General features: G+C 52.3%; 4 protein-coding genes across 4 annotated transcripts in view; 2 read left to right on the top strand and 2 right to left on the bottom strand.

Annotated features, from left to right (window-relative positions):
• The window catches only part of sh2d7 (SH2 domain containing 7), a 9642-nt gene extending 7682 nt beyond the window's left edge, over positions 1–1960 (top strand). Inside the window, exons 6-7 of the mRNA XM_030092125.1 lie at positions 965–1768; positions 1846–1960. Of these exons, the coding sequence (XP_029947985.1) occupies positions 965–1768; positions 1846–1890 (849 nt within the window). The 3' untranslated portion in view covers positions 1891–1960. The remainder of the gene's footprint in view (positions 1–964; positions 1769–1845) is intronic.
• A 514-nt stretch (positions 1961–2474) lies between these two features.
• LOC115404446 (RAB11a, member RAS oncogene family) lies at positions 2475–5606 on the top strand. The gene is given in 6 exon segments (XM_030113814.1): positions 2475–2649; positions 3435–3630; positions 3716–3909; positions 5023–5103; positions 5326–5430; positions 5433–5606. Coding segments are annotated over 6 exon segments (645 nt in total). The 5' UTR covers positions 2475–2609; the 3' UTR covers positions 5462–5606.
• Positions 5607–21515: 15909 nt separating this feature from the next.
• LOC115405772 (multiple epidermal growth factor-like domains protein 11) lies at positions 21516–23499 on the bottom strand. Its single transcript, XM_030115508.1, has 2 exons — positions 22610–23499; positions 21516–21758 (listed from the first exon to the last, which is right to left on the bottom strand). Exons 1-2 carry the CDS (start codon positions 22683–22685, stop codon positions 21580–21582), a joined length of 255 nt encoding a protein of 84 aa, XP_029971368.1. The 5' UTR covers positions 22686–23499; the 3' UTR covers positions 21516–21579.
• Positions 23500–25007: 1508 nt separating this feature from the next.
• Positions 25008–65072, bottom strand: LOC115400003 (multiple epidermal growth factor-like domains protein 11). The gene is given in 24 exon segments (XM_030107683.1): positions 25008–25253; positions 25336–25389; positions 25828–25897; positions 27263–27396; positions 27497–27730; positions 27804–27932; positions 28025–28153; positions 28850–28978; positions 29162–29290; positions 38787–38921; positions 38990–39136; positions 41293–41395; positions 41665–41828; positions 42601–42721; positions 43943–44117; positions 45001–45213; positions 46229–46365; positions 46889–47009; positions 47101–47347; positions 58422–58464; positions 58466–58515; positions 64290–64390; positions 64560–64661; positions 64947–65072. Coding segments are annotated over 24 exon segments (3033 nt in total). The 5' UTR covers positions 65066–65072; the 3' UTR covers positions 25008–25206.
• Between the last annotated feature and the right edge of the window lie 6135 nt (positions 65073–71207).

Raw genomic sequence — 71207 nt, 5'->3', positions numbered from 1 at the left:
GGGCACCAGGTCAGAAACAGTCATTGATCCACATTCTGGACACAGCTCATCTAGAATCACTCAAGAGACTCGTTTTCACCGTTGCTGTGTAAACGAGGACATAATTAGCGAGTTTGTAGTAAATCATTAACAAGGCCATAATACATGAGGTCATAATTAACTAGGCCATAATTAATGACGTCATAGTGAACAAGACCATAAATAATAATGTCATCGTTAACGAGGTCACAGTTAATAAGGGTACAGTTAACAAGGCTATAGTTAATGAAGTCATAGTTACCCAGACCACAGTTACCAAGGTCACAGCTAGCGAGGTCGTTGTTAACGAGGTCACAGGTCGCAGCTAATGAGGTCACAGCTAATGAGGTCACAGCTAACGAGACGGTAGTTAACGAGGTCACAGCTAACGAGACGGTAGTTAACGAGGTCACAGCTAACGAGGCCGTAGTTAACGAGGCCGTAGTTAACGAGGTCACAGCTAACGAGGCCGTAGTTAACGAGGCCGTAGTTAACGAGGTCACAGCTAACGAGGCCGTAGTTAACGAGGCCGTAGTTAACGAGGCCGTTGTTCCGGGTGTTTCTCTTCACCACTTGCTTGTGTAAACAGCTGCTGGGACAAAATGTTAAACCACTAAAACCCTTTGGTCCGTCCTGCCTGGACCTGGACCTGCTATTCTGGAGCATTTCACTGTCATTAGAGTCGCTCGCAGAGCATCGATGTGGCTTCAGTTTCACAGCAGGAAGTTGTGGGTTTGAATCCAGGCCAGGTTTGTCTTTGTCTAGTTTGCATGTTCCATGTGGAATAAAGCCACACACTGTTTTATTTTTAGCCAGCTTCCTGGTTTCAGCTCAAACAGCTGTGTTGTGTTTGTTCTGTGGTGGACGGCTCACCTGTCCAGGTGAACCTGAACCGACCCGGTCCACGACAGTTCCGGTTTTTCATTTGTCCTCCTTTGGCCTGTAGGGACTCCCTCCGGTCCCGAGGCGAGGTCTTCCTCTGGGCGTCTCCCTCAGTGGGTCTTCAGGCGGGTCTTGGAGAGACCCTCAGGACAGACTCGGAGGAACCCCGCATCCCCCGCCGAGACCCGGCAGAGTCCGCACCGACGGCTCAGATCATCTGGGGGATCCGAGTCCACTGGGACCTGAGCGATCCAGGGCCAAGAACAAGGACAAGGACAAGGACAAGGACTCCAGCTGCTCCTCAACTCCATCAAGAAGAGTCACATGTCTCACCTACTCCCTCCACCCACCAAGGCCCGACGGGTCCAGGTCAGACTTGCTGCACCTATCCCAGTCCAACCCGCTGTACCAGTCCACCAACGGTTCCAGAGCGAGTCCGGCTCTGTCCAACTCGCTGTACCAGTCCACCGACGGGTCCAGAGGGAGTCCGGCTCAGTCCAACCTGCTGTACCAGCCCACCGACGGGTCCAGAGGGAGTCCGGCTCAGTCCAACCTGCTGTACCAGCCCACCGACGGGTCCAGAGGGAGTCCGGCTCAGTCCAACCTGCTGTACCAGCCCACCGACGGGTCCAGAGGGAGTCCGGCTCAGTCCAACCTGCTGTACCAGCCCACCGACGGGTCCAGAGGGAGTCCGGCTCAGTCCAACCTGCTGTACCAGCCCACTGACGGGTCCAGAGGGAGTCCGGCTCAGTCTGGAGATGGTACATACGCAGACATCCCCATCAAACCTGCTGAACCACCCGAGGACACCTACGAGTCCCTGGAGGACATGAAAACCAGAGAGTCTAAAAGCAGCGGGGGTAAATATGTAAGTCTGAAAGAAAGAAAAACAAAAAGACGATAAACGTGACAAATTTAACCAGATGTCTCATTTTCTGTTTGCAGAACATTAAATGGAGGAAATTCCTTCCTGATTACATGAAGAAATGAAACGGGCGTTCCTCAGGGCAGCGTTCTGGCTCTCCTGCTTTACTGGCTTCAAATAAATCACTTTACACAGTTTTGTTTCAGATCTTTTCCTTTTTGAAAGGAGAAAAGCGTTTAATAGTCCTGGTTATGAGACTCACCCTTGACCTGGGGCGGGACCGTGACCTCTGAACTTCCTGCTGTGAGCAGGAGTTTCAGTGAGACGCCAGTCACATGACAGCAGAACCGTAAAAACACCGGAGTGAGATCCAGCTTCACCTGAGTCGCTCATGATCGCCACAATAAAGGAGGAGCAGCACACTTCTCTGACTGAGCATGTGCAGAACTACTAGTTACTACAGTTACTATAGTTACTGGTTACTACAGCTGTGGCGCTCAGAACAGGAAGACACGGGCACCACCAGGTGGAGGCGTCCTGGTCCACAGTGGACCGGGACCTGTGATAGAGGTGCCACCTGTCCGGGTGGAGGTGTCTCGGTCCACAGTTCACCGGGGAGTCAGTATTATAGTTACATGATTACATGATGATGATAACGATTCCAGCCGGTATGTGACGCTGCCGCTGGGTGTCGCCGCTGGGTGTCGCTGTGAGTCTTCCGGACGGAGGACGAAGAAGAACGGAGGCTCCCAAACACATTCCCGTTAGAAGATTAAAACCCTGCATCCGCGCTTCTCCCCCGGAAACCCTCTCGGTCTGGGATTACTCCGCTCCCGGTAGGACGATGGGCACCAGAGACGACGAGTACGACTATCTGTTCAAAGGTGAGGCCGCCGCGCGGGGTATTGTTGTAGCTGTTAGCCGGGAAGCTAACAGGCCAGCTGATCGGATCAGGCTAGGCTAACATGCTAGCCGGACCTTTGTGCTGTTTTCGCTCCGCGGGCAGATTTCCACCAACTGTCAGCGGCTTCAGTCCGCCCCCCCTGCCCGGAAAAGACGCCCCCTGCCCGGTGCGGTTAGAGACACCCGCCGCCTCACCGGCTCCGGGCGGAACTTCTAGTTTACCGACCGGCCGTGATTAGCATTAGCCGCTAGCCGGAGTTAGCCTGCCGTCAGTGGGCGCGGACACACCTTTAACCGTTATCAGCCCGGGACCGGAACCGCAGCCGGTACCGGAACCGCTGCTCAGCGGGGAAAATACCGCAGCCGGTACCGGAACCGCTGCTCAGCAGGGAAACTAGAACCTGCATTCAGAACCGTAAGTTAGATCCCTTTGTTAGAATATTAAATACCACTAGAACCTTTATCTAGAGCCTTCAATTAGAACTAGAACAATCAATTAGAACCTTTGACAAGAACTAAATCTTTACCTCTAGAACCTTCAGTCAGAACTAGAACAGTTATTTAGAGCCTTTGGCCAGAACTAATCCTTTACCACTAGAACCTCTATCTAGAACCTTCAGTCAGAACAGGTGGAACCACACTGGAGCTTCAACCAGCTGCTGTAGAACCTTTAGTTGGAACACAGGAGAACCGGGCTGTGACTGAATGAGTGTGTGTGTGTGTGTGTGTGTGTGTGTGTGGCGTGGCGGTTCTCCCGGTTCCTCAGTGGTTCTCATCGGGGACTCGGGCGTGGGGAAGAGCAACCTGCTGTCCCGCTTCACCCGGAACGAGTTCAACCTGGAGAGCAAGAGCACCATCGGGGTGGAGTTCGCCACGCGCAGCATCCAGGTGGACGGCAAGACGGTCAAGGCCCAGATCTGGGACACGGCGGGGCAGGAGCGCTACCGGGCCATCACGTCGGCGTGAGTCCCCGTCCCCGCCCCCGACCCCGCCCCCTCCCCCTCCCCCTCCCGGCCTCGCTGACCCGCCACCCCCCTGCCGTTCCAGGTACTACCGCGGCGCCGTGGGCGCCCTGCTGGTCTACGACATCGCCAAGCACCTGACGTACGAGAACGTGGAGCGCTGGCTGAAGGAGCTGCGGGACCACGCCGACAGCAACATCGTCATCATGCTGGTGGGCAACAAGAGCGACCTGCGCCACCTGAGGGCCGTGCCCACCGACGAGGCCCGCGCCTTCGCTGGTGAGACCGCAGAGCACACTGCACGGGGGGGAGGGGCGCCACTGCACCCGCACCCATACCCACATCCACCCGTACTGATACCCACACTGATACCACACCCATACCCACATCCACATCCATCTATACTGATACCCATACCAATACCACACTCATAACCATACCCATACCGATACCACACCGTTGCCCATATCCACTTATATTGATACCCACACTGATGCCACACCCACACTACACCTATACCCATACTACACCCATACTGATACCACAGCCACACCCATACTACACCCATACCCATACCACTACCAATACCATACCCATACGACACCCGTACCACACCCACATCCATACCTGAACCATACCCATACCACACCCATTCTGATGCCATCCTGCTAACAGAACCACCTGGTCTGCGGTTTGGAGGCTCTGTCATGTTCTACAATTCTACAATTTCATTTAGCAGACGCTTTTGTCCAAAGCTATGACAACATAAGCAAGAATTCAGACACAAGGAAAACCTTGAGTAAGTGCAAAAAGCGCTTCACGTGCGGTTGGTCAAAGATGTGTCCATCAAGTTGCAGAAGAAGTGTTCGGTGTTACTGAACTCTGCGGGGCTGTTGGACACATTCACCCATCCACACACACAGACCGTGAAAGGCGCTCAATCCCTCCACCAGGAGCAGTTCGGGGTTCAGTGTCTTGCTTAAGGACACTTGGGCACATAGACAGGGGGAGCTGGAGAATCGAACCGACAACCTCCCGATTGCGAGACGACTGCCGTCCCAGCAGAGTGGACACAGCGAGGAGGTGAAGAGGAAGCAGGAAGCGACGGGAGCTCTTCTTCCTCCAGACACTCCCCCCACTGCAACACACACACACACACACACACACACACTCAGCAGGCAGAGAGACGATCAGATAAAGACCAACGTGATCCGTTAAACATTGACATCACCATGGAGACGGAGGTCTGTCACGTTCCGTGACCTGGTGTGTGTGTGTGTGTGTGTGTGTGTGTGTGTGTGTGTGTGTGTGTGTGTGTGTGTGTGTGTGTGTGTGTGTGTGTGTGTGTGTGTGTGTGTGTGTGTGTGTGTGTGTGTGTGTGTGTCCCCTCAGAGAAGAACGGCCTGTCCTTCCTGGAGACGTCGGCTCTGGACTCCACCAACGTGGAGATGGCCTTCCAGACCATCCTGACAGGTGCGTTTGTTTTACACACCTGGAGCTCCGCCTGGTCCATGAGCAAGATCGGGAGCCGGGGCCGGGTGGAACACACACACACACACGCATAATTCCACGAGGAGGCGGAGCTAAGCGTGGTTGGAGCCGTGCAGGTTCTGTTCCAGTAGAATATCTGAATGTGTTGAGTTTCTCTGCTGTGTGAATTTCACCACTCTGCCCCCCCCCCCCCCCCCCCAACAGAGATCTACCGCATCGTGTCCCAGAAGCAGATGTCGGAGCGCCAGGAGAGCGACATGTCGCCCAGCAACAACGTGGTCAACATCCAGGTCCAGCCCACCGAGAACAACCAAAGATGCAGTGCTGTCAGAACATCTAGCCCCGCCCCCCCAGTCCCCCCCCCACCCTGTCCCTGCCGCCCCACCCCCGCTCTGAGAATAGACTGCCTCGCGTGCTGTCGGGTGCAGGAGGGACGAGGCCGCCGCCACCTGAACTCTGCACCCCCCCCCCCACCCCAATCCCACCCCCCCCTGTCAAATACGCCCCGATATAAGACGACGTCACCGTACGGGCTGCCCCCCCCCCCCCCCCCCCCTGCTGGACAGCAGGCATTTCATATCACGTTAGAGTTCTTACTGTAGATGCGCTGACATGTCACGAAAATGTCTTAATATATGAATGTGATTGTTGAGCTTTTTTTTCTTCTGGCTCCGCCTCCACCCGCCTCTACCCATCTCCACCCGCCTCTACACGTCTCTACCCGCCTCTACCCATCTCCACCCGCCTCTACCCATCTCCACCCGTCTCCACCCGCCTCTACCCATCTCTACCCATCTCCACCCGCCTCTACACGTCTCTACCCGTCTCTACCCATCTACACCCGCCTCTACCCGTCTCCACCCGCCTCTACCCATCTCCACCCGTCTCCACCCGCCTCTACCCATCTCTACCCATCTACACCCGCCTCCACCCGCCTCTACCCGTCTCCACCCGCCTCTACCCATCTCCGCCCGTCTCCACCCGCCTCCACCCGCCTCTACCCGTCTCCACCCACCTCTACCCGTCTCCACCCACCTCTACCCGTCTCCACCCGTCATGTATCTACAGATATGGATTTAAAGCACATCGCCGTCTTCTCCTGTAAATGAGCTTCTCCCGTGTCATTTAGCCCCGCCCCCCCCTTCCTCTTCCTCCTCTTCCTTTTTAGTGCAATGTACTGTTCACGGCGTCCGGCCCGTGTCGCTAGCGCCGTGTCGCCCTCCTCACCCCCACGTCGCGAACGCGTGGCTCGCGTCCCCTCGCCGGGCCGCTCGGCCGGCTCCGATCACGGAAGAGAGTCCCGGTGCGTTCAGGAGCGGCTGGGAAATCAGAGTTTACGTCATCGTCTCTAAAAACCTTGATGTGTTTGGTCCTGAAATAATGTCCGTCCAGCTGAGAGACACCCGGACGGGTGAGAAGGACAAGCGTCCCTAAATAACCTCAAATCAGCGTTTCAGGCAGGAAACTGTGACGGACCTTCAAAATAAAACATCTTCATGTCAAACAGTTTAAAGTCGGAACAAATGTTTTTTTTCATCGAAGTTCAGTAAAATATCGTGAATCGTGTTGAAACCACGTAAAGTTTTTTCTTCGGTTGCGTTTTGGGGGCGTGGTCGCGGCTGGCGTCCAGAATTTCCCAGCCGTCCTGAACGCGGCGCGGCCTTGCCTCAGGGGAGGGGGTGGGGTCACGGGCCGGACGGCGCCGGGGTTTCACGTCGTCCTCGCCGCAGAAGCAAGGCGCTCTCCGGCTCCACCTATGCAGAAACCAGCACCCGGCTGACGGAGCCGCCGCCGCGCCCACATTCCTCCCACGTGCACGCGCTCCGTCTGCTCCACACGCCAACACACACACACGCACGTGCGACAGCGTTCGGCTCCTGTCATCCCGCCATGCGCCGCCGGGCGGAGCGGCGAGTCGCATCTGCTCACATAAAACCCGATCTGACACTAAAACGAAGCGACTCGCTGCCGCCTCCCGCAGCACGGAGGCGGTACTGCGCCCTTCCTGTTCCTTCACCTTCAGGCCAGCTGACGGGCGTAGCTGTGGGCGCAGCTACCGGCCTCTGGGTGGAGCGGTCACATGACTGACCAGAGATTGAACCGATTCCTGCCGCTCAGAGGAAAATGTCTCCTGCTCTCTTGAGGGTGTTTAAAAAAGTCCCAACATCTTGAGGTGGAGGGATTCCCGTCAATCATGGCTCATAGTTCCTCCGTCACCTCCCGCCTCTCATCCGCCTGCTCACAGCGTCCTCCACCCACCCTCCCTCTGTCCGGGGGGGACGATGTCCTTCAGTTCTGCTCGACTGGAACCAGGACCTTCAGAAATGTCCTGAAGTCAACCAGCTACCAACTGTGACGTAATTCCACATTGATCCAGCAGGTGGTGCGTTGAGCCACTTCAGGAAGAAGACTCTGCTGCCACCCAGTGTCCTGGTGTAGTCCCGCCTCTGGTCAGATGGTCAGACCGGCAGGGTTCAGTTCAGACTCAGTGCAGCTGGTTGGACTGACGGGGCGTCGTACCCGTAACGTCCTGGACAGTCGTGCAGAACCGGTCCCGTCCCCCCTGTCTGTCCCCCGTCCCGCCCCCGTCCCGCCGTCACGTAAAGCCTACGCACACCGAGCTGCCTCTGTCTTCGCCGCACCGCATGGCTTCCGTACGCCGGCGCCTCCTCGCCGTCCCGCCTTACCGGGGAAACATGGCGGTCCGGGGTTAGTCGAAGCAAAAGACACGTGCACACACACCCACGCACACACACACACACACATACACACACACATACACACACATGCCCGCCCGCCGGACTTGCAGCAAGGGCTGCTGGGTAACGGGACTGAAGTGATTCCTCTCTGCCTCGTGTTCCTCTCATGTCGTTTCCATGATTTTTGTGTTTGTTTTTTTTTTTTTAAGAACTGTTTGATTCCTCTTTTTTTACGATGTTGAATCTATGACTGACTGTAATTCCAGCAAGAACCGCCGGAGGAACCCGGAGGTTTGAAAAGTTCGGAGGCTCGCCGGAAAGCGAAGGGTTTTATGTTTTGTACAGACTGAGAAATTGTACAATTGTGTCTATATCTTAAGTTATGGGTTCATCTGAATAAAGCGCACCAGTCATCAACTGTTTGTCTTCCTTTCATTTAATGTGTCAAAGTTCAGTCAGGAGGGACGGCAGGTCCAAACCAACACGGTGTCCGGCGGAGGACGGGAGCTGCTGTCCTCCACTGGGGATGTGGATCCAGGTCTGAGGTCTCAGAGGTGGACTCGTCCATCACTCAAGCCGAAGGGACTGTCCTGGTTGACATGTCGGGGGACAGAACCTCTGGACTGGCAGACCGGGTGGTGGTCCGGACGATCTGGTCCAACCATAGGGGGGGTCAGACTCCTCAGCCTCGCTGGGAAAGTCCACTCCAGGTCCTGGAGAGGAGGATTCCACTGATAGTAGAACCTCGGTTTTAGTCCTGGTCCTGGAACACTGGACCAGCTCTAGACCCTCCACAGGGGCTCGAGGGTTTGTGGGACTTCGTCCAACCAGTCCACATGTCCTTTGTGGATTTGTAGAAGGCATTCAACCGCCTCCCTTGTGTCTTGTGGGGGGGCTTTGGGTCCTGGACCCCTTGTTCAGGGCCGTCCGGTCTCTGTAGGACCGCAGCAGGAGTCTGGTCCACCTTGCTGGCAGTAAGTCAGACCTGTTCCTGGTGCAGGTCTTGGTGTTGGACTCCAGAAAGGCTGAACTTTTTCACCAGTTCTGTTCAGAATCTTTATGGACAGAATTTCTAGGAGCAGCCAGCAGCTAGAGGGGGTCCGGTTCAGGGACCAGAGGCCGGAGGGGGTCTGGTTCAGGGACCAGGAGCCAGAGGGGGTCCAGTTCAGGGACCAGGGGCCGGAGGGGGTCCAGTTCTGGTTAATTTCTGCTTCTTATACCCCTTTCACACTGGCCAAAAAACCTGTTTAAACCCGCTAATTAACCGGGTCCTCATGGCAGCGTGAAAGCGTTCACTCGGCATTAGACCCGGGTTTTTCAACCCTGCAATCGACGCGGGTTTTTAGCGGGTCGCTACTATTGGCTTTTTAGTGGGAGGGGCGAGTCGACGCGGTAACTTACGTGATGACGTCGACGCAGCGTGGCTACGTTAGCGCGCTAGCTGTTGTTTCTGGACGCAGCGTGAGATTTCCTTCGTCAAGATGACCCAGTATTGGCAAGATAGCGAGACCAGAGAGCTGCTCTGGATCCGTGGGGAAGAGGAGACTCGTCTACAGGTAACGGGGAACTGTTTTCCGCTGCATTGTTTACTTTCGCTTTGCTCCGTCGCTCCCGCTAGTTGCAGTGTGAAAGGGGTATTACAGATTGTAGAGGCTCAGCCTGAGCTTGAAGCGGACCTTTGGCGACTCTCTGGAGGGAGAGGAGCTACATTACCAAGGGGAGGAGCTATGTCACCAGGGGAGGAGCTATGTCACCAGGGGAGGAGCTCGGAGCAGAGCTGCTCCTCCTCCACGTGGAGAGGAGCAGCTGAGGAGGCTCAGCATTTGTTTAGGACGGAACCTCCTGGACGCCCCCTGGGGACGAGTTCTGGACATGTCCCACCAGGAAAAGGACCCGGGGAAGACCAGGATAGGATGGAGAGACTATGTCTCTGGACTGGACTGGGAACCTCATGCCTCTTATTCCTTCTTCTTCAGCCAGTCGCTAAGACAGACCAGCTTGGTCTCATGTCCTGGGAGCGAGGCTGCCCTTTGGTTTTGCACTGCGAGGCTAAACCGTCTCTCACAAGGTGCAGAGGTTGCCGGGGAGCCCGGGTACCTTCATGCTCGGGCTAACAGCTTTTCGTCAACTCCTGAGTGAGAACGCCACTGCTGCAGGGGACAGTCATCCACGCTAATGATGGGCTGAAAGCAATGACTGTCATTATTCTGCAGTGCAGTTGGCCATTTTTTTTTTTTTTTTTTGAGAAGCACTTTGTGTTTCATGTCTTATGTGTGAAATAGTGTTTGATTTGATACATTGGACTCATTAGTCCAGCTTATCCTCAAGCTGCGTTCACACCGAATGCGATTTTGCGTCAAAAATCACGGCAACGCGAGAAGTTGAACACGCGTCAATTTTGAGGCTGACGCTGAACGACGTGTTGACGCATCTGTGGTGGGAAGGCAGGGATTCCGGCCTTATTTCCTGTGTTAGCTTAGCATCATGTTGAGCCCTGTTGAGCAGGTGGCTTGGCTTTGTTTGCTTCATGAAGCCAGACAACGACACCGTCAGCGGACAGTCCGCCATGTCTGGGTGGACGATATTATCCACAGACGGTTGGAGTTTGGTGAGTTTCACCATTTGCTCCAGGAGCACCAGGATGAGTGTCGCTTTCACCGGCCCCCCCTCGCTAACCGACGTCCCCATGGAGACGCTCCCTGATTGTTTTGCTGCAAAATCGCGACGCATCAAAAGTTCAGATTTTCCAACTTCAGCGTTGGCGGCAAAATCGTGACGCACCACAAAATCGCGCAGTGTCTGACGCGTCACGTTTCGTCGCTGGTGGAACGCGCGTTCCCCATTGTTTTCAATTGTATTTGGATGCAAAAACACGGAAATCATTTGGCAATGTGAACCCAGCTTTAGTCTTTACCTGTTCCCTCTTTTCTCTTGGAAGACATTTCATATCCTTGAACCGTGGATCCAGTGCTGTGGCCACCTTGAATACCTGCAGAGGTGGACAAGTTTGCAAAATAAACTTAGCTGGATATTTATAGTGTAGGTGATTTCCAATTGAACTGTCCTTAAAGGCAGCTGTCTAATGTTCATTTAATTCTGGAATACATGTGATAGTTTATTTAATTAAAATAGACGGGTGTTTATTTGGGTTTACCTGCATGGTTCAAGCAGGACCTTCCGCTTCAGCAGTTTCCCCCTCTCAGCTTCGGTCAGCTGGACCAATCTGTGGTTTTTCTGTTGGTCCAACGTAGCCTGGACAGCGTCTCGGTGGTGTAAAGGCGTGAGACCATTTTCCACGTGGTCGGTACATCTTGTATAAGCTGCTCGCTCTTTTTCCCAAGAGCGACTTGTTGCTGGTTTAAGTTCTGTGGTTCTCGTCGGGCTATGTTTAAAATGGCCAACAGTCTTGCGGCACTTTGCCAGGACACCGGCAAACCCAGGTCTACTGAGGCAGACCGGAATGGTCCTCTGGAGAATGTGAGCATTGCAGGTGATATGCTGGTATGGAAGCAGCCAGCATGTTCGCTGCGCTGTCTGTACCATTGGTGGATATCTTGTTTTCATTTCCCCTGTCATTTCCCACCTTGAGGAACTGTTCGGGGCATTTATCAGCTAAGTGCCTGTTTTCTGATTTCATGACGGTCCACGCTTCAATGGTGAGGACAAGTACTGCATGCAGGCCGGCATCTTTAAGTGAAATAGTAATACGCAAATCATACATTAAAATTGGCCTTACTCTGCATATGATCCATGATTATGATCCCACAAAAAATACATGGGGGGAACAGCATTTTGTCAATATTTAGGGCCCCCCCAAAATTTCACAAATCATGTTTTCAGGGGGGCTCATGTCTCATCAAGGGGGGCCGAGACCCCCCTGGCTCCCCTGTAGTTCACACCCTGACTGTAGCCCTGCACGGTGGCTTGTATGACGGCTTGCTGGATGCCGTTTGCAGCACCTCTCTTAAGCCCTCACCTCTCACCATGTTTATCGGCCTGCAGTTCACCGCTATCCACTTGGCAAGAACATCTGTCAGCCTGTCGGTTGCGGACTTGCTCACACAGGGTTGTTCTCCTCGAGTTTAGTTTGGCAAAGAGCCTTGCTATGGCTCGCTAAACTGCTAACGTCTTCGCTGCTAACGTTAGCTGTGGCTACGCTCGTGACCGGGTGCTTTGCGTTGGCGTGGTAGGCTATGATATGGAATAATGCTTTGTTTCCAAGTTCTCAGGAACACAGTATGAAGGACGCCCTGTTTCGTCTGAAGTCACTTGGTCTAGGGACTGTTTCCCTGAGAAACAGCATCTGCTGGTCTGGTGAGATCTGGCTATAGGACCTGGCATGGCCGGAAGTCATGCCAGAGTAGGGCTGGATCCTCGTCAGAGCGACAGGCTTGCTCTCAATCAGCTGATTCGTGTGTGCTTCCTCTGCAATCCTCAATAAATCCTCCTTGTGCAGCGTCAACACCTTGACTCGTCACCTTTGGCTCTGATTCACCAAAAATTCCACAACAGTTTGGGGGCTCGTCCAGGATCTAAATACAACATAAAACGAGGTGAGTGCAGATGTTTCCTTCTTGATACTTAATAAGGAGTAATGCCTTACCTACGGGAATGTTTGACGAGATAAAATAACTATTTCATAGTTGATTCATAGTTGAAGAACTTTTTCATAGTTGAATAAATCCTCCTTGTGCAGCGTCAACACCTTGACTCGTCATCTTTGGCTCTGATTCACCAAAAATTCCACAACAGGCTAAACTTGAGCTGCTTCGGCGGTAAGCGAACTCCTTCTTACTCAGAACGCTCATCATACCCATTTGACCCGGCGCCATATGCCAGAACACTGGCTAATACAGGTGCAATGCAGAAAACTGTGATGTACAGGGCAGCTAATCTGTGGAACAAATTACCTTTAGCAGTAAGGAAAGTGAACATCATAAAAAGTTTTAAAACCACGGTTGCGGAAATTTTTAAAGCTTGATTTAATCGTTGGTACAGTTTTAAGTGTTGGTTTTATGTTCTAATTGTATTAGTGTCAGGTTGCATTCTATTTTCATTGCGTGAGTATACATTAGTTTTTTATGCCCTTGTATTCTTTTGTTAATGGCTTTATGTTTTGCTTCTTATGATAGTTATATTCTGTATTCCGATCACTATCTTTGAAGTTTTTTCTTGTCTACGATTAAATTGTATGATTGTTTAAGTAGTCATGGACCCCAGGAAGACTAGTTGTCACTCTGGTGGCAACTAAAGGTGATCCAATCTCAAATAAACAAGTAACCTCTATCAGTGGTGCCGTCATGGCGTTTTTGAAAGGTAAACTTCCCATTCATTGGGCCGACAACTCTCACATGCTCCTCCATTTTCACTCTCCTCACCTTTCCCACCCAACTACAATGGGAGCCTATCAGCTTCTGCTAAACGAGCCCAACCCCCATGACAGCCAATCAGGGTCCACTTAAAGGAGCGACTCACTGTTTTCCGCCCCCAACAACTCAGACACAACAAGCCGAACGCATAGAAACGGAAGAAAACTCGCGTACAGAAACAGTGAAGTTTGAGATTAAAAATAAGAATAAAGCAAATAAAAAAACATAACGCACTAAACAAGAATGCAATTAATTACAATTAACGTGATAATTTGACACCCCTAAAAAAAAGTTTCGTCTGCATTTAGAAAGTTGAACCAGGGAAAGACCCCACACTTCCGTCCAGTTATCGTCCTATTTCATTAATAAATGTAGATCTCAAAATAATCAGCAAAGCCCTATCCAGAAGAATAGAAAAGGTAACCCCGCTCATAATACATCCTGACCAAACAGGGTTCATTAAAGGTAGACACTCATCCAATAACATGCGCAGATTAATTAATATAATAGATTACGCTACTATACACAATCTGGAATCCATAATTATCTCTTTAGATGCTGAAAAAGCTTTTGATCGAGTAAATTGGAAATTTCTATTTGGAATATTAACCAAATTTGGGTTTGGAACATCTTTCATAGATTGGATTAAAATCTTATATAACAACCCAGCTGCATGTGTGAAGACTAACGAGCAGACTTCTCCAAGCTTCTGTCTGCAGCGAGGAACCAGACAGGGCTGTCCACTCTCTCCCTCACTGTTTGCCATCTTTATCGAACCTCTGGCAGCTGCTATAAGACAAAATAAAGACATCAGAGGGATCCTGGCTAACAATAAGATAGAACATAAAATAAGTCTTTATGCAGATGATGTATTGCTTTTCCTGCAGAACTCTCCATCTTCTATCTCCCAGACAATCACACTTATTGACAAATTTTCACTAATATCTGACTATTCTATCAACTGGTCTAAGACTACAGCCATGCCTATAAACTGTGATTTACAAAGTATACCCAATGCTACAATCCAGTCTGGAAACATTAGATATTTAGGCATAAACATTTCTCCAAGGATATCAGAACTTTTAAAACTAAATTACGTTCCGTTACTGAAATCAACAGAGGATGACCTCTTACGGTGGAGACGCTTACCTATATCTCTTATGGGGAGGGTTGCCACCATTAAAATGATGACTTTACCTAAGGTTAACTATTTATTTTCAATGATACCAACCAAACCATCGTCTGGCTGGTTCAAATCACTGGACTCATACATATCTAAATTTCTCTGGAAAAATAAACCATCACGTATCAGTTTAAAGACGCTACAACAGACTAAAGACAGAGGTGGACTAGACTTGCCTAACTTCAGTAATTACTTTATAGCCAGCAAGCTGCAATATATCTCCAAATGGCTTAAACCGAACAATCTAGATGAACCATGGCTGGATGTAGAGCAAGCATTATGTGAGGATCTAGTTATCTCTGACCTGCCATTCATCAGTCCCACCATCAAATCCCATCGGTGTTTTAAAAGTGTCAACATCAGCTCCTCTTTAATGGCTTGGTGGGACTTTCTAAAGCTAACCAAATCTTCTCTGATCCCGTGTAAACTCACACCCATCTGGAACAACCCGGACATCGTGCAAAACAAAAAGATGATCAACTTCACTCAGTGGAGAAATAAAGGAATCAGCCAGCTTGAACATATCATTGAAAATGGCAACTTTCTATCATTCAATACTCTCATCTCACAATATGGAATCAGCAGCACAGCATTTTTAGAATATCATCAACTTAAATCTATCATAGGCAAAAAGTATACCTTTAATCAATTGCAGGGACAGCTACCTCTCGGGGTCGAAGAATTCTTAAACCTCAGTTCCCCAAAGTTGCTATCAAAGATATATAAAATATTATCAAAGGTAGAAGACGAAATCTTCCTTCCGACCTTAAAATGGGAGGCTGACTTATCTAACAACTTTGACCAAAATGCGTGGTCACAAATATATTTAAATACTTTCAAAATGACAAAGAATTCAAATATACAACTAATACAATTCAAAATTCTGCATAGAATTCATTACACAGGACGAAGGATGTTCCAGATGGGTCTATCACAATCTGATATCTGTTCACATTGCAATGATAACATGACTGACAACTACCTCCATGCCTTGTGGTCCTGCACACCAGTGCAGAGGTTCTGGCTTCAGGTGTGTGAAGACCTGTCAACATGGTTCACATGCAATATCCCTGCAACTCCCACACTGTGCCTTTTAGGTGATCTGGGTGAAATTAACATGTCGATAAACTCTGTCTACATGGTTCTCACCATCTTGTGCATCGCAAAGAAAACTATCCTTGTAAATTGGAAATCCAGAAATAATCTGAGTAACGGGCAGTTTAAGAATCTTCTATTAGATCATATCAGCTTGGAGACGATGTCTGTCTGTTCAGAGGATCAATCAGCTGAATCTGGTTCCCTCTGGTCCCCTGTGATCAGCTCCATCACTTAATGTAAGGGGAAGATGAGGGCCTCTCCACTTTGAGGGTCGGTTGTTGGTGGGGGGGCCTGATGGCTGCAGGTGGTTGGCACTGTCTTGGGGTCGGGATCTGGGCAGCTTCGCTGGGGGCTGTCTTCGTGTTTGGTTTGGATTGGGGGTGGGGGGGGCCGCCGGTTGTTGGGGCTGTCTGGCGGCGGTGGGGCGGGGGCCCCGGGGGGCCGGGGTCGGCGGGTGCCGGTTCATGTCCGGGCGGCCGGGGTGTCCTGGGGCGGGTGTGGCTGGGGGCCCTGGGCCCTGGTGCCTGGGGGCTCTCTCCTTCCGTGAGGGTGAGGGGGTCGACCTGGCTGGGGGGGCCGGTCGGCTCGGGCGTGCTGCCGCGGCCTGGGTCGGTGCACGCCCTGGTGTCTGGTTGCTGCCCCGGAATTCAGGGCATCGGGGTGGGTGGTTGTGGTGGTGGGGGACAGGGGGGTTGGGGTGGATGGGTGGGGGGTGGCGGGGGAGGTGGGTGGGTGGTGGGGGACAGGGTGGGGTGGATGGGGGTGTAGATAGGGGGGTGGTGGGCTGTGGGGGTTAGGGGGTTGGGGAAGGTGCGTGTACATGTATGTGTATATGTGTGTGGGTGTGTATGTGTGAGTATGTATATATGTTTTTGTATGTGTGGGTATTTATGTAGGTGTATGTGAGTGTGTGGGTGTGTATCTGGATATGTTTGTGTATGACTATGTATGTATGTGTGTGTGGGTATGTATCTGTGAGCGGGGTATGTATGTGTGTGAGGGTGTGTATCTGTAAGTATGTATGTATGTCTGTACGTGTGTGTATATGTGTGGGCAACTGGAGCTATGTATGAGAGAGTGCGGTGTCCTGTGGGGGGTGGCCCCGGTGGGCCTGGGGTCGGTGGGCCCTGGGTCTGGGTCCTTCTGCTGCCCCCTGTCTGTCCTCACCTTCACTCCTCCTGATGCATGATGGGTGTGTGCTTCTTGGGTCGGTGGTTCTCTGGCCATGGTCGCTGTCCGCCCTGGTCCTGGGGGGGGGGGGGGGGGGGGGCGCTCCTGGCCCTGTCCTTCATCGGGGGGCTCCTGGGTGACGGGGGTGCTGCGGCATCCCCGGACCCCCCTCTCCCCCCGCTCTCATGCACACACACGTAGGGCTTTGGGAGGCGGGCTTATCAAGTTGGGTGTGGTGGAGGGGGCCATCTAAGTGGCCCCAATCACTGCACCCTTCAGTGGCTCGCCTCTCAGTCTTAATTGCACTTAGTCATCTAACACGACCAAATACATACAAACACACACATCAGGGGGTCTTGGCGCGCTGTGTCGGGGGTGGGGCTGTTCAGGTAGATGAGACTGCTCGTTTGGCCTCACTCGCGGCACGGTGTGGTTACTGACCCTCAAATTTTAATCGCAAACAACATATACTCCCATCAACACTCAAGAGACGGAGGGGGGGGAGGGAGGGCAATGGGGTCTTCTGCGCCCCCGTTTCCAGGTTCCTTCTGGTGGGGGGTGGGGCGGGGGGGGCTGTTGTTTTCCCCACAGGCCGGGGGTTTGGAGCGGCTGTGGTTTGGGGGGCTGCTGGCTCAGGGGGGTGCATACCTGTCTGCGGCGGGGGGGTGGGGGGGTGGGGGCGGCAGTTGTGGGTGGCGGGGGGTTCTGGATGTGGGGTTCGGTGTTCCCTTGCCTTCCGGGGGTGTCTCCCACAGGATGTGACAGTTGGATGACGCGGGAATGTGAGTGTATTTGGGGTAGGATGGACTGTGTGTGTGTGTGTGTGTGTGTGTGTGTGCGTTCTCGTATTTCTATCCTTGTTGGGGCCAAATGTCCCCACAAGGATAGCAAAACGTGGAACGACGTGCCTTGTGGGGACCTTTTTCCGGTCCTAAGTAGGAGAAACAGTGTTTTCTTGACAATGTTGTTGTTACTGAAAAAAGTAAAAGTGCAAAAACATTTCTTTAGGGTTAGGCTTTGTTGTGGTGTGGGTTAGGGTTAGGGTAAGGGTCAGGGTTAGGGGCTAGACATGAATGGGAGTCAATGGATGGTCCCCACAAGGATAGAAATACAAGACTGTGCGTGTGTGTGTGTGTGTGTCTGTGTGTCTGTGTGTGTGTGTGTGTGTGTATGTGCGTGTGCGTGCGCGTGCTTGTTAGCGTGTGCGTGAGAGGGTGTGAGTGTGTTGGAATGTGAGTGTGTGTGTGTGTGCGTTTGGTTTAGGGATGAGTGGTGTGTGTGTGCGTGTGTGCATGTGTGTGTGTCAGTATGAGTGAGTGGGTATGAGTGTTGGGTTGGGGCGGGGGGGAGTGAGGCGGGAGAGGACAGGGGGTGGGAGGGGGGGGCCGGGCGGGGGACGGGCGGGGGGGTGGGTTCCGGGTGGGGGTCGTGGGGTGGGGGGTGGGGTGGGGTGGGGTGGGTTGGGGGGGGGGGGGGGGTGGGGTGGGGTGGGGGGGTGGTGGGGTGGGGTGGGGGGGGTGGGGGGGGTGGGGGGGGGTGATGCCCTGGATCTCGGGGTGCGTGGCTGGAGCGCTGGGGGGTGTACTGGCCCGGGGTGGGTAGCCGCCCGTGTGGGCTGGTTTCTCCCGGGTGGGTCATAGCCCTTCGCCTGGGTGGGGGGTTGGCTCCTGGGCTCTTGGGCCTTGGGCTCTCGGCCCTGCCCGCCCCGGGCGTCCGGCGCCCGGGGTGGACCGGCTCCTGCCGGTCGTGGCTCCGCGGGGCCCGGGCCCCGGGACTGCCGGGGTCCCCGGCCGGGGCTTTCCTCTGCCCCGTTTCTGGACTGGAGCGTGGGCGTCTGCCTGGGGGGGCGGCTTTGATCCGGGCTCTGTGTTGTCCGCCGGCTGTCTGGGCTCTGAGGGCCTCTCTGGCCTGCTTCTGGCCTTCTCAGAGGTCAGAGGTCATATATGCATGATCACTATCACCATCACTGTCACCATCATATTCACATGATCACGTTGATCTTTAATCACTCTTCACATACTGGGTTACCTTGTCTTCTTGTGGTGGTTAGACTAATGGTGATCTGTAGCAGACCTCTCTTGATGCACGCCCCTAGTTTACTACTAGTTACGACTAGCTATATTAAAAAAAAAAAATACGGTTTGTGGTGTCCTTGCATTTCCCTCCTCCCCTACACCTCCTTTTATTTTTGTGGCCTGGTCTGTTCACTAATATGGTTTGGAAAAAAAGGGGGGAAAAAAAAAAAAAAAAAATGTATGTATGGTTCTGTAATTTTCTGTGTTGGTTGTCGGCTCTGTTTTGGTGTTGTCTAGATTGGGGGTTTGGGATTGTTCTAGGTTGCGTGTGGTGCGTCGACAACACTGTTTTGTATTGTGACTTTGTACATAGGTTGTGCCGCCCCCCCCCCCCCCCCCCCCCCCCCCCCCCTTCCGTTCTCCCTCTCTTTATCTTTCTCTTTTTCTGTCCCTGCTCTCTGAGCGTTTCCGTCCCGGTCCTGTCCGGTAGCCATGCCGGATGCCAGCTTTAAATAAAGGCAGCAGCAGGAGGAGACTCAGTCTCATCCGGCTGCTAATATTAAAATCTGTTCGGATAGTAAAAGGCTACAATCATACAATATTGCACGCCCCAGCTACCGAACAGGACAAGGGAAAAAAAAAAAAAAAAAAAAAAAAGAAAGTTGAAGCTTTATTTTGAAAGTGAAACACAAAATCATCAATAAACCAGAGACAAAGGAATAAACCGAAAAATACAGAACGTCCAAAAACCTGATCGTCTCATTTGGCATGTAGGACGATCAGAAGGACGACGTCCAGGAAACTCATTTCACCTGTTCACCAGCTCCAAGGTCTAGAGTTTAGACTCTAGATTAGCCTGAACCAGTCTAAACTGGAGCCTAGAGATTAGACTAGTTTAAACTAGTCTAGAGTCTAATCTAGAGGCTACAGTTCAGATAGTTTAGAGTCTGGACTGTGGATTAAAGTTTAGAGTCTAGACTCCAGAGTTTAAACTAGAGTCAAGAGTTTAGACTTCAGAGTACTTGAGACAAGTCTATATCCAAACTGGAGTCTAGAGTTTAGACTCTAGACTGTAGAGTCTAAAGTCTAGACTACAGGCTCTAGGGTCTAGACCTTAGGGTCTAGACTCTGGACTCTAGAGTTCAAACTCCAGGGTCTAGACGTCAGAACGGGGGCTCAATCCAGTACGGAACCTGAGGATCACAGAATGAGCGGAACAGGAGGCGGAGCTGGAGAAGAACCTTTATTTAGAGTTCAGAACATCACAGAACGCAGAGAACCGAGCAGAACCCGGCCGAAGACCAGGGGGTGGAGGAAGGGTGGAGGAAGGGTGGAGTCCGATTGTCATCTGGTTGTTGCTGCTTCCTCTTCACCGACGTTCTCCGCTCAGGAAACAGGTGGAGGGAGGGAGGGGGGAGACAGGTGGAGGGAAGGAGGGGGGAGACGGGTGGAGGTCAGTGGATGGGGGTGTTTGCTCCACCCTCCTACAGAAGATTTCCTTCAATCCCTTTAAATGTTTCTGAATTTCAACAAAGTCAAAGATTTTTTTTTCTTCTGATTCTTCGATCAACAGTCGGAATTTAATTTAATCTGGAAAATCATGACTGAAAGAGCAGAACGTCCCTCAGAGATTCAGGTTTTAATCTGATGTTTCTTTTCTCTCTATATTCAGAGTTTCATCCGGATTACTTTGATTTCTGGAAACATAAAACACGTTGAGCTCTTTCAAAATAAAAGCCTGAAATCTTCTGGGTTTCAAACAGTAAAAGCTCAGGGCTCGGAGGAAAGACTTTTCAAAGTAAAACGCTTTCACTGAAGCTTCCCGGCGTTCTGAGGACCATTTTCTACTGAGCATGAGCAGAACCGGGTCAGTCGCAATGCCGTTTCCATGGAGACGGAGGCGGAGCTTATTGGAGCTTATTGCTGCAGCAGGAGCAGTAGCGCTGTTTCCACGGCGAAGGAACATTTCCACGGCAACGGATCGTTTTCACAGCGATGAAACGTCTCCACGCAGAAATCTACGAAAAATTCTACAAAAGTTTTACATTTGGACTGAAAAACGTGGCAACAAGAATTCACCTAAACTAAACTAAACTAAACTAAAAAAAACTAAAGTAAACTTTCATGCAAAAAAAACCCCAGTGGCTGCAGCAGCGGTTTCCAACCTGTGGTCTGTGGCCCATCTCAGGGTCTCTGTTGAAATAATGCTCCTTCTTCTTTTCTGCTCATTTCATTTCAAAACTTTGTTTTTCTTCTTTCTGAATTGTTTTCAGCGGATTGTTAGCAGTTAGCAGTTAGCAGTTCTTTCAGGAACATTAAAATCAGGCTTTGATATTAAACTTCTAGAGTTTTATTTTTAATTCTGACATTTGATTTCTGATGTTCAGAAAACGGAATAATTCATTGAAAACTTTTTTTCCTTGGATTATTGATTGTTGTTGTAAATCTGAAGAACGTTGAGCCTTCAGAATGCCGGCGTTACAGAACGTCTCGGAACGTTAGAGAACGTCTTCTCTGCAGCTCCACATGTAAACAGGAAATAAGAAATGATGTGTAAAACTGTACACGAACCCGGAACCCCATGATGAGTCCATGCCCCACCCACTGCCCCGCCCCTGCCCCGCCCCCTGCCCCGCCCCCCTGATACCCCAGAAAGAGTCTCAGCTCAGAGAATTCAAACGTCTGAGGAGAGGACGAGTTTCTGTCCAACAGCTGGACCCGATATATTACAGTGGTCTCTCTCTCTCTCTCTCTCACTCTTACACACACACACACACACACACACACACACACACACACACACACACACACACACACACACACACACTGATAAATAAAGTCCCATCCCCCTCCTCCTGATGTAGCGTCAGACCCCCTGGTCCTCCTGGTCCCCCCCGGCCCCCCTGGTTCCGGCCCTGCTGGCTTCACAGCAGGGAGCTGGTGGGGCTGGCGGGCAGGTGGGGGGCGTGGCCCTGGGAGGGGCCGGGGCGCGCCGGCAGCAGGTCGTAGTGTCCCGGGATGTGGCTGTTCCGCGGCAGGTCGTACGGGTTCTGGCAGTGGGACGGGACCGGCGGCGCCCCCTGCAGGACGCTGACACCGGGCTCTGGAAGCAGGAAGGACAGAGGGACTCAGTTTATCCACCGGCCTGGAAAACCTGTCACCACTGGGTGGCAGCAGAGAGCCGCTGATAATCATTTCCTGACGCCGCCATCTGGTGGCAGCAGGTGGAATTACAAGAGCTGCTTTCAATCAATGTGACGCTTTAAAAAAGAGAAATGACAAAAATAACGTTTAACGTCCCAGAATGATGAAAGTTCAGTAATTAAAGGCATCATGGACGATGTTTTAGCCAATGAATGGCGTGATGATAGCATCAACTATTGGTCCTCCGACATGTCCATCACGCTGGAGAAATACTTGCGCGTCACGCCATCAAGCGCGCTCGTAGGAGCAGCAGAGCAGGTAGGATGGTCTGGCGCATGAGCGTTTTCAAAAAGCGAGTAACAGACGTTTGGCTTCGACTTTTTCGAGAAAATCGTCCATTATACCTTTAACTCTCATAAACGCTGAAAAAATAGTTTTAACCATTTTAATTTCAAGAATGTTCAGGTTTAATGAGATAAATCTGTAACTTTCATGTTGACACAAAACATATTTCCTTCCTCATCAATGCCTTTAAATTTCATTTTGCTCTATTTCAGTCCTCTTTACTGGACATTTCTCACTTTAATCTCATAGTAAATGTCTAAAAAAAAACAATTAATCTTAACGATTAAAAAGCTCTGACTTTAATCTTAAAAAAAGTGAAATTTTAGAACCTTCAGTCGGTTTAGAAGAACCAAACTGGATTTTTTTTTTTCACTGAAACGCCTGAAATGCAACTCGACTTACATCTCAGTGACTAAAATCTCCTGCAGTTTTAAAGAAATGTGTGGAAATTTTGAAAAAGCTTACCCATGTGGTAGATGTTCCTGGTTGGCGGGGCGTTGCCGGCGGCGACGTGGTGCGGGTGGCGGCCCGGAGACTTCATCTCCACGTAGCTGCTCTCCGGCGGCCGCCAGTCGCCGATGGTGGCGTACGGGTTCTCGCTGTTCAGAGAGCAGCTGCTGGACTGAGAGCTCTTCAGGAAGTCTGGAGGACAGACGCAGAACCGGCCGTCACAACTCTGAAGAACCTGGGAGAACTCCGGAGAACTCGGGAGAACCACTGCTGGGTTGGTTAACTGGTCAACAGGTCAACTGGTCAACTGGTTAGCTGGACAACAGGTCAAATACTTAACTGTCAACAGGTCAAACGTTAACTGGTAACAGGTCAAATAGTTAACTGGTCAACAGGTCAGCTGGTTATCTGGTCAAGAATTTAACTAGTTAACAGGGTAAACTGCTCATGAGGTCAACAGTTCAGGTTTCAAAACAAACTGATCAGCAAGTCAAAGAGTAACTGGTTAACAGGCCAATAGGTTACCAAGTCAACTAATCAACAGGTCAAATGGTCAGAAAGTCAATGAGTAACTGGTTAACAGGTCAGCAGGTCAACAAGTTAACAAGTAAACTGGTAAGCAGTCGATGAGTAACAGGTCAACTGGTCAACAGGTCAACCGGTTAGTTGGTCAACAGGTCAACTGGCGAACACGTCAAATAGTTAACTGGTTATCTGTCAACAGGTAAACTGGTCAACAGTTAAATCAGACATGGGCAAACTACGGCCCGCGGGCCACATACAGCCCGTTAGCCCGTTGAAACGTATTAAAACAGACATAATCTCCAGGTTTTAGAAATCACAGTGCGTATGCTATTTCAATCTATTTACATTTTCTCCTTCCAGTATTGTGCATAATAGTGTATAAACACCGTATCTTGCATATTCCTTGAGACAAAGTTATTAACTGATAAGGGCTATTTTGTATATTTGAAAGTGTCTTCTCCAAAAGGACTGACGCTTCAAACTGATGTCTACAGAAGAGCATAAGGGCTGGGAAATGGAATTTATAGTCCTCACCAACTTTTAGTCCTCACATCGCTCCAAAAAATAATGAACCAGAATTTGAAAAAATATATATTTCTAACTAAAAGTTCTTTAAAAGGCATGACCGAAATTATTCACATCAATTGCTGTATTCAAAATATTTTTATGCAGTGCTTTAGTATATCTGGCCCAAACGGTCCAATACTCCTGGCCCCGCCCCTCTGGCAAATTTTACAACTCATTGTGGCCCGCGAGTCAAAAAGTTAACCCACCCCTGGGTTAAATAGTTAACTGGTCAACAGGTCAACTGGTTAGCTGTCAACAGGTAAACTGGTTCAAAGGTCAACTAGTTAACTGGTAAACAGGTCAAATAGATAACTGGATAGCTGTCAACAGGTCAACTGGTTAGCTGGTCAGCTGATTAGCTGTCAACAGGTAACCTGGTTCACAGGCCAACTAGTCAACTGGTCAACAGGTCAAATAGTTAACTGGTCAACTGGTCAACTAGTTAGCTGGTAAGCTGTCAACAGGGAAACTGGTTAACAGGTCAGCTGGTTAACTGGTCAAGAATTTAACTAGTTAACAGATAAACCGGTCATGAAGTCAACAGGTTAACAAGTTCAGGTTTCAAAAACTGATCAGTAAGTCAAAGAGCAATTGGTTAACAAGTCAACCAGTTAGCTGTCAACATGTCAAATACTTAACTGTCAACAGGTCAACTGGTTAAGTGGTCAACCGGTGGCTGGTCAAAAGGTCAAATAGTTAAATGGTCAACTGGTTAACTGTCAACAGGGAAACTGGGCATTAGGTCAATCGGTTAACTGGTTAAGGGGTTAACTGTCAACAAATAAACTGGTCAACAGGTCAGCTGGTTAACTGGTCAAGAATTTAACTAGTTAAAAGGTAAACTGGTCATGAGGTCAACAGGTTAACAAGTTCAAGTTTCAAAACAAACTGATCAGCAAGTGAAAGAGTAACTGGTTAACAGGTCAACTGGTCACCAAGTCAACTAATCAACTGGTTAGCGAGTCAAGGAGTAACAGGTCAGCAGGTTACCAGGTAAATATTTAAAATGGTCCACAGGTCAACTGGAGAGCAGGTCAACAGGGAAAATTGTTAAAAAGACAACTAGCCAACAGGTTAGCAAGCCAACTGGTTAACTGGTTAACAAGTCAACAGGTTAACAGGCCGATAGGCTAACAAGCAAACATTTCAACACGTCGACTGGTTAGCGAGTCAACGAGTAACAGGTCAACAGGCGAGCAAGTTAAGAGCAGCACAGGTTGACTGGTTAACATGTCAGAATTTCAGTAAGTTGGGAGGTTAACAGGTTAGTAGGTCAACAGGAAACATAACAGGTTAACATGTTAATACAGTAAACATGGTAACGAGTCCTGCTTCCAGAGGAGTCCTCATGTTTCTGCTGGAAACAAAACTCCAGCTTCAACATTCAGGAGTTTGAGGTCAAAGGTCAAGAAACAGGCGGAGACAAAGGAGGAGCTCTGTGAAGGAGAAGGAGGGTCTGTTAGAGGGAGAACAGCAGCAGAACCGGGTCAGAACCAGAACAGGAACAGGTGAGAACCGGGTCAGAACCAGAGCAGGACCGGGTCAGACAGCAGCATTCGGGCTCCACCTGTCAGGAACACATGCAGGGCACAGGCTGTGATTGGCTGACGGAGCAGGAGTGGGCGGGGCTTGGCTGAGGAGGGGGGTACCTCGGTAGTACGGCTCCACGTGGTAACTGTACCTCCGGTCGATGCAATACACACCTGAACACACACACACACAGTCAGAATACACGCCTGAACAGACAAACCGTCAGGATACACACCTGAACACACACACACCGTCAGGATAAATACCTCAACACACACACCGTCAGGATACACACCTGAACACACACGCACATCGTCAGGATACATACCTGAACACACACACCATCAGGATACACACCTGATCACACACACACCATCAGGATACACACCTGAACACACACACAGTCAGAATACACACCTGAACACACACACCGTCAGGATACACACCTGAACACACACACAGTCAGAATACACACCTGAACACAGGTGTGTGTGTGTGTGTGTGTGTGTGTGTGTGTGTGTGTGTGTGTGTGTGTGTGTGTGTGTGTGTGTGTGTGCTGCAGCCAGGACCCTGATAGAGACCCCGGGACTTGAACCGGGGGCCGAACTGACCGAGCTGGTTGAGGTTGCAGTACGCTCCCCACTCGGGGGCGCTGTTCCTGTGTCGCTTCTTTGTCTTCATCTGAGAATGAAACCAGGTGAGAGAACATCAGAGAGAACCAGGAGAACCCGGGAAACGAGTACTAGTAAAGTACCTGGTAACAGGAACTAGTAAAGTACCTGCTAACCTGGTAACAGGAACTAGTAAAGTACCTGTAACAGGAACTAGAATACGACCTGGTAACCTGGTAACAGGAACTAGTAAAGAACCTGCTAACAGGTCCTTGCAGGTAATGCAAAAGCCTAAAGGTTCCATCTCAGGGACTTGGAGACCAGGTTGAGACTCGAGTCTTGGTTTTCTTGGAGACTTCAGACGTCTCCAGGTGTCCAGACGGTCTCAGAGACGTCCCCACCAGCTGGGGACATTCATTTGATCCTTGACTGGGGAGACGTCTCTGTGGCAGTTCTGTGGCATTGCCGAGACATGTGGTGATGTCTGCAGACGACGCGGTGAGGTCGCCATGACGACGCAGCGATGCGACTGTGACTTCCGCAGGTGACACAGTGATGTCACCATGACTTTAGCAGAAGAGGCGGTGATGTCACGCTGAATTCCGCAAATGATGTAATGACATCACTGTGACTGCAGCAGATGACATCACCACGACGAAACGGTGATATCACCACGATGGAGCTGTGACATCACCATGACAACATGCTGATGTCACTGTGATTTCCACAGCTGATGTGGTGATGTCATCATAATGTCGCGGTGATGTCCCCGTGACTTCCGCAGATGATGAGGTGATGTCACCATGACAATGCAGTGACATCACCGTGACTTTGGCAGACGATGCAACGACATCACTGACTGCTGCAGATGACATCACCATCAGGAAGCAGTGATGTCACCATGACGACGAGGTGACGTCCCCGTGACTTCTGCAGATGACATCACCATGATGACACGGTGATGTAACTTTTGATTTCTACAGATGAGGTGATGTCATCATGATGACGCGGTGACACAGTGATGTCACCAACGATGATGTGATGATGTCACAGAGACTTTCACAGACGACACAGTGACATCACTGTGACTTCGGCAGATGACGCAACGACGTCACCATGACAATACGGTGATGTCACTGTGATTTCCACAGATAATGAGGTGATGTCACCATGACAACGCGGTGACATTCCCATGACTTTGGCAGATGATGCAGCGATGTCACCATGACGACGGCTGCGTCATGGCAGATGACGCTGTGGCGTCTCCAACACGTTGCCGTGGTGACAGCAGAAGCCATACTTTGGCCTCGCGAGTCGGGGCGGTGCCAGTGAGATGGGCCCTTCGTCAAGGAGTGGCGCTCACGGCGCCCCCCCCGGGGTGGGCGGGCCCACCGGGGTGGGCGGGGCTGTGTGGAGGCTGTGACTGCAGACCCACCTTGGCCGGCCTCCGCCTGTCGGCCGTGGCGTAGTGCGCAGCGCAGCCCAGGCTCCGGTAGGCGGGGTTGGAGAAGCAGCCGCTGCTGGGGGAGGAGTCGGGCGAGGACAGCAGGCCCGTGCACTGCAGCCCTGCTGTTGGCACATCAACACACACTCACACACTCCACGCTCCGCCGGCAGTCACCGCGGTAACGCCGGCGGTCACTGAAACCCGGGCGAGGACGCGGTTTACCTGACACGGAGAAGTCGGCGGCGTTGAGGTGCAGCGCTGGGGTGTAGCTGACGCTGGGGACCGGGTTCCCCTTCTCCCTCTGCCGGTACCGGAACCACACCACCAGGCCCAGCATGGCGGCGGCGAGCAGCAGCAGGAGGATGACTCCCAGCACGGCGCCGGCCGACGGGCGCCCGGACGCCAGCGCCGGGCCGATCTTCGTGTACGGGTTCAACTCCTCCATCACCAGGGCCGCTGAGCAGAAAAGGAAGTTCACACTGAGCACGGCCGCGGACGACGACGATGACGATGATGAAGAGCGCCTCACCCTGGTCGCAGCGGATCCCTTTGAACCCGGCGCTGCAGTAACAGGTTCCCGTCACGTAGTCACAGGTGGCGTTGTTGAGGCACTCGCACAGCTGCTGGCAGCCGTAGCCAAACGTTCCTGCAGGGCATTCTGGGAGAATGGCGAGAACGGCACCGTTACAGGAGCGCGCGCGTGTGTGCGTGTGTGTGTGTGTGTGTGTGTGTGCGCGCGCGCATACTCACTGAGCTCACAGCTTGGACCGATGAAGCCCGTCCTGCAGGAACAGAGTCCGTGCACGTGATCGCAGTCGGCGCCGTTCTGACAGCGACACACTTCAGAACACTGAGAGCCGAAGAACCCAGAGGGACATCCTGCAGAACACACACTGGATAGAGCATCTTCCCCCTCTGACATCGATTCTAGAGCATCTTCCTCCTCTGACATCGATTCTAGAGCATCTTCCTCCTCTGACATCGATTCTAGAGCATCTTCCTCCTCTGACATCGATTCTAGAGCATCTTCCTCCTCTGACATCAGATTCTAGAGCATCTTCCTCCTCTGACATCGATTCTAGAGCATCTTCCTCCTCTGACATCAGATTCTAGAGCATCTTCCTCCTCTGACATCGATTCTAGAGCATCTTCCTCCTCTGACATCGATTCTAGAGCATCCTCCTCCTCTGCCATGCTCATGCTATCTCAGGAACACCTTTCCTCCTCCAGCAGACAGGATCCACCACTGTTTTCAAACATTTCACAGACAGCTGCACTCCCTATTTTGTGTTTCACTCATGAGTCAGAGTCATGTGACCGATCACACACACACACACACACACACACACACACACACACACACAAACACACACACCTGGCGACTCACAGTCACACTCTGTGTGTGTGTACATGCCTTTCTGTGTTCTCTCTCATCTCCTGACCCTGAGATCATCATGAGGGCCTCTCTGTAACTTCACAAATCGACCACAAGAGGGCAGTGTAGGACTGACCAATTCCAGCAGAGAACTGCAAGGTGTGTGTGCGTGCGTGTGCGTGTGTGTGTGTGTGTCCTACGCTGGGTGCAGTACAGTCCCGTCCATCCCGGGCTGCAGAGACACTCTCCGTCCGTCGCGCTGCACTCGGCGCCGTTGTGACAGTTACAGGTGTGGATGCAGTCTGGACCCCAGAGACCCTGAGGACAGGCTGAGACACACACACACACACACACACACACAGAAATAAACACACATCATCGAAATAAACAAACATCATAATCAAGAAAGAAACTCCAGATTCCTGGAGACTGGACCGCCTCTGTACCCCCGTCGGTTCCCGTCTGGAGGTTCTAACGTCTGTCCGGCAGTTCTCGTGTCCGGCGGTTCTTACGTTTGGAGCAGTCGGTTCCGATCCAGCCCGGGTAGCACTGGCAGGACCCGTCGATGGGGTTGCAGGTTCCGTTGTTGGTGCAGACACACGTCTCGGCGCAGGATTTCCCGAACCGTCCGGCGGGACAAACTGAGGACCAAACCGAGACACATCCAGAGAGTCAGACGGGTTCTGGAGGACCAGACCGGAACCAGACCTGTGGAGGTCCCAGAGGGACGGAACCAGTCTGGCTGCTGGAGGGAAGAGGTCTGGTTCAGTGGGAGGCTCAGTCTGGACCTGGCTCTAAACCTGGTTTAGACCTCGGTCTGGGTCTGGCTTTAGACCTGGGTTTGGGTCTGGCTTTAGACCTGGGTCTGGGTCTGGTTTTAGCCCTGGTCTGGATCTGGTTTTCAACCTGGCTCTAGACCTGGGTCTGGACCTGGTCTGGATCTGGCTTTAGACCTGGCTTTAGACCTGGTTTAGCCCTGGTCTGGACCTGGCTTTAGTCCTGGTTTAGCCCTGGTCTGCATCTGGTTTGAGACCTGGTCTGGGTCTGGTTCTAGCTTTTGACCTTGTTTTCAGTCTTCCTGCCGTGATGCCTTCAGGGACCGCAGGACAGATGGCCACTGGAGCTCAGATAAAACAGGAAGCTCCATTCTGAAGAGAGCGATCATGAATTCATGAGGTCTGGCCGTTTTCTGATGATCACCAACTGGCAGGAGCGAGCGCACGTCTGCGAGTGCACGTCTGCGAGTGCACGTCTGCGAGCCCACGTGCGCTTGCAGCCACGTCTTTACATTTTAACACCTCACTGTGTCAAAGTTGTGAAAAAGACGAGCGGGCAGTGAACATGACGCTGCAGGTTGTCCTGTTACTCCGTCTCCTCATTAAACACTTCGGCCTGTCAGCCTCTTCGGCCCGCAGCGCCCGTGGTGAACCCCAGGGGGCGGCGGCGGGAGAGACGGAGCCGGGGCTTCAAAGAGCGGCAGTCTGCCGGGTTCAGACGGGCTAATGAGCAGGACGGACGCCGGCGGCTGCTTCCCCGGTGAGCGTGCACGTCAGCGTCGCCCACGGTCACGACTCTGGACCTCTGGGTAACGGACCGGCAGACCCAGACCCCACCGGACCGACCGGGGCCGAGTGCCGAGCGCAGCCGCCAAGAAGCTGACATTTAGAATCGGTTACAAAACCCTGGTTCCCAACGCGAATGTGCCGGTACGGTCCGGTACGGCACAGTACCGGCACATTCGCATGACCCGGGGGTTGGCAACCGGAGGACCGCCGCCATATTGGAGTGAAAACAACCAGTTACACGCCCTTTCATTACATACAGTAATGTGCGTTCGTGTTCTTTAACGTTGAAAATGTCGACTGATAAGGAGAGCAGGGACGCTGTTGTGTTGTCAGACCAAGTGGACAATCTTGACGTAACACAAAGACCGGTACCGGGAGAAACTACGGATTTCAGGCTGCAGCAGGACCCGTACTTCGAGCCAGCCGCCTGTTCCAGCCATGCACGGCTGAGACTCAAGAACCCCGCGACCTGGAGTACGCCGACACTTAGTGTGTAGATCTGCTAACTTACAACTCCAGGCCAAATTGGACTTGTTGATCACGGAAGTCATTTAACCCGGACTCTGTACCGGATCCAACAGCCGTCTGCTCCACTTCAACGAGTGTAAAAAGTGACAAATATGCTGTGAGGATGGTTTCTTTCAACTGTGTCTCAAACAAAAAGCTGCTGCGTTCACACCGGACACGTCGCAAGCGTCGTGAGCGGCGCTTTTCTATGCAAAGTCTATGGACGAGCGTCGTGGAGCGGCGGGCGGCGGGGCGGCGCTTCTGGAGCATCAGGAGCGTCGACTTTCAAGCGTTTCGAGCGTCGACGCCCACGACGGCATCCCCGGCGTCAGGAGCGTCGTGAGAGTCGCTTTTTGAGAGTTCGGAAAACTGAACTTTCGACGCGCTGCCGCTGGGCGTCAACCAATCAGAGACGATCCCTCCAGTGCTACGTCACTACGTTTCACTACGTTTCACGTCGTTTACGTCAGGACCAGGAGTGCGGAAAAGAAAGACAACGATGGAGGACAAGTTGATTGCGGCTGTGTGCGCTCGTCCCGAGCTGTAAGACACGTCGTCTTTCCACCACCGAGACAAGAATAGGAAGGATCTTGCTTGGGGGAGGATCAGTGAGGAGATCGGGGTCCCGAGTAAGTTATCTAAACTTTTCATGACGCTGTTTTGTGAGCTACATTCAGTCAGAACACTGTACAGCCGCTGCTATCTTTCCCGCTAAAACGAATGTTTATACAGAGGAACTGTGCAAAAATGGGTGGAAGAGCCTGAGGGACAAGTACACCAAGGAGTCCAGGAAGGAGCAAGAGAGCAGGAAGGAGAGTGGTTCAGAGGCTGGGTCAGCCAAGGGGTGGAAATACCGAGCTGTTATCCTTCCTCGACCCCCACATCGCCCCACGGGAGACGTCAGGCAACATGTCGAGGGTCGAGGAAGAGGAGGAAGCAGGGTACGAGCACCCAGAGGAGCCACAGGAAGAAGCAGCAGCAGGGATGTCAGGTGCTTGATATGTCTGATTTTGTTGAAAAAAAAACACTCACACAAACATTTTATGATCGCTAAACAAAATACTGGTTTCTGTCTGATCAGTAGCAGGAGAACAAGCAGTGGAAATAATATCAATACTATTTATTTTTAGGAAAACTAGAACAAAAAACAGAAACAGTGCATTTATTTAAATATTTATTTTTTCACACAGAACCTGCTGACATAGAACCTGGGACAGAACCATCCTCTTCAGACCCAGAGTCCCCTGTGCCTGAACCACCGGCTGCTGCTGCTGCTGCCAGGCTGGCCTTCCTCTGCTCCGACACCTTCAGGGGTGCAGGAATTCTGCTAAGGTTGAGAATCTAGGGATATTTTGAAAGCTTTGAAAAAGATCCACACAATCAAGTAGATTCCAAAAACTATTATAGATCTTTCTATCTTTTTGGGGAGCTACGTGTTTGTGTCATAAAAATATTTCTTTGGAAACTTTTATCATACTTTTGGGTCCAGTAGTCATTTGTTTGTGCGTCTTTGAATGATGAACTGTGAATCTTGGGATTTTACTGAATTTTTTTAGATGCCCTTTTTTTTTTTTGGTTTACATTTACAGAAATATACAGCAAATAAAGGCTGTGAGAAAACTTGCATGCTTGTGAGCTAAATTTGGCTCCCAGATGTGAAATAATCATGGTCAATTTAAATAGCAATTTTACTACGAATGCTCTTTTACTTTGATATAATTTAACATAAAGTTGTTTATATACTGTTAAATGACACATACTCTTCTTTTAACACAGAATTTAGTTGCTTCTGTTATTTTCTTTGTAATAATTAGTTGAATTGTGGGTGAAACATTTCAGCTGCCAGGATTCTCAGCGCCCTGTGTTCTTTCGCGGCTCCAGGACTCAGAGCCATCAGCCTTTGAGCGGGAGATGCTGGCAGAACTGAGGACACCCTCCTCAGAAGATGAGCACTTCCTCCTCTCTCTGCTTCCTCTCCTGCAAAAAGTGCCGCCTCAATCTAAAGATTTCGTCAAATTTCAAATACAGAAATTATTATATGAAAGCAGCACTTTTATGCTAAATTTGGAACAATTGGAGCCAACTGAGTAATTTGACCTGAATGAGGTGAAGCTTTCTGCAGGAGAGGAACCAGACTCCGGTGTGTCCCTCCTCTTCCACCGCACCTCCTCCAATCAAGATCCTTTCTATTCTTGTCTATATTTTATGTATATAGTTTCATGTTTTTTTTAAATAAAAAAAAAGTTATGCTCTCTGCAACTCTTTTCTGTTTTTGACTGTGACTGTATGTGTGTGTGTATGTGTGTGTGTGCACACCTTTATCATTTTATAGTCCTGATTGATTGAAAATGTTGATTTCCCCAATTGTAGATATTTAGTTTCATATGATCTTAGAAGAAAAAAAAACAGTTTTTTGTTGGAAATGTGTTTTATTTATTTCACCTTGTGCTGTTTAGACTGGTCTGAATGTGCATGTTGTGATGAAACAGAAGTCTGGGGAAGGAGAAGAGTCTGGCAGCCATTACCTGCAAACAGGATGAAAAAAGCCCCAAAGAGCATTTAATATAGAAACATACACAAGAAAAACATTAATAAACTCTTTTTATTAGTACATTGTTAAATGTAGATGCTTAAATGTTATAATAGAAGGAGTGCTCTTTAGGTATTTGTGGGTCAGTCCTGTGAGGACAGGACTGTCCTGCTGGCTCCTCGGTTCTGCTCCCTCCTCGCAGAAGTGGGCCATAAACGCATCTCGAGCGTTGAGTGCGTCTCGGGTCGCTTTGTTGGCCCCCATCCGCCGCACACCTGGAAGTGGCTCCTCATGCTCCACGGTTCCTCTGAATGCAGGCGCTCGCCCGTCTGCAGACGTCCTCATGAAGTAGTGGAGAACACACGTCGCCTTCACACACTTCTCAACAACTTCAGGGTGGATTTCCAGCAGAGTGCGGAACATTCTCCACTGTGACGACCAAATCCCGAACGCATCCTCCACCACCAGCCGGGCCGGGAGAGGCGGGAGTTAAAGATGCGCCGCTCCAGGGTTCGACCACCACGTCCAGGAAAGAGGTGCATCAGGTAGAGGCGAAGAGGAAACGCCTCGTCTGCCACAAACACATGAGGCTGGGATCCTCGGGGGTCAGCTCCGGGTCGGTGCTGGTCTGGAGGCAGATCCAGTGTAACCGCACGCAGACCCTGCCAAAGATCCCTCCATCGCTGGTTCTGCCATAACCTCCAACATCTGTCACCCTGAACCTGTACCTCGCATCTGCAACAGCCAGCAGGACCAGGGAATGGTCAACTTGTAGTTGAAATACAGGGAGCCAGAGTTGGGGGGGGGCTTCATCTGAATGTGCTTCCCATCCACAGCACCACAGCACAGAGGAAAGTTCCACCGCTCCTGGAACTCCTCCGCAATGGACCTGCAGTCCTCTGCTCCAGGAACAGGCAGAAACTCCTCCACCAGGCTCTCCAGGTGACTGTCACCACCGGTGGGGTTATCTCACCCTGCAGCTGCTGGCAGTGGTCCTGGAGGAGTCCCCAGTGGCCACAAACCTGCAAGCAATAATAAACTGCATATTTTTGACCACATAATCATATTAATTCACTCATAAAATTGAAAATCTTTTTTTCTAATGTCTATAAAACCTACTGCAAATGACATTTAACTAGCAGACAATGTGGTTTTTTACTGTAAATTTAGTGACATGCATAGCACGTGGGGAGCAAAACATCAATAACTCCATCTGTAGATATTGTCACAAAATAATTTAGTCCATACTGCGTGTCTGTCACCTGTCACCAGGTGTCATAGTGTCACATTCGCTCTCTGTGATGTCGCCTGTTCAGAACACGTTTAGTGCTGCTCATGAAAGTTTAGCATACATTACAGCAGGCTACATATGAACACGTCTACACCAGCTTAGCATATTTGCTCTTTATATAAATAACGTTAAGTAAAAGAAAACGTAGGGATAGGCTGACCCTGCTTTCTCCCAAGACTGTGTGCTAATTTATCCAGCACTATATGTGCTTTATGTGATTAAAAAGTGCATTTTGTAAGATAAAATCATAAAACAATGTCACTGACTAACCGGAGACAGATGGACAGGCGCTCTTCAGGAGGAATTGAGCGTCTGTAGTTGGTGTCCTGGAGACTGATCCGAGCACTGATGCAGGCCAGCAGGTCGTCAAACTGGGCCCGGGAGAGACGACAGTAGCCCTGGAGGCGACCCTCATCCTCCCGCAGCTCCTGGAGCAAATGGTGAAACTCCCCAAATTCAGAACGCCTCTGAATAATGGGATGAACCCAGAGACGACGCCCATGTGCCCGACGACGAGGCGGTCTAGCTTTATTGAACAAATAAAGCCAAGCCACTCCTGATGCGATCCGCCATAGCTGGAAACAGAAATCAGCCTCCCGCGCGCCAAAAACTGACGCGCATCAAGAGCGTCGCGAGCGTCGTGACCACCTGGTGTCAAGCGTCGTGCTTGAAGCGTCACGAGCGTCAGCTTCGAGGCGTCCCAAGCGTCGACAACGCCCACGACGCCGGTGTGAACGCAGCATAGTCTGAACGCTCCAGCTGCACTTTGACCACCGAGTGTTTGTTTTATAACAACTTTAAAATCCAGATGCAACAATTGGACACGCCCCCCTCACCCGCACCTCCAGACACAAAACGCAACACAACGCAAGATCCGTTTGCTCCACCGCAACATGTTGGATATCATATGAAACTAGAAAATCTACACTTTAAGACGACACCAGGCAGAATATTCTCTGAGCCGACCAGCTCCCGTCAGCCGCAAAACAACCCGAAAACTGATATCTTCACATTTCACAGCCAGCACCTCAGATCGCCTGTTTCTCACACAGTGAGAAACAGGCTACGATATGGTACAGTACGGTACGGTACGATATGGTACAGTACAGTACGGTACGATATGGTACGGTACGATACGATACGGTACGGTACAATATGGTACAGTACGGTACGATACGGTACAGTACAGTACGGTACGATATGGTACAGTACGGTACGGTACAGTACGGTACGGTACGATATGGTACGGTACGATATGGTACGGTACAATATGTTACAGTACGGTACGGTACAGTACGGTACGGTACGATATGGTACAGTACGGTACGGTACAGTACGGCACGATATGGTACGGTACAGTACGGTACGGTATGGTACGGTACGATGTGGTACGGTACGGTACGGTACGATATGATACGGTACAGTACGATATGGTACAGTATGGTACGGTACAGTATGGTACGGTATGATATGGTACAGTACGGTACAGTACGGTACGGTACGATATGGTACAGTACGGCACGATACGGTACAGTACAGTACGATATGGTACAGTACAGTATGGTACGATATGGTACAGTACGGTATGATATGGTACAGTACGGTACAGTACGGTACGGTACGATATGGTACAGTACGGCACGATACGGTACAGTACAGTACGATATGGTACAGTACAGTATGGTACGATATGGTACAGTACGGTACGATATGGTACGGTACGGTACAGTACGGTACGGTACGATATGGTACGGTACGATGTGGTACAGTACGGTATGATACGGTACAGTACGGTACGATATGGTACAGTACGGTACGGTACAGTACGGTACAGTACGGTACAGTACGGTACGGTACAGTACGGTACAGTACGGTACGGTACAGTACGGTACGGTACAGTACGGTATGATACGGTACAGTACGGTACGGTACAGTACGGTATGATACGGTACAGTACAGTACGGTATGATACGGTACAGTACAGTACGGTATGATATGGTACAGTACGGTACAGTACGGTACGGTACAATATGGTACAGTACGGTACGATACGGTACAGTACAGTACGGTACGATATGGTACAGTACGGTACGGGACGATATGGTACGGTACGGTACGATATGGTACAGTACGGTACGGTACAGTACGGTACGGTACGATATGGTACGGTACGATATGGTACGGTACAATATGTTACAGTACGGTACGGTACAGTACGGTACGGTACGATATGGTACAGTACGGTACGGTACAGTACGGCACGATATGGTACGGTACAGTACGGTACGGTATGGTACGGTACGATGTGGTACGGTACGGTACGGTACGATATGATACGGTACAGTACGATATGGTACAGTATGGTACGGTACAGTATGGTACGGTACAGTATGGTACGGTATGATATGGTACAGTACGGTACAGTACGGTACGGTACGATATGGTACAGTACAGTATGGTACGATATGGTACAGTACGGTACGATATGGTATGGTACGGTACAGTACGGTACGGTACGAAATGGTACGGTACGATGTGGTACAGTACGGTATGATACGGTACAGTACGGTACGATATGGTACGGTACGGTACAGTACGGTATGATACGGTACAGTACGGTACGGTACAGTACGGTATGATACGGTACAGTACGGTACGATATGGTACGGTACGGTACAGTACGGTATGATACGGTACAGTACGGTACGGTACAGTACGGTATGATACGGTACAGTACGGTACGGTACAGTACGGTACAGTACGGTACGGTACAGTACGGTACGGTACAGTACGGTACGGTACAGTACGGTATGATACGGTACAGTACGGTACGGTACAGTACGGTATGATACGGTACAGTACAGTACGGTATGATACGGTACAGTACAGTACGGTATGATATGGTACAGTACGGTACGGTACGGTACGGTACAGTACGGTACGATATGGTACGGTACGATGTGGTACAGTACGGTATGATATGGTACAGTACGGTACGGTATGGTACAGTACGGTACGATATGGTACAATAGATAATATCTGATCAAATCAGATAATAGAGCATCTTCCCCCTCTAACATCAGATTATAGAGCATTTTTATCATTCTCACTTCTGTGTCAGCTAAAGCTATACGAGCAGAACAGAGATGCATTGTTGGAGTAAAAAAACAAATAACGTGAGCAGGAGATTAAAATAAAGGGATGCAATCGGAGATCCAGCAGAGGCCGATTCAGGTCAGCGACCCAGAACTTCGGGATGTTCCCGCTCTCCAAATCTGAGGTTCCACTTCAAAACACGCTGGGTTCTGCTGACTAAAGCCTGCGAATGACTCTCCTTCCTCTCAGCCGCCGTCTGGAGGGCGGAGTCACTGACATCATTCAGTCAGAGAAAAGAGCGTCGAGATGAAAGAGACGCTCCCTGCTGGAGGTCTGGAGCAATGCAGGGTGGGACACCGCCGCCACCATCCCCAAAACTTTCATGTTTACACAGCAACATTCTGAAAACGATGTTCATCGCCATGGAAACGGCAGAAACAAGGAAAACGATGCAGTGAGCTTGGTGAACCACCAGCTGGCGCTGTTGGTTTCTGTTGCAGTCTCTCTACTGAGCGCGTGCAGAACAGCTCTTCATCACGGCCTGACGAGCAGCAACGCTTCCGCAGGTGTCGTATCCAGGCAGGCACCCCGATAGAAACGGCGCCCCCTGCTGGGACTTCCTGTTTAGCTTCACTTTCACTTATTAAAGAGGCAAAAAACAATTTGACATCACACAACGGTTTCACGTTTTGGACCAGTTACGGATTGGTTTATCACTTTTTGGACTAGTTCTGGACTGGTTTCAGACTTTTTGGTCTAGTTATGGACAAGTTTAGGATTTTTTTGGACTAGTTATGGACTCATTAATGACTGGACTAATTTTGGACTGGTTTACGAATTTTTTGGACTAATTCTGGACTGGTTTCAGACTATTTTGACTAGTTTTGGAGTGGTTTCAGAATTTTTGTACTGGTTGATGACTTTTGGACTATTTCAGGACTTTTTTTTTAGAGGTTTTTTTTTTACTAGTTCTAGATTAGTTTTAAACTTTTTGGACTAGTGCTGGACTGGCTTGTGACTTTTTTAACTAGTTATGGACACGTTTTAGATTCTTTGGACTAATTCTGGGCAGGAAAATGACTTTTTGGACTAGTTCTAGACTGGTTTCAGACTTCTTGGACTACGTTTGGACTGGTTCATGAACCCACCTTGGTTGCAGAGGGAGCCGTGGAAGCCGGGCAGACACTCGCAGTGTCCGGAGACGTGGTGACAGGGTCCATCGCTGTGGACGCACTGAGGACAGGCCTGGCTGCAGCGCTGGCCGAAGAACCCCGCAGGACAGGCTGCAGCGAGAGAGCGGTGATGGGAGCGCCCGTCTGATAGCGCGAACGCCAACCAGCGGGGTGTTTACCTCGTCTGCAGCTGTTGCCGCGGTAACCGGGAGCGCACACGCAGGAGCCGTCCTCCGGGGAGCAGGAGCCTCCGTTCAGACAGCTGCAGCTGGACGAGCAGTCCGGGCCCCAGCGGCCCCCGACACACACACCGTCACAGCGCACGCCTGCGCGCGCGCGCACACACACACACACACACACACACACGTTTGTATTTATATCCTCGTGGGGACCTTCCATTGACTCCCATTCATGTCTAACTCCTAACCCTAACCCACACCAAAACAAAGCGTAGCCCTAAAGAAATGTTTTTGCACTTTTACTTTTTTCAGTAACAACTTGGCCAAGAAAACACTGTTTCCCCTCATGGGGACCCAAAAAAATGTCCCCACGAGGCAGGTTGTGCCAGGTTTTCCTATCCTTGTGGGGACATTTGGTCCCCACAAGCATAGAAATACCCGTACGTACACACACACACACACACACACACACACACACACACACACACACACACACACACACACACACACACACACACACACACACCTGCACACACATAAAAGTTTAGAAAGTTTCCTGTGATTCTCTGAGACTTTTTACTCTTTAATACCCTGAAATGTCTCCATCTTTCATCAGCGTTGCATATGTGTGTGTGTGTGTGTGTGTGTGTGTGTGTGTGTGTGTGTGTGCGTGCTGCTCAGCAGGGATGGAGGCTTCTCACTGTACGTCCATCCTCACAATCAGCCACACAGCCAGATAATAACACAGAGGAGTGTGTGTGTGTGTGTGTGTGTGTGTGTGTGTGTGTGTGTGTGTGTGTGTGTGTGTGTGTGTGTGTGATGGATCTATCTGTCCATGCAGTGAGAGAGCAGGAGAGAGAAAGATGAGAGAAAACAGGAAAACCTAAAAGATTCTTGAGACGATGAGAGAAAAAGAAATCAGACCAGGGACCAGGACTGGGACCAGGACTGGGACCAGGACTGGGACCAGGACTGGGACCAGGACTGGGACCAGGAGAATGTGGACTGGGACCAGGGTCTGGACCAGGATCTGGGCCATGATCTGGGCCAGGGTCAGACTCAGACGTTGTCCTTCAGAGTCTGGAGTTCTAAAAGTTCTGACCGGCTTCCTGTTCCTACCAGAACTCACTCGGGGGTCGGCGTGGAGTCATCATCATCATCATCATCATCATCACCATCCTCATCATCATCCTAATCATCATCCTCACCCTCATCATCATCACCATCATCATCCTAATCATCATCCTCACCCTCATCATCATCATCATCACCATCCTCATCCTTGTCACCGTCATCATCACCATCCTCATCATCACCATTATCCTCATCATCATCACCGTCATCATCATCATCCTCCTCTGGTCTGGACTCCGCTGCTCATTGACCATCAGGAGGAGAACTGGAAGAAGTCTTGGTGTCGGTGGAGGAAATGAGACACTGCTCTCTATCTGACCCCCCCTCCCCCACTTCCACCCCCCCTCCTCCACCCCCCTCTTCCTCCCCCCCCCCCCCCCCCCCCCAGGCGGTGTCAGTGAGGATGATTTACTGCAGTCAGCCCGACTCTCCGTCCCCTTCAGAGTTATAGCTCCAAGTCTGTCGCCTGCTGGACTGATTTGTTGGTGGCGTTCAGCCCCCACCCCCCCAGCCCCCACCCCCCCCTCCTCAGTCTGCTCAGGTATTCCCCCCACCCCCTCCCCCGCCCCCGCCGCCCTCCGGGCTGATCATTCGGAAGCGTCCAGCCTTCATCATGACAAATGTCCGCCCGGCCTGGCCTCCACTCGCCGCTCCGCCGGTCGTTTCCTCTCCGGCTCGGTGTTTTTCTCCGGTCTGCTTTCGGAGCGGAGCCTGAATCCTGAGCTCGTCTTAGGTCACCGAGCAGCTTCACCATTTAAACCTGCTTCTGGACCCGGAACCGGGTTCTGGTCTGGGTTTAACAGTATCCGGATTGAAGGCGTAGACCTGGCTCACTCAGCAGCAGTATCGAGTGAAAACACCAACCTGTGGTTCACTCCACGGCCTGAAGGGGGCGTCTGGAGGACTGACGGGACTCTGGGATTAGATCCAGACACCAGGTCCAGACAGACCGGTCTGAGTCCTAGCATAGTTTGATAAGTCTGGTTTCAGTTCCGTTTGAGACTGAGGCCCAGGTAAAGTTGGATTCTTGGTTCTAGAATCTTAAGGTGTGTGATGGTTATGTGACAGGTTCTGATTTGACCTTTGACCTGAACCACTGTGGCCCCACCGGGTCCCGACCAGAAAATGGGGGCGACTCACCGATCCGGACCGGGTTACGGGGGACTCACCGGTCCATCCGGCCAGGCAGCGGCAGGCGCCGCTCTCCGGGTCGCAGCCGTCGGAGTGGAGGCAGTCGCAGCGCTCGGAGCAGTCCAGGCCGAAGGAGCCCTCCTGGAGGCCGACGGAACAGGACCGGGTCAGAACCACCCGGACCACCAGGACTACACCTGCCATGAGGAACTGGTCTGACGCCAGCGGAGCAGTCCCAAGGACTGAAGAGTCTGGGTCTAGTTGTGTGATATACTAAACCAGTCCGGTACTAAACCAGTCCGGTACTAAACCAGTCCGGTACTAAACCCATACGGGTACTAGATCAGTCCAGTACGAAACCAGTGTGGTACTAAACTAGTCCCAGTTCCATGACGGAACCCGCCGCTCACCGGACACGGCACGTCGCAGAACTCGTCCCTCCAGCCGGCGGAGCAGGTGCAGGTTCCGTTAACGGGATCGCAGGAGGCCCCGTTAGAACACCGGCAGGTCTGGTTACAGCCAGAACCCCAGGTCCCGCTGGAGCACGGGATGGAGCAGTCCACGCCCTGCCAGCCTGCACACACACACACACACACACACACACACACACACACACACACACACACACCCCGTCAGGACCAACCAGAACCACCACACAGGAGCCAGTCCAGGTTCTGGAGGAACCACACCGGAGCTCTACGCTCCGGTTCTGTTCCTCTCAGCTCTACGCTCAGGTCCAGGTCCAGGACCAGGACCAGGTTCCAGAAAGTTCTGTTTTCCGTTTCCATGGAGACGGAACCCAAGCGGTTTTGAAAAGTTCCACCTTGGGAGATGTTCTCAACAGCAGCGTTTCCATGGTTACCTGGTTCTGTCGGTCAGATTGAATCCTGATCCAGATGTCACCTGATGCAATCCCACAATGCTTTGCACTGCGACGTTGGGGATTTGTGACACGGAGGAGAGAACCTGACGGGACGAGAACCCGGAGAACCCAGACGGCCCCAGCCTCCGATCACACGGGTTCATCTGGTTCAATCCCGGTGACCCGGATCTCAGGCTGACAGGGTTCTCTGTCATCACTCTGCCGGGTTCACGGCGCCCTGATCTCAGGCTGACAGGGTTCTCTGTCATCACTCTGCCGGGTTCACGGCGCCCTGATCTCAGGCTGACAGGGTTCTCTGTCATCACTCTGCCGGGTTCACGGCGCCCTGATCTCAGGCTGACAGGGTTCTTCTTCTAACCGCTCTGCAACTTGTTTGTGTTTTGACTGTTGGTGACGAGCAGCAGAACATAGAACAGTAGAACATAGAACAGTAGAACAGGACCTGGAGTTTCTGGGTTCTCACCGTCTCTGCAGGAACAGGAACCGTCCACATGGGAGCAGGACAGCAGGTTCTGACAGGAGCAGGCGGAGGAGCAGTTCACCCCGAAGAGACCAGCTGGACAGAGGAGGGAGCAGTCCTCCCCCTGCAGGGACAGGGGTCAGACGGAGGTCACACTGAGGTCAGACGGAGGTCACACTGAGGTCAGGCTGCGGTCACACTGAGGTGACGCATGCTACAGTGAGGTCACACTCAGGTTCTTGTCAGGTCACAGTGGGGTCACAGTGGGGTCACAGGGGTCAGCAGCTCCATCAGACCCGGATCCAGGAACAGGAGAAGCAGCTGAAGCTTTAAATCATTCTGAACCACAGATAAAGAGGCGGAGCTTCTGTGGGCCAATCAGAGCGTCTGGAGGACGGACAGGGGGCGGAGCCTCTGGACGCCTCCATCCATCAGCCTCTGCTCTAATTAAAGCTCCTCTTGCTCCAACCGTCATTAATCTAAAGCCCAGGCAGCCGCCGGAGGAGCAGGGCCAGCCGGAGACACCGGTCTTATTAAGAAAGTTACCGGGTTAAAGATTTCTGGGAAAAAAGGGAAAAAAAATTGTGTAAAAAAAATAAAGGAAGACCGGCGGGGAACTCCAGGGTCCTGATGCTCCTCCAGAGGATCCGCTAAAGTTAAATCAACCTGCTGCTTTTCTTCAAATCAGGGTAAGACCCGAGAAGAGAGCGATCAACAGGTTCCAGCAGAGCACCGCACGCCGGGGCGACCCGACCAGCAGGGAGGTCAAAGGTCGGTCAGTTTCTCGACTCAATTCAGAAAATCCAGAAAAATCTCAGAGAAATGTGAAATGGTCCCAGACGGACGGACTGAAGAACCTTCAGTTCCTCTCAGAGAACACTGGAGAACCCTGGGCTCAGAGAGACAGCAGCTCCGCAACTCACCACAAAGCCAGCAAGCTTTAGCATTAGCATTAGATGGAGATGCTAAAGCTAATGGGTGTGTGGTAGAGGTCAGGTGCAGGTCAGGTAGAGGTCGGGTGGAGGTCGGTTGGAGGTCGGGTAGAGGTCAGGTAGAGGTCGGGTGGAGGTCGGGTAGAGGTCAGGTAGAGGTCGGGTGGAGGTCGGGTAGAGGTCAGGTAGAGGTCAGGTGCAGGTCAGGTAGAGGTCGGGTGGAGGTCGGGTGGAGGTCGGGTGAAGGTTGGGTAGAGGTCAGGTAGAGGTCGGGTGGAGGTCGGGTAGAGGTCAGGTGACGGTCGGGTGGAGGTCGGGTAGAGGTCAGGTAGAGGTCAGGTGGAGGTCGGGTGGAGGTCGGGTAGAGGTCAGGTGGAGGTCGGGTGGAGGGTGGAGGTGCTGCCGTCACTCACCAGGTACCCCGGGGAGCAGGTGCAGGCCCCGGTGACGCCGTCGCAGTCGGCTCCGTTCCTGCAGGAACATTCCTCTCTGCAGTTTTCTCCGTAGAAGCCGGCCGGACACGACTCGTTACAGGAGAGCCCCGCCCAGCCGGCGGCGCAGGAGCAGGCCCCGGAGAGGGGGTGGCAGCTGAGGAACCAGAGGAGCCAGAGGGACCGGGGGGGACCGGGGGGGGGGGGGGCCAGGAGGGACCAAGGGAGACCAGGAGAGACAGTCTTACAACCTGGTTCTGTATTTTGAGAACTTCATGATATAAACTTCTTGTTTCTTCAATAAGAAATTAAGACAGAACGAGACGTCAGGACAGTGTCTGAGTTGGTCTGTCCCGGTTCTGTCCCGGTTCTGTCCTGGCTCTGACCCGGTTCTGTCCCGGTTCTGTCCTGGCTCTGTCCCGGTCCTGTCCCGGTTATGTCCTGGCTCTGTCCCGGTTCTGTCCTGGTTCTGTCCCGGTTCTGTCCTGGCTCTGACCCGGTCCTGTCCTGGTTCTGTCCCGGCTCTGTCCCGGTTCTGTCCCGGCTCTGTCCCGGTTCTGTCCCGGCTCTGTCCTGGCTCTGTCCCGGCTCTGTCCTGGCTCTGTCCCGGTTCTGTCCTGGCTCTGACCCGGTCCTGTCCTGGCTCTGTCCCGGTTCTGTCCCGGTTCTGTCCTGGTTCTGTCCTGGTTCTGTCCTGGCTCTGTCCCGGTTCTGTCCCGGCTCTGTCCTGGCTCTGTCCCGGTCCTGTCCCAGTTCTGTCCTGGCTCTGTCCCGGTTCTGTCCCGGTTCTGTCCCGGTTCTGTCCCGGCTCTGTCCTGGCTCTGTCCCGGTTCTGACCCGGTTCTGTCCTGGCTCTGTCCCGGTTCTGTCCTGGCTCTGTCCCGGTCCTGTCCCGGTTCTGTCCTGGCTCTGTCCCGGCTCTGTCCTGGCTCTGTCCCGGTTCTGACCCGGTCCTGTCCTGGCTCTGTCCCGGTTCTGTCCTGGCTCTGTCCCGGTTCTGTCCTGGCTCTGTCCCGGTCCTGTCCTGGTTCTGTCCGTACCTGAGCGTGCTGTCGGGCCTGCAGGGACAGGGTCTGTCGCAGGCCGGGCCGTAGCGGTCCTCGGGACAGACCCGGTCCTGGCAGCCGGGGCCCTGGAAGCCCGGCTGGCAGAGACAGACCCCGCTGGTCTGGAGGCACCGGGCCCCGTTCAGGCAGGAGCAGCGCAGCGAGCACTGAGGACCGAACAGCCCCACGGGACACTCGTCCTGGCACCTGCAGGGACACACAGGACAGGGTCAGGGCTCCGTGTCAGGGGTCAGAGTCAGAAAGTCTAGGTGACCTTTCACCCCGACAGCCTTCATGAACAACATCACAACATGACAACCTGTCAGAACGTCCCAGAGAACCTGCTGGAACCTAAACCCAAAACCCTGACCCAGTCCAAGCAGGAACGATCCGTTAGAAGAACCCTGAAGAGAAGGAGGCAGAACAAGCTGTGTGTGTGTGTGTGTGTGTGTGTGTGTGTGTGTGTGTCTCAGTTGACATTTAGATTTTCCGTTTGTTCATCAGAAGTTTGCTTCTCCTCACAGCGAGTTGAACTGAAACCAGTTGAACTGAACGTCCGGTAATGAAACCCTGAATGAATAAACCTCGGTGAAGCTGCTGTGGACGCCGGTGCTGCGCTGCGCTGCGCTGCCCCCCCCCCCCCCCCCCCCCCCCCCCCCCCCGTTCCTCTTCTCTTCCTCCTCCTCTGAACAGGGGCAGCAGTGATGGAGTGATGCAGCGGGTGGAGATACGGTGGAGCAGCAGCTCTAATGGACAGATTTGTCTCCGTCTTGCAGGACGTGTGGAGAATGAAGACACTCGGAGAACGTCCAGCCATCGGCCGGAACATTAAGACCACAAGAACTGACTCTGTTCCACAAGTCTCTGCTCCAAGAAGAGCCTGTTCCTGTAAGTCCTGGGAGCAGGAACCCAGAACCCGGATCCTGGAACCTAGAATCTGAACCTAGAAACCAAGACCTGCATCCCGAGGGGAACAGCGACTCCTGCTGGTGGAGTTCCTCAGAGGCTCCTGCTGACCACCCTCCCCCTCCACCTCCACCTCCACCCCCCTCCCTGATCTCTGCTTCTTATCCTCCATGTTTATTACAGTTTCCTGCGTCTCTTTGATCCTTCATTAATTCAACAGAAGTGTCAGAGTGTCTGCAGTGATGGAGCTGTGGACCAGATTCAACCCCCCCCCCCCAGAACCCCACCCCCACCACACCCCTTCCCGCCCCTGTACCTCTCTCCGATGAAACCGGCGCTGCACTGGCACTGGCCGCTGACGTGGTCGCACAGGCCGCCGTTCCGACACGTGCACTGCTCCGAGCAGTTGATCCCAAACAGGCCGGACGGACACGGCTGGGCACAGACCGGACCCTGAGGGGGGACCAGGACCGGGGTGAGACCGGGACCGGCATGAGACCGGGACTGGGGTGAGACCAGGACCCGGGTGAGACCAAGACCAGGGTGAGACAGGAAGGGTGAGGGTGCTCGCGGGACGCTAGGTGTTAGCAAAGGGCTACAGGTTAGCAGGAGGCTAGGTGTTAACTGGATGTTCAGTGCCAGCTGCACACTGCATGTTCGTGGGATGCTATGTGCTAGTAGGAGGCTATGTGCTAGCGGAAGGCTACGTAATAGCAGGGGGGTACGTTCACACGGGATGCTACATGTTAACAGGATGCTATGTGCTATCAGGATGCTACGTGCTATCAGGATGCTACGTGCTATCAGGATGCTATGTGCTAGCACGATGCTACGTGCTATCAGGATGTTACGTGCCATCAGGATGCTGCATGCTAGCAGGACACTACATGGTAGCAGGATGCTACATGGTAGCAGGATGCTACATGCTAGCAGGATGCTATGTGCTATCAGGACGCTACATGCTAGCCTAGCTCACCATCCATCCTTCGGGGCAGGAGCATTCTCCGGTGACGTGGTGGCAGGTTCCTCCGTTCTGGCAGGGGCAGCGGTGCTCACACTGCGGTCCGTGTTTCCCCGGCGGACACGGCTCCTCGCAGCTGGAACCATCCGGAAAGAACAGCGTGACGCTGAAGCCGCCGCTCGCTGACCGTCGCGGCGTCTTCGCTCTGAAACGGGTGAGGCACTCACACGGCTCCGGTGTATCCGGGCGCGCACAGGCACTCGCCGGTGCGGTGGTGGCAGGTGGCGCCGTTGAGGCAGCGGCACTCCAGCAGGCAGTCCTTGCCGTAGAGGCCGGCGCCACAGGCGTCCTCGCAGCGCCAGCCCTGGAAGCCGGCAGGACAGACGCAGGCGCCCGTGATGGGGTTGCAGCGGGCGCCGTTCAGGCACTGGCAGCGGCGGCTGCAGTGAGGACCCCAGGAGTCGCTGTCACAGCCTGGGGAGGTGGGGGGGACAGGAGGCGGCGTGAGGACGGGGGGGGGGACAGGAGGACGGGGGGACAGGAGGCGGCGTGAGGACAGGAGGGTGGGTATGGGCCGAGACGACCCCGTCTCTCAACAGTAACCTTGCCGGCAAGCAAGAGGTTTTTTCTTTGTGGTGATTGGCTGAAACCAAACATGGTTAGGCGGACGCACTGTCCTTCCGTCCAATGAACACAAAGAGTTCTACAGCAAGTCCCTCCTTCCCCGAACGGATTTGCCGAGTGAAATCCCAGATTGACATGTGAAACAATTCGTAAGTGCACGTCAATATGGCTTTTACCAGGTTATCTCAACGGAGTTCAACCCAAACAGCAGAAAAGATCGGGGGGGGGGGGGGGGGGGGGGCACCCTGATGCTTCTGGGTAAATTTTGTTCTTTTCATGTTTCTATTTGAAACCCTGAGGAGGAATGAAGGAATGAATCGGTGCCTTCAGGAAGCTGCTTCAGACTCCGTTCACACCTGGAGAGAGGAAACCATGTCTGTTTCCATGGAAACAGAAGCACTGGAAACCATGAAGTTTTCATGTTGGTCCAGTAGGTGGTGCTGTGATGAAACCACGGACAACAATCCGCTCTAAACATGAACACTGGAGAACACGGACGTTCGTTGGACAGAACATCAAGGTGGACTGTTATGGAGACTGTCAACTCGAAAAGTACTAAGTCCAGGAGAACCTGGACTGGAACCAGAACCAGAACCAGGACCAGGAGAACCTGGACTGGAACCAGGAGCAGCTTTTCATTCATGTCTTTTTTGCCCGTTTCCATGGAGACGGAGTCGGAGCGTTTTCTCTCTCTCAGCAGAAACACAAACGCAACAAGCTTGGTTTTCCATTGGAAATCAACTCCTCCCACCTCCTCCCTCTCCTAGCCCCGCCCACCTCCTCCCGACTCCGCCCACCTGACTCTCTGTCTCTTCCTCCTCTAACAGGTTATAGAGCATCTTCCTCCTCTGAGGACTTGAACATCATTTCTTCTCTCAGCACGTTGTGACATTTCTTTTCATCTTTCTTTCTCTTTATAGAGGACTAGCCGCTGTGGTGAAACACTAATTGTCATTAAGTTGTGCAGGAGTCAGGATCTTTGTGGGGGGGTTGGGGGGGTGTGGGGGAGGGGGGTGGAACCCCGGGGAGCCTGTAGGAGGAGTGCTGGGGAGCGCTGGGGGTCGTTTCCTTTGGAAAAGTGGCGTCTCTGCTGTTTAATTGAAGCAAGCCTTTCTCTCCCTCCCTCTCTCTCTCTCTCTCTCTCCCCGAACGCTTCATAAATTAAAGTTAACGATCTGATGCAACGCTGCGTCCACACTGAGCTGCAGAGGAGGAGCGGGAAGTCCTGTCGCCTCACGGTGAGACGGTCCACAGTCCGAGTCCCTGCCGCACTGCGATGAGGCGGAGGAACAGAGGGAGGAACAGCCTGGAGGAACAGCCTGGAAGAACAGCCTGGAAGAGGAACAGCCTGGAAGAACAGCCTGGAAGAGGAACAGCCTGGAAGAACAGGAGGAACAGCCTGGAGGAGGAACAGCCGGGAGGAGGAACAGCCGGGAGGAGGAACAGCTTGTCGCTCCTCCGGTACTTCCTGAGCCGAGTTCACAGCAGGAACCAAACGACTGGCTGCCAGGAGGGTGTAGCGGGTGGAGGAGGGGCGGCGCTGCGCCGCACTGCTTCATTCAGTTCATTATTCAGCGGCGGAGCGGCTTTATCGGCCCATCCTGAGCCGCTGGAGGGGAGCCGGGCCGTAATGAAGCCACACGTCTTCCTGGCAGGTGGAGGAAGCTCCAGCCGCACTGCTCCACCCGGACCTCTGAGCAGCCAGTCCTTCTCCAGCAGCGTTTTATGAAGCTGCGGATTCGTCAAACTTTAACACTCACTGGAAAATGAGGAATCGGCGCCTCCCGACCATCAGCAGCTGTTTCTGTTCTCTTCTTGCCGAGTTCATGACAGGATGGAATCCCGTGTTTGTTTGCTCTCTTCAGGCTGCATACGTCCTGGTTCCAGGTTCAGGGAGTTCAGGAACGTCTCCAAGACCGACGGTCCGACGGTCGGACAGTCCGACCAACGGTCCAACACTCCGGCCAACAGTCCAACAGTAAAGGCCTCAGTATGCTCCCCCGTCGCCGCCACGCCGTTCCTACGCCGGCAAACCTTCACCGCTACTGAACATATCTTGCTTCTGCGTCAAGGGAACGCCCTCCTCTGCAACTTCACCGCCAAGCCGCTAGCAGTTACAACAACAATGCGGCTTCCGTAGCTCCGGCTTTACCTAGACATAGATCTATAGACATAGATATCTAGACGTACGTATCTAGACACGCGTGCATTTACCAAACATATATCTGCATATATGACATATCTGGTGACACCGGGCTGTGGAGGAGGAGAGGCTGAGCGGACCGTGATGAAATATTGGTGAAACTAATGAGCTTTTGGACGATTAAAGCCGTTTTAGGAGCAGCTATACACACAGCCCCGCCTGCTAGCAGTGCTAACACTGCTAACAGTACAGGGATGTGCGCTGCTCCATTTTGGATCTAAATTTCTCCCAAAGCTCTGTTCAGATCAGAAAAGCATTCTGGGTGAGTTTTACTTTATTCTATAAACAACGCGAAAGCGGACCAATCACAGCCCTCGACGTTCACGTCACCACGCGTCGCCTCGACACGAAGTCGCGATTTTCGGGAGGCGCACGTCAAGCCCTGGCGTAGCGCGTCGTAGGGCTAAGACGTAGACGTAGGAACGCCGTCGCGGTGACGGGGGAGCATACTGAGGCCTTAATACAGTCCATCGGGGGAGTTCTCTGAGCAGTTGACGGTCTGAATGGGGGAATTCTACCCCTTTGCCGACCAATGGTCCAACAGTCCGAGCAACGGTCCAACAGTCCAAGCAACGGTCCAACAGTCCGAGTAACGGTCCCAACAGTGCATCAGAACTCTTAAAGCTAGGGTTGGCGATTTGAATGAGATACATTTTTTTAAATACTGGTTAAAATGATCTTTATGACCTGATGGGAAACAATTCATAGCGTGTTCTTAAAGTAGTTTGGAAAATATCCGCTATCTACAGCAGGAGTAAAACGGGAAAAACAGCAACCAATCGTCTTGACGGGACACCTTTTTTTAAACCAATCAAATCCCTTCCCCGTTCGACCTGCCCCCTGCGCGTACATGTCAATGGCGTGCACTGACCCTGATTCAGTGCGCGCGTAGAAGGACGGAGCGTCGTTGCAGGATGGCGGAGAAGAATGTTTGGGGCTTTACTTACCGGTGAGTGCGCCATACTTGGCATAGTGCAAATATGAAAAACGAAGAAACGAAGCGCTGAGGACAAGTTACGCCAGGAACGCACTGGACGCGGAAGTGCTGCGCGCACCGTCTCTGTGTCTCCGCTCCCAACGGAGCTCCTCCAATGGGGTGGGAGCTGGGCGGAGCCTTGGGGAGATGCTACATTCGTGCCACATGCTAGTTTTCCAAGATCGCCAACCCTAGCTTTAACTGAGAAATCCTGTTTCCACCTGACTGAACTATTAAATCATAAAGACGATAAAATGTATCAAAAAGCTCCGTTCAGGAAACCAGGGTCACCGAACAAAAACCAGAGAGAGGACAGGAAGGACAGAGAGGACAAGCTGAGGGATCTGGATGGAGGGACCACATGCAGGAGGTCAAAGGTCACACAGACAGAGGGGGCAGATGATGGACAAACCCGGAAAGTACAGGAGGAAGACGCTCTATAATCTGATGTCAGACGAGGAAGATGCTCTATAATTTAGAAAAAGTTTTAAAGCAAAACCCTGAACAACATAAACACAAGCAGTGTGTGTGTGTGTGTGTGTGTGTGTGTGTGTGTGTGTGTGTGTGTGTGTGTGTGTGTGTGTGTGTGTGTAATGAATTCATGAAATCCTGACAGACTGAAGAAGTGTGTCACAGTTGAGTTATAAGCAGATGACCCACAAAACACACACACACACACACACACACACACACACACACACACACTCATTGATTTCCTTTTTCCAATTAATAATAGTAATTAGTGGCGACATATTTCATTCTGTGTGGCAGCGGGTCGATGACGGGGGGGAAGGGGGCAGATGGATGGCCCGGTTCAGCGCTGAGGCGGGGGTCACGGGCGCACGTGTGTGTGTGTGTTTGTGTTTGTGTGCGTGTGTGTGAGCTCCTCCACTGCCTCTAATGAGCTCGTCTCCGCAGCTGATCGTGGGGAAGCGGCCGCGGCACTAATCGATGCCGGAGCCCTCGGGCCAGGCGTCGGTCCGGAGGCGGAATCAAACTGTCATTATAGCGGTGACCTCTGACCTCCGGCCGCCGCGTCCTCCTGCAGTAATCACCTTTTAACGACGAGCCGGTCGGAGACCGGAGCGGCGCCGAGCGGCTCTGACGGCGGCCCACACAGAGGGCAGAGGTCAGAGGTCAGAGCGGGGTCACTGAGGAGGAATTCACCGCCACCAGGGGGCAGCAGACACCAGTCAGGACGGAGGAATGAAGGCTTCATTCAGAGTCTGCTGGGTGTGAGGCTGCAGGGCCTGGTCCAAGTCTAGGTCCTTATCCTGGTCCTGGTCCGGGTCCTTATCCCTGTCCTGGGTCTGGCTCCGGGTCCAGGTCCTGGTCCATATCCTGTTCCAGGTCCAGGTCCTGGTCCACGTCTTGAATTCAACCATTTCAACTGAAAACGTCAGACGTCAGTTTTGAGTCTGTTTACATGAGAGGGTCCAATCTGGACCTTCTGTCTCCACGGAAACCGAGGACAACCAAACGGCTGAACCACGGCTGGACCGGACCGCATCGGCCTATCAGTGGGGATCGAACCCTCAACCTCAACATGAACACTGTAATAATAATAATAATAATAATACTAATAACCAGAAATTGGCACTCAGAGAGGCAGACCTCCACCACAGCTCAAATCAGTCACCAACAACCATAAGAACACCAGATATAATCACACAACATTGTGATCGGGGTGTGATCGGAGCCGAGCGCTGCAGCGTGCGGCGCCTCTCTCTGTCGCCCTGTTGCCCTCTCTCCCTGTGTATGTGTGTGTGTGTTTATCTGAAAAGGAAAACCGAAAAGCAACAATTTATGTTATTTTAGTTCATTTTAATTTGAAAATTGACCGGATTCTCTTATATTTTCCGTTCCCGACTTCCTGTGTGGTGCGATCTGCTCTGTCCAGCTTTAACTGGCGGTGCACGGCGGTGCACGGCGGTGCACGGCGGTGCACGGCGGTGCACGGCGGTGCACGGCGGTGCACGGCGCGGCTCGCGGAGAAAATAGAGAGGAGCGGAGCGCCGCGGTCCACGGCGCGTCCTCCGCGTCTCCTGTATGAACTGTCAGAGAGGTTAACGGGGCGCCGATCTGACAGTCGGTGCGCGGCGCTTCACACTTCCACGTCGGAAGCGACGCGTCCTGTGAACTAGGCGTTCGTCGCCCCCTGTCGGCGGGCCTGCCCAACCATGTGAAAGACTCCCTATCTCTCAATGATAAAGAATCCTTTAAAAAATTCCTGGATCCAGACAGTGATCCGAATCATGACCAAAATTTAATCAATTCTAAGTTAGCCCAAGACCCACCTTTCCACAAAGTTTCATTGCAATCCGTCAATTACTTTTTCCGGGATCTTGCTAACAAACCAACCAACCAACAAACCAACATGATTACATAACCTCCTGGCGGAGGTAATAATAATGCAGTGGTTTTATACAGCGCTTTTCTGGACACTCAAAGACGCTTTACATTGCATTATTCATTCTCTCCATACTGGGTGGTGGTAAGCTGCTGCTGTAGCCACAGCTGTCCTGGGGCAGACTGACGCCATCGGCCCCTCCCACCACCACCACCACCACCACCAACACCAACCATTCACTCTCACAACTTTCATACTTAGGCAAGGTGGGTGACGGTCTTGCCCAAGGACACAACGACAGTTTTACGCCTGCGGGAACGGGGATCGAACCGCCAACCTTCCGGTTATAAGACAACCCGCTCTAACCATCTGAGCTACTGTAACCCCCACTGTAGAACCCAGGGAACCCGGAGAACACGAAGAACACGGAGAACACCAGGCTGGACTGTGATTACAGTGACTGTCTGCTCTAAAACTACCAAGTCCAAGAGAATCTGGACCGGAACCAGAACCAGAACCAGGACCTGGTTGGGTCTCATCGGTTCCTCTGATGTGGGGTCTGCAGGTTCTGCAGGGTTCTGCAGGAGAACGTTCCAAGAAGCTGTGAACTTCACTCTGTTCTGCGCTTCTCTGAAGTTTGAAGTGAAGCTCGGCTCCAAAACGTCTCTGAAATTCATGTGTTTGTTTCCCGGAACATCCCTCAGGAGGAGGAGGAAGAGGAGGAGGAGGAGGAAGAGGAGGAGGAGGGAGTACTGCGCCCCCCACAGGCCTTTTGAGGAAGGTCAAGATGGCTTTGAAGTGCAAAACCACCATAGAAGAGAAAAGACGTGGAGGAGAGAATAAGAGCTCCGCCTCCTCCACGACGCTCTGAAGCACAGATGAGGAAACAAACCGCCGATGAATAATTCCAGAAGAGAGAGAGAGAGAGAGAGAGTGTGTGGTGTGTGTGTGTGTGTGTGTGTGTGTGTGTGTGTGTGTGTGTGTGTGTGTGTGTGTGTGTGTGTGTGCGTGCGTGCTGTGTGTGTTTGTGTTTGTGTGTGGTTGTTGGGGGGGATCCCGGCACTTCAGCTGAATGGAGGCCGGACCTGGTAAAACCAGCGGGCTTGGAAATTAATCACGATGCAGAGGAAGAGGAGGAGGAAGGGGCAAGGAGGAAAAGGAGGAGGAAGATGAAGAGGAAGAGGAGAAGGAGGAAGAGGAAGAGGAAGAGGAAGAGGAGGAGGAGGAGGAGGAAGAGGAGGAAGAAGAAAATGAGAAAGAAGAGGAAGTGGAAGAGGAGGAGGAAGAGGAGGAGGAAGAGGAGGAGGAGGAGTTCTAATCCAGAAAGTGAAACAGGAAGCCAGCAGTATGAATCTGAAGTCTGGTTAATCGGGGTCAGAACCCAGAAGAAAACCCGCCTGAGTCTTAATTCATCCGCAGAAAAGTTAAACCTGGTCTGAAACTGATCCGGATCCAGTCTGGGGAAGAGAGCACAAAAACTCCAAAGAACCGAACTACCCAACAACCAAACTACCCAACAACCCAAGCCAACTCAACAACCCAAACAACCAAACAACCAAATTACCCAACAACCAACAAACAAACAACCAAACTACCCAAACAAACAACCAACACTACCCAAACAACTCAACAACCCAAAGAACCAAACAACCCAAACAACCAAACTACCCAAACAACCAAACAAACAACAACCAAACTACCCAAACAACTCAACAACCCAAAACACCAAAGAACCCAAACAACCAAACTACCCAAACAACCAAACAAAACAAACAACCAAACTATCCAAACAACTCACAACCCAAACAACCAAAAGACCCAAACAACCAAACTACCCAAACACTCAACAACCCAAAGACCAAACAACCCACAACAACCAAACTACCCAAAGAACCAAACAACCCAAACAACCAACTACCCAGACAACCAAACAAAACAAACACGCAAACACTCCCAAACAACTCAACAACCCAAACAACCAAAGAACCCAAACAACCAAACTACCCAAACAACCAAACAACCCAACAAACCCAAACAACCCAAACAACTCAACAACCCAAACAACCCAACAGCCAAACAGCCCAACTACCCAAACAACCAAACAACCCAACAAACAAACAACCTAACAACCAAACAAACAACCCAACTACCAAACAACCTAACAACCAAACAACCCAACAGCCAAACAGCCCAACTACCCAACAACCAAACAACCCACCAAACAATCTAACATCCAAACAACCCAAAAAACCGCATCCAACCACCAAACAACCCAAAAACAACCTAACCACCAAGAAATCCAAAACACCAAACAACCAATAACCCAAAAAAAAATCCAACAACCAACAACCCAAACAACCAACAACCCAACAACCAAACAACTCAACAGCAAACTACCAAACAACCTCAACACACAAACACAAAACTAAGCAAACACCCAAACCCCATGAACCTGATGCCCTCTAAAGGACCCATAATGGTCCCCAAATGGCCTCCAATGGCCCTTAAATACCCCCAATGGTCCAAAATGAGCTCCAAAGGGTCCCTAATGCCCCCCTGGCCCCTAATGCCCCCAGACATTCCCCCTAACGCACCCTGGGTGGTCCCATTAGCCACCAGAGTCCCTGCCCCCCCGGCCCCCCAGGGAGCCTGTCAACACTTGATTAAAAAGTTTGTTGGTAAATTAACTTTTGAACAAACACACAGGGGGCCGAGGCTGGCTGTGTGCGTTGCGTGCGTGCGTGCGTGTGTGTGTGTGTGTGGTGTCTGTGTGCAGGTTTAATTAATGAGTTAATTTGTTGAATTTTGCTTCAGCTTGTAGAACGAGTCATTTTCCAGCAGCAGACAAGAAGAGGCTGAAACACTGCGAGATCCAGGAGATCTCCACCTGCTTCTTGGAGAGGAGGAGGAGGAGGAAGAGGAGCTCTCAGGTTCTCCATGTTTCAGACTGGAAGCTTGAGCTGAGACTGGCTGCAGGAGGGACACACACACACACACACACACACACACACACCACACACACGCAGACACACACAGACACACACACACACACACACACACACACACAGACACAACGCAGACACACACACACACACACACACACACACACACACGCAGACACACACACACACAGACACACACAGACCCACACACACCACACACACACACACACACACACACACACAGACACACACACACACACACCACACACAACACACACACACACACACACACACACACACACACACACACACACACACACAGCAGCAGCAGGAAAGCAGTGAGGTACCTGGCTGAACTCTCAGCGCTGCAGAGAGGGACGAAAAGACCATATATCAGAGAGTGACGGGTGTGTGTGTGTGTGTGTCTGTGTGTGGTTTGTGGTGTGTGTGTTGTGTGTTGTGTGTGTGTGTGTGTGTGTGGTGTGTGTGGTGTGTGCAGTGCTGGGACTGAACTGTATGACCGTCTGGTCCTTTCAAAGAACTCACTTCCTGTTGTCTCCGGATTCGAGCGGCGCCGGCTCTCATCACACGCCATGCTAATGCCGGGCTTCGTCCGTTACCACGGCAACAGATGGAGACCCGGAACAAACGGATCACTTAGGTACGAGAAGCTGCCGGGAGCGGAGCCTCCAAGAGCCGCCGCTACCCACAATCCCTTGGGGCCGGGGCCGGCTCAGGCTCAGACAGGACCGTGACCTTTAGGAGCCCTGCAGGGTCAACCTGACCTTCACTACAACCGAGTTCAAGCCGTTAAAACCAGGGGTGTTCAACCCGTGGCTCTGGGCCACATGTGGCTCTTCAGTTGAGACTGTGGACTGAGGAGTAGAGACTGGACTGAGGAGTTGGCTTCTGGTTCTGGAGAAGCGGGGGAACCGGCGGTTCCTCCTGCAGAGCCACGTCCTCACACCCCGTCACCGGGTCGCCGCTCGATGCTCAGCGGCACTCCTGCCTCCTCCTGCTGACAGCGTTGATCTGAAGCTGCTGAAACCGCCACCTCCTCCTCCTCCTCCTCCTCCTCTCCCTCCTCCTCTTCCTCTTCCTCTTCCTCCTCTCCCTCCTCCTCCTCTTCCTCACCGGTCGCCTGGCGGAGCCTCAAAGTGGTCAGGCTGGAGTGCAGGGCTCGGCTGGATAATGGGTTTGGACAGACCTGCCATCTCTCAGAGTTCCAGACTTTTGTTCCAAACAGCTTCTGCTCACGGCGGCGCCTCCATCACACCGGGCGGAACGTGCCGAGCGGAGGATTTCTCCGTCAGCCCCCCCCCAACCCCTCCACCCTGAATCACATTATACAGCAGGAAGCCTCCACCTGATCCACTTCAGAGGAAGCAGCAAAAACAAAGAGTCTTTCTGAAAGCTTGTTTACTCAGAGCTCTGTGGCTCCACGGCTACACCGCCACAGCTATACTGCCACGGCTACACCGCTACAGCTACACCACCACAGCTACACCACCACAGCTACACCACCACAGCTACACGGTCACGGCTATGCTACCACCGCTACACCACCACGGCTACACCGCCACGGCTACACCACTACAGCTACACCACCACAGCTACACCACCACAGCTACACCACCACAGCTACACGGTCATGGCTACGCTACCACAGCTACACCACCACGAATACAACGCCACGGCTACACCGCCACAGCTATACTGCCACGGCTACACCGCCACAGCTACACCACCACAGCTACACCACCACAGCTACACCACCACAGCTACACCACCAAGCTACACGGTCACGGCTACGCTACCACAGCTACACCCACCACGGCTGCAAAGCCACATCTGCACGGCTACACTGCCACAACTACACTGTCATGGCTACACCGGCATGCCTATACAGCCACGACTACACCGCCACCCTGGGGAGGTGAGGAGTCGTCGTCAGGCTGCGGTGGATTCGTCCAACACGGCAGAAGGAAATGAACTTTCCCGTCCTGATATCAGCAAGCCGCTGCACGCTCCACTTCATTGGCAAAACAAATGAGCGGAGGGATGAAGACCGGCAGCGAGGGGGGGAGAGGGGGGGGGGGGGGCACGCTGGGGAGGACTCAGCCAGATTGACTACACCGCCCGCCTTGTCCTCAAACGGTCTCATCAGTCAAGGCTCTTCCCCCCACCACCCCAGTGGACTGAACCTCGCGGGATCCAACAAACAAGTAAACCCCCCATACTTCCCCCGGCCCCAACCCACCCAATCCCCCCCCCCACACACACACACACAAAACTCGCCCCGCCAGACTACAGTGCTGGAATAACACACGACCCCGTCTGACAGGTGGAGGTTCCTCCTAATGACCCCTTTAAGAGAACCGCCACGGCCACCCACACACAAACACACACACACACACACCACACACACACACACACACACAACCGGGACTCACCGCTGGAGCAGTCCAGGCCTCCCCAGCCGGGCTCACACTGGCAGGGTCTCCGGAGACACACACCGACCGTGGACACACTCCTCAGTACAGAGAGCTGAGGAAGAGGAGGAGGAGGAGGAGGAGGAAGAGGAGGAAGAGGAAGGTCAACATGAGCATCAAGCAGCCAGTCAGAAAGGTCAAAAAGTTCACAGGATCATGTTGGGACGTTCTGATACCCCGGATCTCCAGAACCGGTTCCAATGATTCACTCGGCCCCTCGGTCTAGTGCAGGGGTTTCCAGCCCAGGTCCCGGAGAACCCCAGGTCCCGGAGAACCGCAGGTCCCGGAGAACCCCAGGTCCCGGGAGAACCCCTGGTCCCGGAGAACCCCAGGTCCCGGAGAAACCCTAGGTCCCGGAGAACCCCAGGTCCTGGAGAACCCCAGGTCCCGGAGAACCCCAGGTCCCGAGAACCCCAGGTCTGGAGAACCCCAGGTCCCGGAGACCACGTCCAGCATGTTCTAAGGTCACAGGCTCATTCCTCTGGACAGAGTCAGGACTCCGGTGTGCTGATCAGGCAGAGAGTGGATGCCTGCTGGATCCTGCTGGATCGGGGTTCTCCAGGCCCAGGGCCGTCACAGGACAGACAGAAACCCTGAGAACTGGCAGACGTTCTCCTGCAGGCCGGAACCGTTTCTGCAGGACCAGCTGTTTTTTTTTTTTTTTTTGTTTTTTTTTCAGGCCAAGCAGCAAAATCAGCAGAAAGAAAGAAAGAAGTGCTGAGAGAGAAGAAGAGAGGTGGAGGAGTGGAGAGGTGGAGGGATGGAGGGGTGGAGGAGGGGTGGAGGAGGGTGGAGCAGAGCGTCGCTGCTCCTGCGTCTTCATCCCCTGAGCCACACTTTACTGCTTTTCCTGAGCTTCAGAGCCAAAAAACCTCCCGACGGATGCTGAGGGACGGATGAGGACGACGAGATGGATGAATGAGGGACGGATGAGACGAATGAGGGACGGACGAGTGACATATGAGGGACGGATGAGGGACGAATGAGGGACGAATGAGGGACGGACGAGTGACGGATAAGGGACGGATGAGGGACGAATGAGGGAGGATGAGGGACGATGAGGGACGATGAGGGCGGACGAGTGACATATGAGGGACGGATAAGGGATGAATGAGGACGAATGAGGGACGGACGAGTGACGATAAGGGACGGATGAGGGACGAATGAGGGACGGACGAGTGACGGACAAGGGACGGATGAGGACGGACGCCAGGCCAGAGGTTTCACCGTATGGACATGTTGGTTTTAAACGGGACTTCACTGAAGACCATCGAAATGAGACGGACAAACACACCGTCAAGACGTCCAGTGAAGACTGAGACTCCAGGACGGAGAACAGCGTCTCCAGGACAGCTGAGAGACCGTCAAATAGAACCCCTGGTCCAGAGCCATCTGACCTCTCACCAGATTATAGAGCATCTTCCTCCTCTATCACCAGATTATAGAGCATTGGTTTTAAGATGAAACTTTCAGAAGAGGATTTTCTTAAAATGACCACAAGGCTTTAGCATAAAACACTAACCGAAAGCAGTTAACTCGTCTCTAACTAGTCTCTAACTAGTCCCAAACCAGTTCACTCAAACCCTGTTTGACAGTGACTGGAATCAAAAGGACTGAAAAGCCAAAAGACGTTCGATTCAGACGGTTCAGACCCCAGAGGACCGGGGACTCTCCGGTCTGAAACCAGACGTCAGATCCAGACTGAAGCTGAAATTCTCCAAACAGCTGATTCCTCAGAACAAGATGGCCGCCCGAGGCACACGCTGCATTCAGGAGCCACTCCGGAAAATAGGACAGAGCAGCGCTGAATGGAAGAGGACAGAACGGCCGGCGGCGCACGAGGAAAGTAACTAAAGTAGTCGTCACTCCACACATCGCCGTGGAAACGACAAACAGGACGGAGGGAATCAAACCAACACCCCCACCCCCAGCAGAACCTTTCAATTGGTTCAAGTCGTGGCTCTCACACAACAAAAGGACCTGTCGGAGGACGTTACTGTGACCTCAGGGCTCTGAGCAGTGGACCGACACGGCTGTGTGTGTGTGTGTGTGTGTGTGTGTGTGTGTGTGTGTGTGTGTGTGTGTGTGTGTGTGTGTGGACCAGCAGACACACACAATGAGCTGCTGCTCGTCTTTACACTTCACCATCTGGGACGGATAATCGACTGTCTGACACGCCCCTCCGGCGGACCCACCACCGCCGAGGGATCTGTGGGGGCCGGGTCCAGGGTGGAGACCCGGTCCCTGGACCACAGAGACCGGCTCTAGGGACCTGGACTGTCACCTCGCTTGGGGGGGAGGAGCCTGAGCTGGGTTGGGAGGTGGAGAGGTACCGGACAGATGTAGGCGGGCTCACCTCCACCCAGCCTGGACCCTGGAACCCAGTCCCTCCAGCTACAGGGTTCAGACTCCTCAGCCTGTCTTGGAAAGTCTAGTCCAGGTCCTGGAGAGGAGAACTCCACTGATAGTCGAACCTCGGATCCATGAGGAAGAATGCGGTTTTGGTCCTGGAACACTGGACCAGCTCCATAGGGCTTCAGGGCTCGTGGACTTCGCCCGACCAGTCCACAGGTGTTTTGTGGATTTGTAGAAGGGCGTTGGACCGCGTCCCTCATGGTATCTTGTGGGGGCTCTGGGAGTACGGAGTCTGGGGCCCCTTGTTCAGGGCCGTCCGGTCTCTGTAGGACCACAGCAGGAGTCTGGTCCACCTTGCTGGCAGTAAGGCAGACCTGTTCCTGGTGCAGGTCTTGGTGTTGGACTCCAGCAAGGCTGAACTTTGTCACCGATTCTGTTCAGAATCTTTATGGACAGAATTTCCAGGAGCAGCCAGGAGCCAGAAGGGGTCCGGTTCACGGACCACCGGATTCCATCTCTGCTTTTTGCAGATGATGTTGTCCTGTTAGCTCCATGGAACCAGGACCATCATGCACTGGGGCGGTTGGCAGCTGAGTGTGAAGCGACAGGGATGAGATCAGCACCTCCAGATCCGAGACCCTGGTCCTGGACCAGAAGGTGGCTTGGTCGTTGTATCGGTCTGTCGTGGTGAAGAAGGAGCCAAAAGGAGAAGCCTGGATTTACCGGTCAGTCTACGTTTTCCCCTCACCTCTGGTCCTGAGTCTGGGTCCGGACCGACAGGACAGGATCCGGATACAAGCAGCTGAAATGAGCTTCCTCCGTAGGGGGGCTGGGCGCTGCGTTAGAGATAGGGGGAGGGGCTACGTCACCAAGGGGAGGAGCTATGTCACTAGGGGGAGGAGCTACGTCACCAAGGGAGGAGCTATGTCGCTAAGGGGGAGGGGCTTACGTCACCAGGGAGGAGGTATGTCACCAGGGGGAGGAGCTACATCACCAGCGGGATGAGCTAAATCACCCGGGAGGAGGAGCTACATCTCAAGGGGTAGGAGCTACATCACCAGGGAGGAGGAGCTACGTCTCCAGAGGAGCTACACCACAAGGGAGGAGGATTACGTCTCCAGAGGCGGAGCTACGTCACCAGGGAGGAGGAGCTACGTCTCCAGAGGAGCTACACCACAAGGGAGGAGGAGCTACGTCTCCAGAGGAGCTACGCCACCAGGGAGGAGACTACGTCACCAGGGAGGAGGAGCTACGTCACCAGGCTGAGGAGCTATGTCTCCCGGGAGGAGGAGCTACGTCACCAGGGAGGAGGAGCTATGTCTCCCGGAGGAGGAGCTACGTCACCAGGAGGAGGAGCTATGTCTCCAAGGAGCTACATCACCAGGGAGAGGAGCTACGTCACCAGGGAGGAGGAGCTATGTCTCCGGGAGGAGCTGGGAGTCGAGCTACTCCTCCACATGGAGAGGAGCAGCTGAGGAGGCTCAGCACCTCTTTAGGATGGAACCTCCTGGACGCCTCCCTGGGGACCAGTTCTGGACATGTCCCACCAGGAATAGACCCCGGGGAAGACCAGGACCCGCCGGAGAGACTATGTCTCTCGGCTGAACTGGGAACGCCTTGGGAGAGCTGGAGAAAGTGTCTGGGGACAGGAAGTGTGGGGACAGAAAGCTCGGGGACAGGAAGTCTGGGGACAGGAAGTCTGGGGACAGAAAGCTCGGGGACAGGAAGTCTGGGGACAGGAAGTCTGGGGACAGAAAGCTCGGGACAGGAAGTCTTGGGACAGGAAGTCTGGGCATCCCTGATGAGACTGCTCCGCCTCGCGTCCTGGTCCCGGATAAGTGGTAGAAAATGGATGGATGGATGGAGCCGTGTGTGTGTTGTGTGTGTGTGTGTGTGTGTTGTGTGGTGTGTGTGTGTGTGTGTGTGTGTGTGGAGGAAGAGTATCTGGGGAAATAACAATGCAGATGACAGGAAAATTATTTTGTTTGTCATGGAGAAGTAGCGCAGAGCGCCGCTGGCCCCGCAGGGAGTGTGTGTGGTGTGTGTGTGTGTGTGTGTGTGCGTTCTTGTATTTCTATCCTTGTCGGGCCCAAATGTCCCCACAGGATAGCAAACGTGTAACGACGTGCCTTGTGGGGACCTTTTTCCGGTCCTAAGTAGGAGAAACAGTGTTTTCTTGACCATGTTGTTGTTACTTGAAAAAAGTAAAAGTGCAAAAACATTTCTTTAGGGTTAGGCTTTGTTGTGGTGAGGGTCAGGGTTAGGGGCTATACATGAATGGGAGTCAATGGACGGTCCCCACAAGGATAGAAATACAAGACTGTGCGTGTGTGTGTGTGTGTGTGTGTGTGTTGTGTGTGTGTGTGTGTGTGTGTGGTGTTTGCGCAGAGGCTTTTATCGAGTTTCTTCAAACGCAGCATTAGCAGCATCAGAGACAAAAGAGGAGAGCAGGGCTTGAGCGGAGAGCAGGGCTTCGGCTCCTAAAGGAGGACGGCTGCAGGGGGCGTGGCCTGCTACAGGGGGGCGTGGCCTGCTCGACTCTTGCTCACATTTCTGCAGGTGTAGGACTCACAGTCCGAAATCTGGGGCTCAGACTGGAAATCCTGGGAACCCAAACCCAGCAGAGCCGTTCAGGACTGTCCAGGACTCCCCGGGACTCACCGGGACTCTCTGAACAGGACTGTGAGACGCTGAGAGCCCCGTAGCCCCGAACCAGCAGAACCAGCAGAGACCTCCTTCATCTCAGAACCGAACGTTCTAAACGGAACTCTTCACATTTCCACGGCAACGGCAGAAACACTGTCGATAGCCATGTTGGGCCACAAGTTGGCGCTGTTTGATTTCCCAGGATCAGTAGAATCTGGACCAGGACCAGGAGAATCCGGACCAGAAGAGCTGCTCGACTAAACTAGTTGCTGCTCTACTAAAGTAGTTACTATTCTGCTAACTAGTTGCGTCGCTCTACTAAACTAGTTCACGCTCCAGTAAACCAGTTGCCGCTCTGCTGTCGGCCACCTCCACTGCTTCGGTGCCACTGAAAGGATTTCCAGGTCAGGGGAAAGCGGAGGCTGCTGATTGGCTGGAAGCTGCGGTGGACGTCCGTGCTGCTGGTTTTATTCCCGACACTGAAAACGCCAAACGGCGCAGAAGTTCTCCTGAAACACGACTTGATCTTCATCGGTCGGTCTTCCTGCAGCGCCGGCGGTGAAGCAGGACGGATGTCATGTGACAGAGGGTCATGTGACAGAGGGTCATGTGACAGAGAGTCATGTGACAGGAGGGTCATGTGACAGAGGGTCATGTGACAGAGGGTCCTCTCATAGTTTCAGATTTCAGTCCTCAACAGTGACTTTCTGGGAGCTGGGAACTTGGAAAGTTCCTTGAATCACAACCAACAGCATCGAACAAGTCAGGTGTGTGTGTGTGTGTGTGTGTGTGTGTGTGTCTGCGTGTGTGTGTGTGTGTTTAACGTACGGACACACAGATCTCCAGTCTCGTAAAATCCGGGGCAGCACTGCGAGCGTCGTCTGTACATGGTCCGAACCCCCCTCCTGTAGGCCGTCTTATAGCTGATCCTGAAAACACACACACACACACACACACACACACACACACACACACACACACACACACACACGCAGGTGATAAGCTTAATGTGTTCGTTAAAGCTCTCTGATGCAGATCTCAGTGAGGAAGATGCTCTATAGTCTGATGTCAGAGGAGGAAGATGCTCTGAAGCCCTACCTGTGCCTGGTGCACTTGAACCAGGTGAGGATGTCGGTGCAGCGGGTGTAGTAAACCTGGTCGAAGGGATGAGCGAAGGACTCCTGCACCGTCACGGCGTAGCTGCAAGCAGCCAATCAGAGCCAGAGGTCAGTGATCAGGAAGTTCCTGCTGCTGCAGCTACGTTCTGCGTGAGCCCAGCTGACGATCCACCTCCCTCACATCTGTTCCAACATCTTATTATCTGTTCTACTGCCGTGTTCTGCTGATCTCTCCCCCCCCCCTCCCCTCCCCTCCCCCGCCTCGGTCCTGACCCGTCCCCCCCACCTCGGTCCTGACCCGTCTCTCCCCCGCGGTCCTGACCTGTCCTGACCTGTCCCCAGCTGGGACAAGGACGTGGACACCCACCTCTCCCAGTGGCTGCACACGTTGGGGTCGTCGGGGTTCAGAGGCGACACCACTGAGGTCACGGCCAGCAGGGGGAGCCAGAGCGCCGCCCGGGGGGGGACGCCACCGGCCCCCACCATCGTCCTCCAGAACCCGTCCTGTGGAGGACACCAGAGCATCACCCAGAGTCCCTCAGCTCTGAGGACAAGAGACTCGGTCTGAGAGACGGTCCATCGAGACGAGGACTGTCTCAATGTCTTCTCTCAATAGACAAACACTCGACAAGGACATCTGGACAAAAAGACTCGACAAAGACATGAAGAGACAAAGACTCGACAAAGACATCAGGAGACAGGACTCCATGCTCCTGATTGGTTGATTTAAAGTGAAATAACTGGTTACCATGGGGAAACAAGAACCTGGTGTCTCTGCTGAGTCCACTGTTTAGCTGTTAGCTGGACAGTTAGCATCGTTCAAAGCTGCTGACTGCAGCGGAGAACAGCTCTGATGCGATTTCACGAAACTCCTGTTTACTGTCTGAGGCTCCCCTGGAAGCAGCATTAGCCTGTACCTGCAGAAACTACGCTAGCATTAGCATGTATTTCAAAGCAGCTATGTTTAGCATTAGCCTGTACTTCATAGTAGTTATGATTGGCATTAGCATTAGCTTGTATTTCAAAGTAGCTATGATGAGCAATTAGCCTATAGTCACAGTAGCTTTTGATTGACATTAGCATTACCCTGTAATTCACAGCAGCTATGATTAGCATTAGCCTGTAGTTACAGTGGCTATTATTAACATTAGCCTGCATTTCAAAGCAGCTATGATTAGCATTATCCTGTATCCACAGTAGTTATGATTGGCATTAGCTTTAGCCTGTATTTCACAGAAGCTATGATTAGCATTAGCCTGTAATCAAGTAGCTATGATCAGCATTAGCCTGCATTTCACAGCAGCCATGTATAGCATTATCATGCTGACACAGCAGTTTTAAAGTGAAAACGAAGGAGAAGCTGGCATTAAACATGGATTCAGAACCAAACTCAGACATTCAGAGAAGATTTTCTCCCCAGCGTTTGTCCTGGCGGAGCGGCAGGCGCCACGCCGCACCTCCAAGCTTTTCACCTCATGAAAGCTGCAGCGGCAGAGTTTTAGCCATGTTTGACCCACCGCTTCCAGGGGAGATTTTTCTTCTTGAATAATTATTGTTTATGTGGAAATGCTGAATGAAGGAGGAACGGCTGCTGTTCCACCACACCAACCACACCCACACACACACCACACACACACACACACACACACACACACACACACACACACACCACACACACACACACACACACACACACACACACACACACACACACACACACACACACACACACACACACACACACACAACAGCAGGTTGAAATAGAAAACCTGCTCGCCGTCGTATAAAGAAGGGAATCAGAGAAAATAGCAGAGCTGCAGGAAACTTTTCAAACCTCTCGCTCGCTGAAATCACCGGCTGCTTCTGTTAAACAGCAGCTGTCACACCACCACAACAACAACCACCACAACCACAACAACAACAAGTTTATTCAGCAGGAAAACAGACGAGTCTGAAAAGCTTCAATGAAACTGGAGCGACACAAAAGGAAAGATGAAGATGTGAGGATGAGGAGGAGGACTCATCAATACAGCCACAACGAGACGGGGCGATGTCCAGCCCACATTTCAAAATAAAATCATCATGAACCTTGAAGAGACGTTACATATTTTAAAGAATTCAGCTCTTTTTTAATCTGAAGTTCATCCAAAAATCAGCAGGTGGATCCAAACTGACGAGTTCAACACAACTCGGGACTAGTCTGAGGCTAGACTAAGTCTAGACTAGACTAATTACAGTTTCACACTCATGACCATACTAGTTTAGACTAGACTAGTTATAGTTCCACTCTCAGCACTGGACTAGTTTTAGACTAGACTAAGGCAGAGTCCTGTACTGGTTTGCGGGTGGTTTTTTAAAAGCTTTTTTTTCTCGGGTTCGGATCTGGGTGGGAACAACAGCTTGCGGGTCGGGTCGCGGGTTGAAGATAGACTCATGAGAATCAATATAAATAACAATAAATAAAATAAAAGCGTTGTGACGTGATCCGTCTGCTGCGACTGTCTGCAGCACCGCCGCTCTTCTGCATCCATTTCCGGGCTTTTCAGTGAGTTGAGCAAACTACAGAAAACCTATCTTGGTCATTATTTACTCTCTGAGGGTCGCTTCCTGTGACAGCTCATGGCTCAGCTGTTTAATCGCATTTCACCATCTAATAACACAGTTTGTGATTGGACGAGAGCATCAAACGGCCTGCCGCCGTCTGACAAGTGCCACTTCCAAAACAGTTAATAGCTATTTAGATATTTGAGAAATAAATGGATAAAACGTTACAACTATCACTTTGTAATGTTCCTGAAGTGTTCAAACATTACAGTGTTTCCCTGATGGATTACTTTTCTCCTCGATGGATTCTGAATATGTCACGGCTCGTAACTGCTGAACGCCGCTCAAGTCTGGACAGAAAGTAAGTCTATTACACACTAAAGTTACCTTTAAGAGATTAAAGTTTAAAAGCATTAACGTAACAAACGAGTGTTTTTACAGTTGTATGGGAGCCGAACAGCAGGGCTGATGATTCAGGACTGAGTCAGGCTGTTGTTGGAAGAGCTGCTTCATGCAGGTGCGTTGTTTAGTCACTGGCAGCTGAACTGTGGCGATGTGCTGCATGATGCAGGACACTGTGACCCAAAATGATGACTTTAACTCCGGGTTCCGGGTCGGGCTGCGGGTCGGGTTTCAACGGGTCGGATCGGGTCGCGGTACTCATCGGGCTGATGCGCGGGTTTGCGGTTCGGTTGCGGGTTTGTACGTCCCCCCGGGTCGGGCCGGGTCTTGAAAACTGGACCCGTGCAGGACTCTGGACTAAGGCTGAATCCCATTTCCCCCCTCGGCCCTCCCCCTCCGTTTCATGTGTTCCAGTGGAGGGGTAGGAGTGTCCGACCGTCATTATGACGGAGGGGGTAGGGAAGGGGGAGGGGCTATTCACCCCTCCAAACGGAGATTCTCCTGAGGCCCCACTCCAAACGGAGGGGTATGCCACATTTCCCAGAAAGCCTTGCAAGCTCGGCAAGATGGCGGCGTCCACAACAAAAAAAGTTCATTAATGTAAGTAGTTTCTCACTGAGTAAAGTTTTAAAATGTAAGAAAAACATTCTTCTTCGGCAAACAATTGTTGCATCTGCCTGCCTCGTCGGCAGCGGCGACTCCTGATGACGTACATGATTGTCGGAGGGGCGTCCCAATTCGGAGGGGTTTACTTTCAGCCCTACTACTCAGCGCTCCGTTTCAAAGGGGGAGGGGCTAGAAAGAGAAATGAGATTGGGCCTTAGTCTAGACTACACCAGTTACAGTTTCACTCTCAGAAGTGGACGAGTCTCAGACTATACTAAGACTAGACGAGTTTGTTTCACTCTCAGAACTGGACTGGTTTTAGACTAGACTAGATATAGGTTCACACTCAGAACTAGACTAGTTTTAAACTAGACTAAGTCTAGACTAGACTAGTTACAGTCAGTGGCGGATTGAACAAATTTGGGGCCCAAGGCAAAGCCAGGAATGGAGCCCTCTGAAATGAGAAGACAACACACACGCCGTTTTGATACTCACTAGTTGCTCATCTCCACACGTCGACAACTGACCCTCCCAAACAGGGGTCGACGTCGCCGTTACACTTGCTGGTTGTTGTGGATATTGTATTTTAATTAATTCATACTAAGTTTGAACATGATAAATACCATGAACAGTAAAGCCTCAGTTGCAACATCTGTCTCATTAAAACCATCTGCACATAGGCGTCAGTTTAGGGGGGACGTGTCCCCCCCCCACACACACACTTTTTGCCAGGGTATTTTTTTTTTTTCCACCTCACACAAATCCTTCATGTGTAACCCCGGTTATTTTCAGTAGCAATTAACATTCCAACGCTCCTGAACGCACCATCCGCTGATTGCAGAGACGCACACAGACGTTCACGAGGATTAAAAAAAAAATAAAACAACGTGCAGCTGCTCTAAATGTGCTCTGTTCCACTGGAACAGTTACTTGGGACCGAGTTGGTCGGGGTCGAGTTGGTTGGGGCCGACTTGGCTTGGGGCCGTGGTGGGTTGCTGCTGCTCGCCGCTGCCAAATGTTGTCGTTTTGGGGCATTTGAGAGCAGCTTTCTGCTTTCCTCCTTTTTCCTCCTTTTTCAGCACCGCTGGGGAGCTTCTTTTCATAGTCTTTTCTTTTCTGTACTTTTCTCTTCTCTGCTCTTCTCTTGTCTTCGCGCTGTTTGTTTTCGTATGTTTTGCTGCTCTTCCTGGATCCTCTCCGCACATGCACAGTGAGATGGACTGATCCAATGTGGAGACTGAAGGGGGGCCCCCGAGACACACATAATACAATAAGCATTCTGCTGGCATTTTAGCGACAGGATTTTAATCAAAACATAATTAATGTGTACAAATAAGTAATAACTGTATTAACCATAGTGTGTGAGGAGTTTTATGGGGCCCCCAGGAGCTTGGGGCCCGCGGCAACTGCCTAGTTTTGCCTAATGGTAAGTCCGCCCCTGGTTGCAGTTTAACCATCAGACCTGGACTAGTTCCAGATCCTGGTTCTGGCTCTGCTCTCGCTGGTTCCTGATCTTCAGTGGTTTAAACGTTCCATGAAGATCCGGATCCTGAAAACCAGGAAAAAGGTGAGGAACAGGGATTTACCTCCAGCAGGATGACGAGACGAGCGCCGATCTGCTCCAGAGACGGGAGGAGGCGAGACGTCCACCGGGCGTCGACTCAGAAAACCTGTTCAGAAGACAGACGTCAGGGAGCAGCGCTAACGAGGAAACCGGAGAACCGGGGAACCGCGGCGAGTCTCCAGGAGGCCATGAAGTCACCGGCCTCGGTACAGAGCAGCGACGCAGCGACTGTGTTGTGGAACGCCGACGTTCAGGTTCTGCTGCTGGACTGGGACACACCTGAGGACAGAGACACGGCAGCCCAGTGTCTTCTGGGACGGATCCCCGGCCGGCGGGAGAGATAATCGTCTCTGAGCTCGGCAGGATTTTATCAGCGCGGCTCAAAGGCTCGAAGGAAGCGTGGAACCGCAGACGAGCTTCCCGACGTTCTGCTGAGCGATAAGAATCTGATCTCATCTCAGCGGCTCAGTTCCTAAACTCAGACTGTCAGCAAGGAGAGAAACTCCTGCAGGGAGACCGGGGGCCAGAAACCCGGGCTGAGAAACCCGGGCTCAGAAACCCGGGCTGAGAAACCCTGGGCTGAGAAACCTGGGCTGAGAAACCCGGGCTGAGAAAACCCGGTCTCAGAAACCCGGCCCAGAAACTCCGTCTCAGAACCCGGGCTGAGAAAACCCAGTCCCAGAAACCCAGCCCGAGAAACCCAGGCTGAGAACCCAGGCTGAGAAACCCGGGCTGAGAAACCCGGGCTGAGAACCCGGGCCCAGAAACATTGGTTCCAGAACCCGGTCTGTGACGACCAAGAGGACCAAAGAAATCTTTGGAAGAACGATGAAGGACCAGAGGAACCCGGAGGACATTCCGGGTGTGGCCTGGGGCCCCTGAATGCACCGTGATGCGTTCAGGACCTGGGTGTGGCTGCTGTGTCTGGTTCTGCTCGTTCTCCTGAGCAGCAACATCACATGACGGCAAATCAATGAGAACATGGTTAGTTCCTACAATGTCTCCTCAGCCCCAGGGCGAGAGAACACACACACACCGCACACGCACACGCACTTTTTTATCCTCATTTCCCCACCAGTCAAACCAACTGTCAGATTTCAGCAACACACAAAAAAGATCCTGAAATGTAGAAAAAAGCTCCCAGAACTCGACCAGACTGATGAAAACAGTTTTTTACTGGACCCTAAAAAACCCCCCGACTGTCGAAAACCCCCAAAACCCCCTTGACCCCCCTGACCCTCCAGAAATTGAAAGACCAGCAGCCCTGTCCTGCTCCGGGTCCCCCTCCTGTCCCTCACCGCAATTCAGGTCCATGCTGACAGTGAAACCAGTGTGTGTGTGTGTGTGTGTGTGTGTGTGTGTGCGTCTCTGTGTGTGTGTGTGTGTGTGTGTGTTGTGTGTGTTGTGTAAACGCTGACACACTGCAGGTCTTCTCAGGCGGTAATGAAGAGAGTCCTGGAAGGAGTGGAGGATGCTGGGAGGTCAGGGAGGTGGAGCGGCGGCGCGGTGCAG

Source organism: Salarias fasciatus, chromosome 1 (genome assembly GCF_902148845.1).
Source record: "Salarias fasciatus chromosome 1, fSalaFa1.1, whole genome shotgun sequence".
NCBI classification, from domain to species: Eukaryota; Metazoa; Chordata; class Actinopteri; order Blenniiformes; family Blenniidae; genus Salarias; species Salarias fasciatus.
The sequence above is the reverse complement of the archived record's forward strand: the minus strand, read 5'-3'. Positions and strand labels throughout refer to the sequence as shown.

Excerpts from the sequence above, each read along its gene's own strand:
- LOC115405772 (XM_030115508.1), bottom strand. The coding sequence starts at position 22,685 with ATGAAGTCTCCGGGCCGCCACCCGCACCACGTCGCCGCCGGCAACGCC. Across the intron at positions 21,759-22,609 it reads CAGGAACATCTACCACATGG|AGCCCGGTGTCAGCGTCCTG; the intron begins GTAAGCTTTTTC and ends TCCTGCTTCCAG.